Here is a 72,089-nt window from a genome sequence, read left to right on the forward strand (position 1 = left end):
ATAGTTATTTAATTTCAAATTAAATTCTCTTTAATTTTTGCATTTCAAGGTTTTATGGTTATTATCTGGTGAAAATTAAAGCAAGCAATAATAAAACTATTATCTGCCATATTGAAGGCACTTTATTGTGAAGAAAGGAATAGAATATGTAAAAAATCATCTTTGACTTTAAGGTAGTCACACAACAAATATGCAATAATTTTATGTATATTATTATAAAAATTATAGGAATGGGAGACACCATATCTGTCTGATGGAGTTAATGAAAATCTGTAAAGAAAGTAACATTGAGGGTGAAACAATAAAAATGCAGGTATAGTGACAGGCAGAAAAGAACCTAGGAAACATCAGAATATGCAGAAACAAGCAAGAAGGAGCTTATCACATTCAAAGATCACAAGGGTTCCCACACAGGAATTATAAATGAGAGTAGGATAAGTTTAGCATTTTAATGACGATGTTTATATTTTATTCTGTAAGCCAGGCATCTTTGCTTTTACTCCATGAATTTTGCTGTATTTTAAATTAAGAAGGGGTATGACTTTCAGCAAGAGGCTCCATCAGGTTTTCACTCTATGAGAGAACTCAGATGCCCAAAATATGGGCATCCCTCTACAAGAGGCAACCATAATTTTTTTTAAATAGAGAAATTATATGATCAGATTTTAATGTGTCAGTTTTTCAGACACAGATTTAGTGTGTCTGAAGACAAGGGGAGATATTACTAAAGAGGGAGAAGTACTGGAGTCAAAAAAGAAATTGTGATACCTGCACTATTACTGTTGAGAAAGGAGGACTTAAACTGGTGGGACAGTAACTAGATAGGAATCAAGAGAGTGGACTCAAGAGATCTGAAGGCAGTTGAATCTGAATGATTTATTTTTTCAACATTACAAGGGAAAAATATCAGGTAGGTCTCAAGTTTAGGGTTTGAGTAACCAGATGGATGAAAATGTCATTTACTTTGGTGGGTGACAAAGGCAAAGCAAGTTTTGGCATGGAGATGATGTATGCAGTTTATGAATTGCTTAATGTAAGGTGCCCATTGACAACCACATTGAAATTGTCAATCAAGCAGGAATATACAGAAAACTGGAACTAAGGAAAGTGGAATTGGACAGAGAGCTATAGATTTGTTAAGCCATCAATATTTAGGTCAGAGTCAAGGACAGTAAATACATCCATGCTTGTGGCAACCTTCATTTATTGACTTGGAACTTTTTCTTCCTTATTCTTAATGCTGCCTTACATATATTAAGCCATTTTTAATCATTAGGATTAAGCATTTAAGTTATGCCTGATGTAGTTGAAGACAAGGCTATAGAATATAAGAGTATAGTCAAAAGGTTGTGTGTAGAGACCTAGTTTTTTTAAAAAAAGTGGGTGATAGGTGAAAAGAATATAGGCAGTATAGCCAGAGAAGTAGAAAAATAATTATAAGAGTATTGTAATTTTAATCGAGAAATCGTGTTTTTCAGGAAAAAGTAAAGGGTCAACTATATCAGATCAACTTCTCAGAACCACATTCTTGGCACTCTTTTTTTTTTCTCTAATTGTCTTCAAAGTAAGATCTAGTGAATAACCTTATTCAAATGCCAGAAGCTGTAGGAAGGAAGGCAAGATTGCTGTAAGCTAACAAGTAAAAGGGAAATGAAGGTAGTAAAGGAGTCTCATACAATTTTCTAAAGATAACTAGGAAAGAATGGGAAAAGGTAGGTGTTAACTGGAGGGCAAGACAAGAATGCTTTAAATAAGAGTTTTTCTTTTTTAAGATGAAAAAATTCATTTGTTTAAATATTTGGCAAAGTAGAAAAATAAGTAGAAACCTGCTTATAAGTGGAATAATTGAAACAGAGCTTTAAGACTACTGATACAATAATGAAGAATATGTTAAGATAAATTATTAATGTAATGAAGCCATTTAGAAGGAATTCAGACCAAGGGCAGGGAAGAACCACACTAGATAGTATGGTTGAGAATGCAGATAAGACATATTAATGGAATGTTTAGAACATTCTTTGGAAGGACTTGGTCAATTCCTGGATTTAGAGAATTTGAAAAGCAGATATGGTACTGATTGATTCAGAGTTTGGTGGTAAACCATAGTAGCCTCAAATAAATACATGTTTGCCTTCCTTGGAAGGGAACTTTACCAGGGAAAGAAATAAATTCTGTCTTTCAAATAAGACATACATGTAGAGCTGTTCAAGAATTTAGGATTATAAAATCAATGATCAGAGTACTTGGAGACAAAATGTCAGGTACAATTGAGGTTACACTTTAAGCCATAGTAGTTGCAAAGGGAATGTGTTGACAGCCCCCTTGCTATCCCATGTTCTTAGCTTTCCTAATCCTTAGACATTATCTCACTGTTAGGCACCTATTTTTTGTCTCTTTGCTTTAAATTTTAAAAATACACATTTTAACTTCCTCCTGCCCCTGCTATTGTGACCCCATGTTTTGCAACAATGAAGTTCTATTATATCTCCTTTGTGGCTCCCTCCCTCCTTTCTTAATTCTTTAATTACTTCTTTACATCCTTTTAATTGTCTTTGGACAACTTTAATTTAGTATTTAATTTAATTATTACAATTAATTTCTCCCAATTGCCCTTGCTCTTCAGGTTACCAGTAGAGATTTCTGCCACCATTCTTAATCATGCCCTGCCCCACCAACTCCAGGTTTATGTATTTGATATTCACTATCAGAATCTAGCAGGACTTGTTAAGAACTGAACAACATTATTATGTTTGGGGGTTTGGATTCTTTTTAGTCTTTTAATATGGTAAGTAGTTCCTTAAAACTCATGTGCAACAGGGCTGGGGATGTGGCTCAAGTGGTAGCGCGCTCGCCTGGCATGTGTGTGGCCCTAGTTCCATCCTCAGCACCACATACAAACAAAGATGTTGTGTCCGCTAAAAAATAAATATTCTCATTCTCTCTCTCTCTCTCTCTCTCTCTCTCTCTCTTAAAAAAAAAAACTCATGTGTAACAAATTATGAGGGGAAGACCTTGGAAAAATATTTGCTTTGGAGGGGCTTCCAACTTTGACTTTATCCAGGCCCAAGGAAAACCACATAAATAGATAAAATTTTAATGGCCTTGATAACTTTAGATAGATGGGTGAAGAATGTTGTGGACACATCTTATGTTAAGATGTATTTTTGAAGATGTACATGAGAAAAGTATTATGAAAATTAACATAAGAATACCCTACCATATAAAAACAACGCATGAGTCTTACCTCCTTGTGCATAAACTAGATGTTTCAGGAATTTTAATGTGTGCAAGTGTTATTTCAATCCAAGCAATTGCTGAGTAGAGAAAAAACAAATATTCCATGAGTCAATACTTTTACTGATCAATATAGCAAACTGCCTTTGAAATTTATATGCTTAAAGTTTAAATATACAAATGAAATAGACACTAGAGCACTCTAATGCCCAACTATGACACATATATTTATTTTGCCCTCTTTTCAAGTAGCATGATGAAAAACTATTTTAAGTATAGAACCAAACATTCTGTGCAACTTGTCCTGCTGGGTTTTATTTCCCCTCTGGAATTGGCTTATTTTATTTTACTTAGCATAGTATTCTTCAGTTCCATCCATCCTCAGGCAAATGCCATAATTTCATTAGTCTTTAAAATGGAGTAATATTCCATTGTGTATATATGTACACAATTTCTTTATCCATTCGTCTATTTTTTTTCTTTTTTTTATTGTTGGTTGTTCAAAACATTACCTAGTTCTTGATATATCATATTTCACACTTTGATTCAAGTGGGTTATGAACTCCCATTTTTACCCCGTATACAGATTGCAGAATCACATCAATTACACTTCCATTGTCCTGCTGTTTGAGTTTGTGGATTAGGAGACAAGTCAATCTTAACAGCCACTATTCAGAAGACTACAGAGCAATTCTGCTTGCAAGGAAGAAAACATACCTTTCTACATTAGAAACAATGTTAAAGCACAATACAATCAGCAATTATTTTTAACCTTCCACTGAGGAAATACATTTAAATTGAAAGTTAAATCTATAACAACCCCCATTTATTTAATGCCTAACCAGGGCCATGAGTTTTACACAGACCATGCTGATGCTTATGATATTCCAAGTGAGTTCTATTATTGTGATGAGGAAACAGATGCTCCCTTTAGAAGTCTTGCTGTACTTCTAAAAACGAATGCATAAGATAATTATCTACTTCAACATGAGCATTTCTCAGGGTCTAATATGAAGGGCCTCTCTGTATGAAAATTGTTTTGCTGACATAAAAATTTAGTATATATCATAGTTAACACAAATGAGATTAGTTCTCTCTTAGTACATTTTATATGGGATAGGAGAAAAGGCAAATGAGTTCATTTGGCACATGCTTATTTTAAGACAGCCAACAGATATTTTAACAATTCTCTAAAAAAAGTAAGCTGTTAAATTTTCTGGCTAAATAAAGATAGTGAAAATGTAATGTCCTAAACAGCATGGTTATGTCAGGATATGCAAAGTAATTAATATGTTCATGGTTAAACTATAGTTTATCAGTTTTACTATTCCACCAGGCACTATCTCAGAAAACCTCTGGGGAAGAGCAGTAGGTAGTTGAATGGGATTGGATGCTGCTTAGGGTTGTTTAACAATTTGAAGGTTTGATGAGCTCAGTTTGAAATATTTATATTTACGGGAGCAGAAACCATTAATCCATCCTGTACAAATAGCTTAGAATCAATAGCCAACTGTATCCTGTGGTTGTCACTGATGGAAGTGGAAAGCTTTTAATATACATAAAGGCTAACAATTACAATTGAATTTCTTGTTCTTTATTACCATAATCCATAGGAAAATATCCTCTTAAAGCAATGTAAATTACTATATCTTGGAATTACTTATTAAAATATTCTAGTTTTGTTGTACTTTTGAAAATGTATGAATCTATTCCAAAATGAGCATTTCTTAGAAATGTTGTGCTAGTCTTTAATAAATTTTACAAATTGTGTTGGAACTAAATATCAATATAAATATATTCTTTCTCCATATAATAATTGCTGGAGTTAATCATTTCATAGAAAATGTTATGTATTATAGAAAATTTATGTATAACTCAAAATTAAAACTGAAAGCACATCATTCACCATAACATTCAGTAAATACTGTTGTGTAATGTGGGATTCACCAAATTCCATAGCCATGGGTTACCTTTTCCATGCTTAAAGAACAATATTATTATTTTTAGCCAAGGTATAGTTTACATGAAACCTAAATGCAATTAAATTTAATATTTAGTGAAGAGATGTAAAAAAATTCAAACCGGAATGTTTCCTGAAGAGTATTGCCCTTATGAGTCACCCCTCACATACATATACAACAGTAAAGTCTAGAATAAAAGATGAAGAATTATTTTGCTGTACAAAGAGGTACAGATCCAATTGTTTAATCTTAATACTTTCTTGCCTACTTCAACAAAATATATCTACTTACTCAAGTGTATTCATACTCCATTTTCTTTTCTTTTCTTTTTTCTTTTATTTCTTTCTTTTTTTTTTTGATAGTGATCTGTCTGGCATCTATTTCATTGGCACACCCTCAAAGACATTTTTAGTTGGAATGGGTGAAAAAAAATGAATGAAGAACTCAAATCTTCTAACAGGGAAATGATTACATTTGAATTTTTCATTAAAATTACAAAGGACTTAAAGATGGAATTGTTGGGCTAGAAAAGAGGGTGATCTCTTTTCTGCACATCAGAAGGGGTCATGGCTGACACCTCTGTAACAAAAGACAGCTTAACAAGAGAAAAGCTATCAAGTATATTTGATAAAGTTAAATGTGATATGAGAGCCTTCAGATGGAAGACCTATTGACCCAGGGTGAACTGTCTATATTTAGTTTCAATGAAGCATGGACATCTGTGCAGAAATATGATTGAACAAGCAGTATAGTCTGATAATAATAGATGAATGGGGAAACCTGGTAAGGCCTGTCACTTCAGGTTTTTTTTTTTTTTTTTCTCCTCCGATGTTTAATTTCTTCCTTTTGGATATGAGGCAAGACCCTTCTAGAATGAGGGTCTTAATTATTTATAGCCAGCTCTACCACAGAATGGTAAGAAAAATAGATTAGGTTTTTTAAAATTTTTTCTTTTAATTTATATATGACAGCAAAATGCATTACAATTCTTATTACATATATAGAGCACAATTTTTCATATCTCTGGTTGTATACATAGTATACTCACAACAATTCATGTCTTCATACCTGTAATGGATAGTAACGATCATCACATTCCACCATCATAATTACCCCATGCCACTTCCCTTCCCCTCCAACCCCTATCTATTTGTCTGTTTGGGGAAAAGAGGTCCTGGTTTCTCTGACCCATTTGGAAAAGAGGAATTCTCATTTCTATAGCTTACTGCAGAGTGGGTGAAAGACTGTGGAGTGAGAAACAGGTAGGCCAGAGGTCAACAAGGTACTTTGCTTCTGATGCTGCTTTTAAGGCTTTCACTGTGGGTTAACGTTTTCGGAACCCCAACAGCACAGTTGAACTCATTATCCCAACACTTGTTGATTCGGGATTCACAACAGAAGGACATACAGAATCACATACTTGTTGATCTGTTAAACACATTGGATGATAGAAACAGACAGAAGGCATCCTTTGTGTTATGTTTTAGCATTGGAATTTAACTTTTGTTCAGGAAAGGAGAAATGTATTAGATCTGAAAGAACCTGAAGTTTACTCACATACTAGTTTAATTTATAGGGAATAATAGACAGGGATTGTATGAGTCCTCAGACCCAAACCACTAATTTTAGATGAGTTACTGAAAGCTGTAAAGGGTAAATAATTTCCTCAAAACTATAAAATTGGAGTAAGATATCCAAGCTTGGAATCAATTCTCTGGTGGTTTTTCAGTCACAACATGCTATTTCAAATAACTCACACCAAGAGAATTTTATAAAGTAAAAATATACTTTGGTTAGTTTATTGATTTGAATTCATAAGATGTCTCCATCTGAGACCAAGTTAGCATTCTGAGTAGTGCAATATGACTTTATGTTGTAGAGATTTTCTTTATTGTATGATGGTGTTAAATAGCTAAAATATAATTATTTTTTATTTAAGAATTATACTGACAGGTTAATTCATCATACTCACCTAAATAATTTATACTTATTTGCATTGATTCTCTATTTTTACTTGATTTCCAGTCAAGACCCCATAACATATGACCTCAAACAACAGACCTTCTCAGGGCCTTTGTTGTCTAAATTATGCATTGATTGGGTTATTCAGTGTAATCCTCTTGACTCATTCCACACATAAAATTTCATCATTTGGGACATTTTCATTGGTCCCTTTGAATGATATGCAAGATCATCAGTCATCCTTAATGCATTCATTTTATTCCAGAATGTTGATTAAATGACGTGCCTTCTTTCTGCCATTCTCTCTTTTTGGTTTTTCTCTCCCTTCCTTTTTTCTCTACTTTTGTCTTTGGCCTCTCTTCTTACCTTCCTTCTCACTCTTGAGATTTTTAATCCCAACCATAGGTCAAATGACTTGGTTAAACTTATTTGCATACTTCCTTTAGACTTAAAATTCCTATGCTCCATAGAAACCTGAAGGTTTTTTAGGTAGATCTGGGTAGAATTAGGTCTTCTCAATGTGTTCATTACAAAACCATGCACTGAGTCAACACTAAAATTCAACCAAACCACTAAACCAAAGTTAGAAAAGCACTTTGAGAAGCACATGTCTGTTTCAGTAGCGTTAACAGGGGAGTGGAAGGTGACTTACACAGTTAACTTTCATTTATGAAAGTTTTGTTGTGATTTTAATTTCATTATTTTTGCAGATGCATTGGGATTTTTCTTGATTTGCTATCCCTTTCCTTAATGGTATTGCTGACACATCATAGTTAATAGGACTTCTAAATTGCATATGGTAAATATTTTAAACTCTTTCCTAAATTGTGGCTAGGAAATTAATATTTGATAGGCATGTTTGAACAAACAGAATGTGGGTTATAGATTTTCCATTATTTATCTACAGTACAAAAAATTCCAAACTATGTCTCCCCAAGTTATGATTTGTTAAGATTGATTACAAAATATTATTGTGTCTTAGTATAGTGGCAACCTCCTCCTCCACAGAAAATCTTAATTATGCTTCTCCAGAGACCCTCACCATGTGCTTAGACTCTCAGCAAAACTTCTGCAAAAGAATTTTCAGGCAGGGAGTATGCTTGCAGAAGCAGAGTCCATAAGAAAGACTACCCCAAGGCTTTCACCAGGGCTTTTGCATTGACTATGAAGCCAGGTGGCACGAAATAGGGAAGAGAACTATCCCTTTCTCAGGAACTGATTTTCACAGAAAGTGTTCTTGGCCTGAATTGGTTGCCCAGAACAGTAGGAAACAAAACCTACTGTTATGTGGACTTCTGCAGATTGTGAGCCTCTGAGCTCCTCCTCTTACACACTAGGTATAAAGTTCTAAAATTTTCTGAACTCATGGTTCATAGAGACTGATGGCCTATGGCGAAAGTTCTTCTTCTGAACCTGGCTGCAGTTAATAAACCTGCTTCCTGCTAATTCTTTGGTGTCCAGCCTCATCTGTCCCACAGCATTAGGAGACATTATGAACCAACGATGAAACTAGATCATGGCTGTATAATTCTCATAGAATGAGTAGATTCATTAGAAAATTGAGAGCTGAAAGCAGTTATTCTACAAAATATGACAAAAATCTTCACTGAAGTCAGAGGTAATATCCATAATGACTATGGTTGACTCCTAGATTTCAAGGGCAAAACCCTCTCAGTTAATTTAACCAGAGAGATTCAGAATCCCAGGAGCTGGAAGCTAGAAATGATACCAATAATGCAGTGTGCAGCAGATGGGAGACAGATGGTAGGGCAGAAGCACACTGACTTGAGAGTCTTAACTTTGCTTTGAGGGTTGTTCTCATAATGTTAGGACTGAAATCTTTGAACAGGTCACTCATTGGCAATCAAACGAAACTAATTTAATTTTCTTGTTCTTAAATTTTTTTAGTAATAAGACTTTCAGAACTTTTTCAATAGTTAAAATTCTGAGTCCAAAACTATGCTTTTGAAAAACTTTGAACAATTGAGTCCCAATTTCATTGACTTGTTAAAAAAAAAAAAGGAAGCTACTCATTATGGAGAGCACAGGGAGGTGGGGCAAGGCCCACTGTCTTATTGTGACCTCCACCACACATTAGCCAGTAGCAATTGTTTGGGAACACATCTGCAGAGTCTAAGAATACCAAGAAGCCCTAATTTTGAACATCTCATTGTAACATTAAGAGGCAGATGAAACTGTATCCTATTTGAGAGAATACACTGGGAAGAAAATTCTACAAACTTCTCCTTAGAAATCCATGTTAATAGGATTACTGGTCAGTGAAAAGATTCCCCATTTATACAAGCACCCCGCTGTTACTGAGTTTATTTTCTTCCAATATGGACATACTCTAGGCTGCCAGGACATGGTTATATATCCACTGACACCATGGAAAACCTCATATTTGCTTTTCATGTTTTAATGATAGGAAATCTCAGATTAGCATTAGCAAATATCACATCTGCTATACTAACTTCTATGAAAACAAAGGTAAGCAGAAAACAAGAGGTGAATTGGAAGGGACTTGACCATGATCTATTTAATAAAATATTAGGGATGTTCTCTTATTGTTTTTGCATTCATATGCTTAGCAGAGCCCATTCTTAATTGGTGTCTCTAGTGATTATAAGGTCAAGACATGTCTACTAATGTCAGGAGAGAATTGGATGCAGAAAAGAGATTATTGCTTGCCTGATGAATTTATCCCTTTAGCTTTATTTTCCTCTTTTTAAAAATATACATGTAAACGTTAAATACATATATTATAAAAATGTGAACAGATAAAAGTTAGTGTCTTTACTCCTAAGTAATCTTATTAGCGACTGTTAACCTCTAGTTTTAAGCAATGAAGTGAAAGAGATATACAAACATGGAAAACCTACCAAAGCCATAAGCATACACTTCTTATTTTCTTAAATGGAATTATTTCTTTGTGCCTTTCTTTTTTTTTACTCAGTACCATATTGTAGCTCTGCTTCTTCCTGTGCCCACATATATGATTTTTTTTCTAAGAAAATAAAGCTGTATAGGTGACAAAATTCTTTAGTAAACAGAAAACTGTTCCTCTAGTTAGTTTGTCTTATTGAACAGGACAGTAAGTGTTTGTAATTTAATCATTCCTCTCCAATAAAATTGGCTAACATTGATCAAACATTTACAAAAGGGAAATGTAACCAATTCTTGAACACTTAATCTAGTCGGTGGGAACATGATTATTCTCCAGTCTTTTGACTTTGAGCTATATCTGACCCATTCTCTCTCCTTTAAAAATATCTCATCCAAGTCTCCCAGATACCTAAGCACTTTGAGATCTTAATATCCAGATAGTCCAGTTTAAGACCTCAGTCACTTACCCGGCTTGTCATATATCATTCTCATCTATTTCCCCTCCTCATTCAGGTTTCTGTATTCGAGCCATGGCTTGCTTTCTTTTGTTTTCATTATGTTGCCTCTTTCTCCCTTCTTCTTGTGGTGATCTTTCTGATCTAGTCTATTAGTGATCAGAAGAGAGATGGGATAAAGAGTTAAACACCCTGTAATTTTTCCCATTTTTATTGGTGCTTTACAGTTGTACATAATGGTGGGATTTGTTGATACATATTCATACATACACACAATATAATATAATTTGAACAATATCATTCTCTAGTGTTTCCTCTTTCCTGCATCTTCTCTCTCTCCCTCGTCCTTTTTATTCTACTCTATAGATCCTCCTTTGATTTTCATGATATTCCCTCACTAATTTTCTTTTCCTTTTTCCTTTCTCTAGCCTAGGTTCTCTGAGTTTGAATTATTTCACTTAACATAATGTTCTTAAGTTCCAGCCTTTGTCTTGCAAATAACAGAATTTCAGTATTCTTTATGGCTGAATAAAACTTCATTGAATATATATATGCCACATTTTCTTTCTTTCTTTATTTATCATTGATGGACATGTAGGTTGATTCCATAGTTTTTCTGTTGTGAATTGTGCTGCTGTAAACATAGGTATGCATGTATCACTATAAAATTATGCTTTAATGCTTTAGGATAAATACCAGGGAGTGGTACAGCTGGTTCATACATTGGTTCCATGCCTAGTCTTTTGAGGAACTTCCATACTGATTTCCGTAGTATACTAAATTACAATCCCATCAACAGTGTAAGAATGTTCCTTTTCCTCCACATCCACTCCAGTATTGATTATTAATTTTATTCTTGATGACTGCCAGTTTGACTACAGTGACATGAAATCTGTATAGTTTTGATTTTAATTCCACCAATTGCTAAAGATGTTGAACATTTTTTTTCATATATTTGTTGGGCATTTTTATTTCTTCTTTTGAGAAGTGACTGTTTAGTTTAATTGGTGGTATTGTGGTTCTCTTGCTATTGATTGTTGAAATTTCTCCAGCTGTATCCTGTGGTGGCTCTTTGGTAGAGAGTATGTGTTGTTTTCTTAATGGATCCTTCATCATGGCAAAATATGACTTCAGTGCAGGAAATCTAGTGGCTTAATCTCTTTAACTTCTCCCCTCCTCCACCAACTTCAAAGTACTGAGGACCCACCAGCAAGTCTGCTGCAAAAATTTCATATTGAATGAGATGCCAGTCTCTCTTCCTGGTGATTATATCTGGTCTCTAGAAGGGATTCTTTTGGAGCTCCTAGGGCTGGAGGAAATTGAAGGAGCATAGATAGACTGGTTCCCAGGGACATATAAGACTATTGCTTTTACTCTTGGAAGTGTGAAATGTTTTCTGTCTTTGTTTCCTAGAAGTTTCATTCAACTCCTAGACAACTAAAAAAGCCTTCCTCACCATCCATTACATATGTAGAAATTTTCAAAAACTCTCAGAGACTTGCTTTACCTTTTAAATTACAACAAATCATTAATAGAAAATGACCAATATATCCAAGTCTTCATCTTTAGCACTTGGTGTTTTATGCTCTTTTTAAAACAATTTCCTTTAACAATTGCTCTGATGAAGTTTGCATTAAAAAGTTTTCTTGGGCTGTGTTGCTTAGAAACATCTGAGATGCAGACGAATTATGGGAAAGTGCTATGGGAAACACACTTGCAAGGAAGAGAGACAGAGGATCCAGGTCCAAGTATAGGGCTACTTGCAATACTATTGCACATGAAGCCTCAACTCATCCTGTGAGGTGCTCTGGAGCAAGCATAGTCCATCAGAGTTATGCTATTGAGGCCTTTTTATCTACACTGCATCAGCCATCCAGTAGCTTTCTCCTGGCTCTGGAAGTGGGTGCAGTCTTGACCAAGCTAAGTGTGAGGCCTCAACAACCAACAATCCTAGCAATTTGGGTGTGTGCCTCTAGCCAAAGAGAGAATGTTCAAAAGTACCAGTTTAGTACCATTATAGGATTCATATGTGAATTCAATCTAATGTTCTATTAGAGTCAGTTGCTTCTGTTTCAAGATATATTTACCAAGGGTCCTATCTCATAAGTACCTGGTACATAGTATGAATATTTCCAATTAAACACGGAGGCCTTTTATCAGTTTCCCTAAGATTAAAATAAAAAGTATAATATTTGACATAATAATTAAATGAGTTATTTACATAATACATAATTACTATTGGCCAGAAATAATAGTGTACATTGCATATTGTTTTCACAATATAATTATTAATAATAATGTATATTTCTTTGCAAATAATGGTCTATTATTTGCAAAGGCTGACGTACCTATATTCATAAGATCTTTAAGGTATCCAAAACAAGCATGTCTAGTGGTCATGTGCTTCTGAACTAATCAATAAAGCCATCCAAGCTTCCCAGACACAGGGCTACAAAGAAATCACTTGATAAAGATAAATCTATGAATCTTTTTCAACAGGATATTACAAAAAGCAAATGAACAAGTATTATTTATAGAAAGAAATTGTTATAATGTCAGAGAAGTGGGGAGCACGAGAAAATTATTTCACTCAGGATAGGAGCACAAAAGAAAAAAACCTCATCAAACTGAAGAAACTTAACAATTTTGGAAGTAATTGACATGTGTAAAATTATTCATGGATCAAAAGTTGCTAAGAGCCTAAAATCTTTTCTGGTTTCTAGAGAATCAACATATTGAAGACATGACTTCAATTGTGAGGACTTAGCATATGAATAGAATTGGCAGAGGATTAATGTTCCAAAGTGTTGAATCTCCAAGTATAAATTATACCGCACTGGCTCTTTGTTCACTGAATTCAGTGGAGAAAAGACACTATCCTGCTGTATGTCCTGGCTTTGCTTCCAAAAATACACCTTCAGAGCAATGTCCAGTCCTTTTTATATTATAGTAAGAAATAAAAGAATGTGCATGAAATATTACCCTTAACTCTCCTTTTCTGTATCTCTTATTCAAACCTAATCTCATTTTCTTTTAAATTAAGAACAGCTATTAAAAACTCAGAGAACTGGTGGACCAACTTGAAACATTTCTATCAGAAGATGGGTGAATTTTTTTTCCTAGCACATTGTAACTAGGAGGCTAACTATCAACAGAGTGCACTGTAATCAAATAATCATTAAATTTTTTATTCCCTCTCATAACTATACATATTGTCATTGTGAGAAAGGAATGAATATCAGCACAGAAAGAAATGATTGATGGGTGGATGGATAGATGGAGTCAGTGTAATCAGTGTAAATTAAGCAGACCTTATGACATAGCCACTTCTGTATCATTAATATACAAAATAATTTACATAGTCACATTTTATGTACTGAAGTTATGAAAGTCATAGGTTAGAGAAGTAATTTATAATATTAATGAATTCCATAGAAGTAAATGATAGTTGAAAAGAAGAATATTAAGAAAGTTCTAAAACAGAAATAGAATTTTCAGGGAAAACTTCTTGTGTAAAGATGAATATTTTAGAAGAGTTTCAAAAGTTGGTAGCAGATGTCCTTTTAGAGGGGACCAGGAAAAAAACAATAAGATGACTTACTCAACCCTAGTTAGCTTCCAGAGTTTAAAGACCCGGGTGGGCTGGAGAGGCAGCAAAATATGTTAAATATATTTAATATATGTTAAATCTATTTATCTTTTTCTTTGAAAATAAAAATGTCTTCCATAGCAGAGGGAATATAAAAGAAGGGAGTTTCATACATCTTGATTGTGTATTTCAGAAATTTTCCCTGCACCCTGAGAAGGCTGAACCCCAGTCAAGATTTTTCAAAAGTTTGTTAGAACACTGCCCTGTTGGAGCCAACCCTTCTTCCCCTCTGTTGCCTATGAATCTAACCTTCCGAGGCTTCCCAGGCTTAGTCCCTGAGAATCAAATACCTCCAGAGGTTCCACCACATGCACGTTTTGCATGATAAAATGATGGAAGGAAAATGAGAAATGTCCTCTACTGTGAGAGGTTGGCTGTTCTTGTTTTGCACACATGAAATAGCCTGTGTCATAACCATTGTCCTCCTGTCTTTTTACTGAGGTGACTAAGTGAAGTTAAAATAAAAATCATTCATTATCATCTCATGGGAAACTCTTTTAATGTAAACTGAAAAAGAGGGGAGAGAAATAACTCACTAACGTTCTTAATTGACAGACCTCTGAAGTGAATGTATTTCTTTATGCTAAGAGCAAAATATTCATGTGGTTTTTTTGGTCCTCAAACTACTAAGTTATTCACAATTCGTGGAAGTTGAAGATTTTCCATCATTCTGCTCTCAGTTGGATCCAATATATTTGTGATAACCTACCAAATATACTTAATATGTAGACCTATTTCTTGTAATACTAGTAAATAGTGTTTTTTACTTTTTCTGTAACTTTCTTGGCTAATGAAGTTTGCTGGTTGGATTTGTTCTGATCATCCTTAAATCCTACCATGCTGACAGTTTTAATTAAAAGAAAAATTTCCAATCATTTCTCTAATGCCAGAGAAATGCTAAGTACAAATCATTTCTATTCAGAATTTCAATACCATGTTCTTTGCTAAAGCCTCATGAAATAGTTTTGGCATTTGTGAAGTTTTTTTATAGATTGAATAATAAATGTGAGCAACACTACATTAGTTCTGTAAGAATATGATATATAGGACCTAAGGAGATTACAAATGTAGTAATAATTAATTTGCTGTGTTGTTCTCATGATGGGTTAAGGCCCCTTAATTTTGAAAACTTGCCACACTTTTTCCACAGCAATTGAAATAATTTCTTTATCTTTTTTTGCTGCATTGTATGTCTGTTTGTGACATTTACTCCAAATCATCTTTGGAAAAAGTGAAACAAATTATGGATTTTCATTTTTTCTCATAAATAAATTATTCCTAGTAATTCTTAAAGTAAGGATAGCCTCGTGGCAAGTTTTTGGTTGTTTACATTCAAAGACAATCAACTTTATATTTTTACTGTTCTTTTGTCATTGAGTTTTCTTTTTAAAATTCCTTCTGCCTACTACAGTTTTGTTTTCTTTTCTTTGACTTCTCTTTTAACTAAAACTCCTTAGCTTAACTGAGAATCTGAACACCCCATCTGGACCTAATGAGATGTTGTGCTGAGACTAAAATAATGGCAGTGATAAAACTAAAGATGAAACCAAAGAGTGCTGACACTCAGAAGAGCAGGGAATCTATCCACCTGTGATCAAAGATCAACCCCCAAATCAGAAGGCCAGCCGTTGCCTCTCATTCTCAGGCCCGAGGAAGAAAGACTCTAAGGGCAACACAGTGAGCAACTCTGGGTACTACACTTACCCAAGAAGCACAAGTGAACATTTCCATCTTCACTATTTCACGATTTATTCTGTTTGGATGTAATTATTTGTGTAATTATAGGTGTTTGCTTCTTTATTTTGAGTGATAGTGATATAGCCAATCCATTTCTGGGCTACATGTCTTTTTTAGCTGTATGTGCCCTACCAAGATCATATGAGAAGACATAGCCACAGTCAGCCTGCACATTCCCCAGAAGTAAGTGACAAGCATTAGTACACCCATTGTACACATAGGAAAATTATTACCAAGAGAATATGTGCCTTGCTGAATTATACTAGTAACATATACAAAGAACATTTCAAGACCACTTCTTTTACTAGTCATAGCACAATATATTGGCATCTTTCACTGTGACATTTAAATTTAGAAGAAGGCAAATTCTGGTCCTTTGCCCCTGAGGATATAGGAAATGTTTTATTATCTAACAAATAAGAGCAGTCTACTTATCTTCATGTCACTGCTCAGCAATAGGAACTCTGAAGACCACAAAAGAAACATGCAGTTTAATCCTATCACATATCATGGGTGATAAGGATTTTTATTAAATAATTTATTTATGTTATCTGAAGTATAGCAACATAATTATTTTCACCATTATCTTTGCTACAATTATATTATAACTTAAGAAATTATTCTACTCTTTTGAATTATTCTACTCTTTTGAATTCCAGATATTTTGTTTTCATGACCTCTAGTAACTGGGTGCTAAAATTTTACACAGTCAGGGCAAATAAATATGTCCATTATTTTAAATATCCTGCCCTTGAATTTCATTGAATTTGCCCCTTGAGTCTACTATTATGCATCTGGATAGAAGGGCAGAGCATATTCATTTTCATTATGCCCTTTGTTCTTTTGAAAAACCAACCTCAAGTCTTCTTATCTTTTACTTTTTGGATTGTCAATTCTCTTTTTCATATTTAATTTTACATGCTTAATTACTAACATGCAGATACTCAGGTAGAGAAATTAGCAGCTATAAATTAATCCACCATTTTAAAATGGACTTCAAAAAATATGTTGAACAGTGACCAGATCTAATATGTTATACTCTCTGTGGCATTTGTAAAGGATCCATTTGGCTCATGATCCTTTTGCCCTTCAGTTAAAATCTGGGTTAATTGAGGCAAAGCTGAACTTGCTCTTTTATGAAATATGTGGTAGGCCATTGCTCTTTTAATTGCTAAAATCGTCAATACTGTCTGGACATTTGGATACATTCCCATTTTATTTAAAATGTCAGCTGTTTGGCCTCATATTTCGTTGTCTCTTATCCTATCAAGATTTTATTTAAATTTTTACTCCAAATGACATTCACTTCTAACATAAGAAAAATATTTATTCTATTAGTAGTACATTCAGTGTGTGTGTGTGTGTGTGTGTGTGTGTGTGTGTGTGTGTGTGTATATATATATATATATATATATATATATATTCCTTTCTCCACTTCATTGCTAGAATATGTGTGATATGTGTGTGTATGTACTGAATGTACTACTAATAGAATATATATATATATATATATATATATATATATATATACACACATGAGGTACAGTATATAAATCTATACATGTGTACAAAATGCAGTGATTAAATAGGAGTAGTTAGCATTTTCATTTCTTTAACATTTTCTTGAATAATTTCTTATTAACATGTAATAAGTGTATATATTTATGGGTACAGTGTGATATTGCATTAGTATATATAATATGAACTAATCAAGTGAGGGTAACTAATGCTTCCACCTTCTTATTATTCCTTTTTATTTGGAGACTTCAAGTTGTTCTCTCCCAGTAATTTTTAAAGAATACAATAGGTTAGTTTGACCTATAGTCACCCCACTATGCTATAGAAATTAGGATTTATTCATTTTCTGTAACCATATTCATATCCATTATCCAACCTCCCTCCCACCCCTCCCAGCCTCAAATATTCACTCTTCTGTATTTAATTCAACATTCTTATCATCTATCATGAGAATAAGCATACAAATTTTGTCTTTTTGTGTCTTATTTCACTTAACATCTTCTAATCCCATCTGTTCTGCAAATGATAGGATTTTGGTCATTTTTAATGTATGAATAATTTTTTGTTGTATATATTGACCACATTTTTTTGTCTATTCATACATTTATATCTTATAAATGACTTTATATCTTAGCTAATGTGAATAGTGCTGCAATAAACATGGGTATGCAGGTATTGGTTTCATATTGTGATTTTAGTACCTTTGAATATATACCCAGCAGTGGGACAGATGGATAGTACAGTAGATCTCCTTGTAGTTTTCTGAGAAACCTCCCATACTGTTCTCCATCATAGCTCTACTAATTCACATTCTTACCAAGAGTCTATGAGAGTTCCTTTCTCCACTTCATTGCCAACATTTATTATTTTTCTCTTTTTGATGATAGCTATTCTAACTTGGGTGAAATAACATCTCATTGTGGTTTGGGTTTACATTTCCTTGAGAGTTAATGATTTTGATCATTTTTTTTCAGAAATTAGTTGGCCACTTGAAATTCTCTTGAGAACTGTCTATTCAGACATTTTCTTTATTTTTAAATTGAACTATTTCATTTTTTTTTCTTTTGAATTTTTTGAATTCTTTATACAGTCTAGGCATGAACCCCTACTCACATGTATAGTTTGAAAATATTTTCTCACATACTGTAGGTTGTTTCTTTATTCTGTCAATTGTTTTCTTTCATGAATAGAATGTTTTTATTTTGTCAGATTCCCATTTATCTACTTTCATTTTGTTGCCTGATCTTTGGGAGTTTTACCCCCCAAAAATCATTGCCTATAATCATTTTTAGAAATGTTTCATCTATATTTTATTTTAATAGTTTCATAGTTGTCTTACATTTAAGTGTTTCATTTTACATTGTGTTTTGAATTGGATAAAGAATAGAAGTAAAGTTTTGTATTTCTATATGGATATATCTAGTTTTCCCAGCACCATGTGTTGAAGAGGCTGTTCTTTCGCCAGTTTACACTTTCAGTGCCTCTTTTGAGAATCAGTTGGGAATAGATACATAAATTTATTTCTGGGTTTCTGTTTTATTTGTGAGTATGTCTATGCATATATTATAATTTCTTGAATTTTCTTTGCCTCTTTCCTTATTTTTATTTTATCCCTTATACTTTTCTATATAAGATTTATTTACTATTTTTCTTTAGCTGGTTTATCATCATTTAAAAATATTTTTCTTCTAAGTAATTTCTGAGTTCGATAATTTTTTCTGTTCTTTAACAATGTTTCCTTCATTTTTCATTTAACTCATTTTGGAATGTTAGATTTTAGTTTTCATCTTTGGTAGTCAGTTTTTGTTGTGATTTTATTCTCATCTTCAACAAAACAAATGAACAACAACCAAAAAAAAAAAAAACTTATAACCATGAATGACCTTTTTGGCCTTTCTGCATAGCTGTGTTTGTGTCTCTCAGAGTTAAGACTCATTCAGAATGGTTACCACCTCAAATGTTGGATTTCAAGATGATTTTCTTCTCTTCAGATGGTCGGATGGTGTGTTTTGCAGTTATAGGATTCTCAGATTTGCTGCTCTGGATGCAGTTATGGGACTCTCAGATCCTTCTTACCTCTGGCACTCTTAATTTACTCACTTTTTATTTGACTTTCAGCAGTGTTCCTTCAGGGTGAAGCTTCTAGATAGTTCTGCAAAACTAGAGCTAGAGCTGCCAGATAAAATAAAGTTATCTGGTATAAATTGTTTTTCTGGTAAATAATTTTTGAATACAAATATTCCCCATATGATATTTCTGTTTGCTGAATAGTGCAATCCTACTGGAAATGCATATGTGAACATAGTCATGCCCACATTCCCATTTCTCCCCGTCCCTCTCTTATTGACCTTAGATTCTTAATTTTTGAGAGTCAGCATTCTGACCAAGAGAAGTCCTTACCTTCTGGGAATAATTCATGTATGATTTGATGGCTCTGTGGCTCTTGTGACTCGTTGGACATTCCTCATTTCTTCTCACTCCCCTGCTGAGCCCTGTTAGTGGTTTGTCCCCCTCTACTCCTCCCTGATATTTACTTACAGTGATTTCCTAGTCTACACCTTCTGATGAAGAAGCTATGTGATTTTTTTTTCTTTCCTTGATTGATATATTTGCTTTCTAAGGGGATTTTTGTAAAGAATGAAAATTATATGGCTACATCTCATGTGTGATCCACAGGTCCCAGAATTCATAGCTTTTAAAATTATATTTTTTCTGTTGTTCCCATATGTATAGGAACACAGTTGTCTTTATATATTGATCATGCTTCATTCTCAACCTCTTATTAGTCATTTGTTTGCCAGTTCTCTTGTAAAAACTTGTATCATCTATGAATAATGAAATCCTAATTTCTTCCTTCCCAACTAGTAATTGTGTATTTTTTTATTTTCTTCTGAAACCTAGGACATCTAGTATAATTTTTAATAGAAGAAGTGATACCAAACATTGTATTCTTGTGTCAATTTACTCAATTTTTTAATAGGAATAACAATAGTACCCACTTAACATCATTGTTTCAGGATTAGACAAGGCAATCATGTAAAATTATTTGAGCAATATTTGGTTCACACTGAATTAATAATAATTGACAGCCATTATTTTTGAGTGTCCATAAAATCACTCCAAGTTATGCTCATAGAGCTACAAAGTAGCAAAAATAAAGAGCTTGTGAAATAATAATTAAATATGTATTTGGTTGCACTCACAAATAACCATGTAACTTTGGGCTGCTTTTAACTGAGAAAAAGAATATGTTTATAAAAAATAGATACACATCAATTTCTTGAAGGCATCCTGGTTTTCTATATCCTTCTTTCTAACAATAAAAAAGCTAGTAACACACATTTAAAATAATGAGTAATCTGTAAAGCCCAGGTTGTCATAACATTCTTATAATATGGGAAAGCATGTGATTTTTGTAGGTGTGTATGGCAGGTAAAAACACAGGAAAGAGACAAAACAATCTTAATGGAAAGTAACTCAGATGAAGACGCCAGAATTAAATGCATGGATATATTGTTTAGGAGTCTATGTTTACTATACTCCAGAGTCAAGGATTAATGTGGTTATATACATGTCTTACTGATGTATAACTGGATGTTTTGGATCTTTGAAATAGTCACAATCTGTGTTTTTTTTTAAATTGCAATGTATTTATAAAATAAGTGAGGTTTTCAGGTATGAATCCTGGTGTATAAATGTTCACATGTAACACAACCCTCTTCTTGCTTATTTCTTATGGTGCCATCAGTATTTCAGTTTATGTTTATGGTGATTACACCAAAGTGAGTTAGGGAATCCTGCTCTCTTTCTTTTGTTGTAGAAATTCAAGGCACTCTCTCTTTCCTACAATTTGGAGTGGCCTCCACATGTAACTCAGCTTTCCTGAGATATAGACTCTAAGAGATTTACATGGAGGAAATTTATTGGAGTTTGCTATTAAGAACAAAACTTATTCGCTATATAGGGAAATTTCCTCCAATGTAACATTTTTGAGATCTCATGTTGTTAGACCAAATATTCTATAAGTCCTCAGTGACTAGATAAAAAATTGATTAGATAAAAAATTGGAAGTATAAAACAGGCACCATCTGATGTGTTGGCGCCCTCTAAACTTTCCAAATCCATGATAGTTTTCAAATATGTCAAAATTAGAGGACTAATGGGCAGGCCTTTGAATTGCCCTGTGGACCTGTCATTGTATGTGTGAGGGGTGGAGGTACATGACTTAAGTAGGGCAGTTCCCTTTGGCTCCAGGAGTATGTGTGATTCCTTGAGAGGGACTGAACTATAAACCACACTACAAAAGGAAACACCTCACCCTATATAGAGAAATTTGGGCATCATACCCTAGGATTACCTTCGATCCATATGTTATACTCTGCAGATTCACTTACCTCAAATAATAATATCAGCCCATCTAGAAACAACCACATTAGTCTTGTTTTTTTTTTTTTTCTTCTAAAATGATTTTACAAGATTACTGAGATGAACTGCAGCCCCATGGCTAAGATGGTCTCAGGGCAACAATTGATGCACATTGTTTCCATTCTTTACTAGTTGTTCTATCAGAACACTCTATTTCAAGTAGACTCTTTACCAATCGAGATGATTTATCATGTAGATAATCCACAGCCTCTGCCCTGGGGATTCTAAGACACTGTTCAACACACCTCTCAAGCTGTGGCTAGAACTGCTTTGAGGAAGTGCCATCAAAACTGGGTGGAGTTGGGGAAATAGCTCATTTGGTAGAGTGCTTGCCTCATATGCACAAGACTCTGGGTTCAATTCCCAACACCACCAACAAAACAAAAAACAACCAAACTGGGTAGAAATTACTGAGATGCTCCTCAGTTTGACCTTTCTTTCCTGGACCCACTGATGATCAGAATCTGTTATACTTTCCAAAACTTCTTTTCTTCATTCTTGTTATCTTGGATTAAAGAGTCTAAAGTGGGCTGGGGATGTGGCTCAAGGGGTAATGTGCTCGCCTGGCATCCACGGGGCACTGGGTTCGATTCTCAGCACCACATAAAAAAATTAAAAGATGTTGTGTTACTGAAAAATAAATATTAAAAAATTCTCTCTCTCTCTCTCTCTCTCTCTCTCTCTCTAGAGAGAGAGAGAGAGAGAGAGAGAGAGAGAGAGAGAGAGAGTCTAAAGTGACTTGGTGATGTCCAAAGAGTACATTTACTAGAATTCTCTCATTACTCCCAAGTGGATACATTCTTGTCCAGAGCATAAGACCGAGGTTCACAGAGTCTAACTTATGGGGACAGGAAGCACAAATTCCCCAATGTCATTGGATGAACCCTCTTGCTTCCACTGCTCTATTCCTGGATCTACATATTGATCAACACAATGTTATGGTCATTTATGTAGGACTAAACATCCAGAGGAAGATGCCTAGACTTGCTCAATATCTGCACATTATCACATCACGTGCATCTTCAAAAACTGGATGGATCTGCTTTTAATATCTCCTTTTAATATCTGCTTTTTTATCAAGCTAGGAGATTCTAGGTGCTGTGGAACCAATTAAGTCCATAGGCACATGTTGACTGCTCCCCTTCCTTAACTATAGATTCCTTCCTCCAATGTAACATTTTTGAGATCTCATGTTGTTAGACCAAATATTCTATAAGTCCTCAGTGAGTAGTTTTTCCAAAGCCTAAAGCAAAAAAGGCCATCCATATTCAGATCATTTCAAATTCTGCCCAGATGAATCATGCCCACATCTGAAGCACACAAGGTCTAACATAATCATCTGTTACTCATTGGCTCTTGGTGCTGTCAAGGAGTTGCTCCATGTTTCAGGTTCAACACTACTCTTTTGCCAGCAGTTTAGTCATTCAACTGTGGCTAAATAAACCATCCTAGTTCTACACCAGTAATATTGTTATATTTCACTGCTACTGCAGGCCAAGAATGATCATTGCACCATGTATTTCAAGCAATGAGGTTCTCATTGACAGCCATCTCATGATCTGGGCCCAAAGTCCCCTTTTCATATCTGCTTTTCATGACTACTCCTGATTTAAAGGTTTCCCCTGGTAATAGACTCTGAGAAGGATATTTGGATGCTGTTGATTTATTGGAGAATGTTCCCAGGAACAACATACTTAATGGACCAAGAGAAGCAGGACCCTTCAGAAGGAGACAATGGACTACAATTCATTAGCAACAGATGCATCACTTAAGTTCCATATAGTTATTCTTGGAAAAAGCTGGGAAGTAGTTGGGTTTTCCTGAATGTCCAGAATTCAGACATGGACCTTGGAACTTTGAATCTCAGTGTCAGTTGGTCATGAGACATATAACTTTGACTAGAGAAAATTCTGAGAAAGGATGTGGTTGTGAGCTGTAGGTATGCGATATTTCTGGCAAACGCAGGAATAGTTATTGCTTCAGACCTAAAGGGTCTCTTGGGCAATGCCCTATAGCATCTACTACAGTCTGAGATATAGACTGTTTTAATTGAAGCTGTGTCTTTGAAATACCTTTTATACCTTTTTTAACCCTGAAGTTTTATATAAAAATAAGTATGTATTGAAATAAATTGTTATTTTTTTTCAGAGTACAAGTTGAATCTGTTCCTTAAAAATACCATTTTCATTGGAAGATGACACACTTAACATACCAACTATAATCAAGGCTCAGAATTTTATAAGTTGTTGGGATGGATATGCTCCATTATTGACATTATGTTATAATATTTAATGGCCTCTATTTGTAAGATGTGTGTCTGTGCTAAGGATTATGTATGGACAAAGTGCAGGAAATCCCTGAGGGAGCCTCCTGTATGAAGATTGAATTGAGGTCATCGTCTGATTGGTGGAATACTATAAACAATCAGGCTAAATAGTCTTTAATCTACACAATAATTTGGGAAAATACAATAATCGTTTTCTAACAAAACTAAACTATAAAACATGATTTTTATGCTAATTTGGACAAAACTCAATATTACCCTTGAACAAGAGAAAACATTTTAATGCTTTAAAGAAATATTTTATCTTTAAATTATAGGTTTGATCTGCAAAGTAGTAATTGTAGATCTATTGTGATTTTAGAAATAATTGACGATTTGAAGAAACCAGTTTACATAGTGAAACATAATTATCTACTACTGGAACTTAGAGATCAATTATGTGAAGCCTTCATCTTTTGGAAAGGTTAACATGCACTATGTCCTCATCCAAAGGGGATTTTAGTACTAAATACATATTAAAATTTGTATATTTGGCATTATGTAAGCACCTTCTCTAAGGCCTGACCTTCTGACACCACCACATTGTATGAAATAGTTTCAGTTGTGAAAACATGTGTTGTTTGACAGCCATTAAAAGGTCCAATGTTTTTTTTTCCTCCCAAAACATTTTTCTTAAGATATTGAAAATATATTTTTCTTAAAATAATTCTTATATAATGATACGAAAAGTGATTCCAGTGCTTCTACTTTTGGTTGATGTCACTCTACAATCATTATTTCCAATAAAAATGATTGACTAAGTGACTGACATAGGAGTAAAACGTTGTGTCATTGTGGTTGGACTAGCCCATGGGCACTGTAGCTGAGGCTTGTTATATGAGAAAAAGGATACTTATCTGAAAAAATAACAATAAGATCCTTTTGTGTTCATCTAGAAATATAATAAGAAATATCAATATTTTACTAAATTATAAAGATAAATTCATTATGGAGTTAATATTTAAGCCCAGGTCTCCTACCTTCTAGATATATATTTCTTTTAAATAACCAACTTGAAATTTTCTTAGGCAAATTAATATAATATAATCTAAAGGTATTCTAATTCAAAAGGAAATTATACACCAAAAGACAGTTTGAAGATTTGAAACTCTGAAACTACTAGGAAAAAAAAAAAAACATGACGAAAATGTTCCACAAAATTGGTGTGGGCAGTGCTTTCTTTGAATGTTACTTCACAATCTTAGACAAAAAAAATAAATAAATAAATAAAAATACGTGGGATGATACCAAACTAAAACCTTCTGCACAGCAAAGGAAACAGAATGAAGAGACAACCTACGGAGAGGGATAAAACATTTGGAAACTCCACATCTGATAAAGCATTAATACAGAAAATATGTAAGGAAGTCAACAATACAATAGCAAGATAACAACCAAATTTATAAAGAGAAAGGGAGCTAAATAGACATTTCTCAAAAGAAGATATTCAAATGTCATATATATGGATGTAAGACAAAATGCTCATGATGCCTAATAATCAGGAAAATGTAAACCAAAACCACAGTGATATATAACTTTACATATGTTAAAAGACAAAAGATAAGTTTTTGCAATGATGCATGTAACCCTTTAACACTATATGTGGAACTATAAATTAATAGATTAGTCCCCTATATCTGCAAGGGCTATGTCCCCAAATCCCCAATGGATGCCTGAAACCACAGATAGTACAGAGCCTCTGTATACTATTTTTCTTATGCATATGTAACTATAAAAAGTTTAATTTATAAATTAAGCACAGTAAAAGATGAACAAAACTAACTTCTTATCAAATGAACAACTATAGCTGTTTATTATAAAAAATTTCTCACATTATTTTCCTTGTGCTTTGGGGGCCATCATTAAATTATTTGAGCACAAGAACTGCAGTACTGTGACAGTCAATCTCATATCCAAGCTAGCAACTATACCACTAATAGAGTGGTAGCATCTACAGCATGGAGACGCTGGACAAGGGGATAATTCATATCTGGGGTGGGTTGAGGAGGACTGGACAAGATTTCATTAATCTGCTGAGAATGGTGAGAAATTTAAAATTTATGAGTTGTTTATTTCTGTCATTTCCCATCTAACATTTTTGACCTCTGATTGACTGTGGGAAACTGAAACCATGAAAATCAAAACCTCAAATCAGGGGACTGTTGTACAGCCCTAATGAAAAAAAGTATGAAGTGTCCTAATTTTTTAAAATAGAGCTACTATATGATCTAGTGATTATACTACTGGATATCTAAAGGATATCCATCTATGAACAAGATATCAACACTCCCATATTTATTGCAGAACTATTCACATAGCTAAGATGTGGAATTAAACTGTGTCCAATAATTAATGAATGGATAGATAAAATTTAGTATATAATCCAGTGGGAAAATATGCAACCATAAAAAGAAATCCTGTTATTTTCAGCAACATGTAAATATTTCTGTTAAATTAAATAAGCAAGGCACAGAAAGACCGATTCCTAATGATCTCACTCAAATATGGGACCTAAAAAAGTTGATTTCAAAAGTAGAAAGCAGAATACTGGTTGCCGGAGAATGGGGTGATGGGAATGGGATGGGGGTTAGGGAAATGATGGCCAAAGGATAGTTAATTAAATTTAGACAGGAAGGCCAAGTACAATGAATCTATTGTATAGCATGACAACTATGGTCAATGGAAATATGTTGTACTCTTTTGTTTGTTTTTGGGTTTGGTATGGGGAATTGAACCCAGAGGTGCTTAACTACTGAGTCACATCCCCAGCACATTTTATTTTTAATTTTGAGACATGGTCTCACTGAGTTGGTCAGGGCCTTGCTAAGTTACTGGGGCTGGCTTTGAATTTGCAATCCTCCTGCCTCAGCCTTCTGTGCTCCTGGAATTATAAGCATGCCCTATTGTATTGTATAATTATTTTTTTTATAATTTCATTTGCTCATTTTAGTATACATGACAATAGATTCTATTTTGGTATATTTATAAAAACATGGAATATATTTTATTCTAATCAGGTCCCAGGTCTTATGGATTTACACAATGTTGAGATTTACTGTGGTGTATTTGCATACAAAGTTATATCAGATTCATTCCACTGTCCTTTCTATTTCTATTCTCCTCTCCTTTTCCTTCATTCCCCTTTGTCTAATCCACTGAACTATTCTTCCACTCCCTCTATCTTGTTGTGTGATAGCATCCACATATCAGAGAGAGAATTCTACCTTTGGTTTTTGATTGGCTTATTTCACTTAGCATGATAGCATTCAGATCCTTCCATTTACTGGCAAATGTCATAAAGTTATTCTTCATGGCCAAGTGATATTCCAGTGTGCATGTATACCACATTATCTTTATCCATTCATCTGTTGAAGGGCATGTTGGAGTGCTGAGCCTATATTTTTTCTAGTATGTTTCTGGTCTAATAACCTAGGTCCTTGACCCACTTTGAGTTGAGTTTTGTGAAGGGTGAGAGATAGGAGTTTAATTTAATTTTGCTACATATGGATTTCCAGTTTTCCCAGCACTATTTGTTAAAGAGACTATCATTTTCCAATGCATGTTTTTGGCACCTTTGTCTAGTATGAGACAGCTAGCTATATCTGTGTGGACTTTTCTCTATGTCTTCTATTTTCCTCCATTGGTCTTCATGTCTTTTTTTTTGGCGCCAATAAAATGCTGTTATATTACTCTAGCTCTGTAGTATAATTGAAGTTCTGGTATTATGATGCCTCCAGCTTCACTTTTATCCCTAAATATCATTTTGCCTATTTTGGCCCACTTTTTTAAAAAAATGAATTTTTTTACTCTTTTTTCTATTTCTATGAAGAAAGAAATTGGAATTTTAATATGAATTGCATTAAATCTATATAGTGCTTTTGGTAGTATGTCCCTTTTGACAGCATTAATTCTGCCTATCCAAGACCATGGGAGATTTTTCCATCTTCTAAGGTCTCAGTAATTTCTTTCTTTAGTGTTCTGTAGTTATCATTGTAGAGGTCTTTCACCTCTTTTATTAGAATCACTCCTAAGGCTTGTGTTTTGTTAGTTTGTTTGTTTTGAGGCTATTGTGAAAAGGTTAGTGTTTTTTTTTTAATTTCTCTTTCAGCTGATTCATCATTGACTTATAGGAACACAATTGATTTGTGGTTGTTAATTTTACATCCTACTACTTTGCTGAATTCATTTATGAGTTCTGGAAATTTTTCTGGTGGAGTTTTTTGGGTCTTCAAAATGTCATGGGCCAACAGAAATAGTTTGAGTTCTTCTTTTCCTATTTATATCCTTCTACTTTCTTTCTTTTGCCTTTTTGCTCTGGCTTCATTTTCAAAGTCTGTGTTGAATAGAAGTAGTAAACGAGGGCATCCCTTGTTCTAGTTTTTGAGAGAATGCTTTAATTTTATTTTTTTTCTGTTTAGAGTACTGTTTGCCTTGGGTTTGATGCATATAGCTTTTAAAATGTTGAAGTATGTTTCTGCTATCACTAGTTTTTATAGTATTTTGAGTATGAATGGATGCTAAATTTTGTCAAATATTTTTATGCATTTATTGAGATAATCATGTGTTTCTTTAAGTCTATTTCTTTATTTCCATATATTGAACCAATCTTGCATCCTTGGGATGAAACCCACTTGATCATAGTGCACTGTCTTTGTAATGTGTTTTTCTATGCAATTTGCCTGCATTTTATTAAGAATTTTTGTATATATTCATGAGGGATATTGGTCTGAAGTTTTCTTTTCTTGATGTACCTTTGTCTGATTTTGATATCAGGGTGACACTAGTTTCATAGAATGAGTTTGGAAGGGTTCCTTCTTTTCTGTTTCATGGAATAATTTGAGGAAGATTGGTGTTAGTTCATCTTTTAAGGTCTGGTAGAATTTGGCGAAGAATCCATTTGTCCCTAGTTTTTTTTTTTTTTGGTATAATTTTGATGGCATCTTCAATCTCATGAGTTGAAATTACTCTGTTTAAATTAGTATGTTCTCCTGATTAAATTTGAGTAGATCATATGTCTCTAGAAATTTCTAGAGGTCTTCAAGATATTCTATTTTATTGGAGTGTAAATTTTCAAAAATAGTCCCTGAGTATCCTCTGTAATTTCAGTAGTGTCCATGATGATATTTCCTTTTTCTTCACAAACTTTAGTATTTTTAGTTTTTTCCCTCTTTCTTTTTAATTAGTTATACATGACAGTAGAATGCATTTAGGAACTTTGATATATTATACAGATATGGGATATAATTTCTCACTTTTCTGAGTGTACATGTTGTAGAATCATATTGGTCTTGCAGTCACATATGCACAAAGTAATAATGTCTGTATCATTCTACCAGCTTTTCTAGCCCAACATCCTCTCCCCTTCCCTCCCATCACTTCACCTAATCTAAAATAACGCTATCCTTCTCTAGTGCCACCCGATTTATTGTGAGTTAGCATCTGCATATTAGAGAAAACATTCTGCCTTTGGTTTTTGGGGGATTGTCTTATTTCGATTTGCATGATATTCTCCAACTCCATGTGGTTCTTTATAATAATCTCTATCTCTTTATTGAAGTGAACTTTCACTGCCAATATTTTCTTACTGTTGTACTCCTTCCATGGTCTTTTACCTTGCAGATCAGTTTAACTATAAGTTTTCTGAATTCCTTCTGTGACATTTCATCCACTGTGGTATCACTGGATTCTATTCTTGAGGCATTTTTGTTTGATTAAGATGGTTTGTTCCTTTGCTTTTTTATCTTTTTTGTGTGTCTACTCATTTATCTGTATGATCCTGAAGTTGCAGAACTTTTACTCTATGAACTTCTAGTGTCCCTGAAGTTTTGTGGTACCTCAAGTTGTAGGGGTTTACAAATAATAACAACCATCAACGCAAAGAGTATACAGCATTCAACTAAATACGTAGTTCCTATTATGATATCTATAATGGTAATTGAAACAGTAATCAGCAGTGGTAAGGTAAGCAATTTCCAATAGTAAAAAAAAATAGTAAGTTTACAAAAGGGTTTGCTATTTCAAAATTTGAAGAGAGAGAATGCAGAAGAGATGTAGAATGTTATAAATGAGGAAAAGAGAAAGTAGAAGAAAAAAATTAAAGGAAGTGAAAGAGATAACAATAGAATTTGGTTATTAGCAAAATAAAATTGAGAAAGAGAACTTAGAGAAATAGTCAAGTGGAAAGATAATATAGAAAAACACAAAAATACACTAAAAATCCTAGACCTCAAAATACAAGAGTCATAAAAATAACTACATTTAAAAATGCTAGAAATGAATGAGAACATAAGACCAATACATGTATATATAAATGTCCATGAATCATTCAGCACACTATCAAGAGAGAAAGAGAAAACAAGAAAGAAGAGAGGAAAAAAAATAAAAAAGTTTCTTGATGAAAAATTAAGGAATTGTTTTTGTTGTAGTGATCAAAAATTGTCAATAATAGTATATGGGGGCTGTCTACTCCCAAGTGTCTTTCTTTGCATTTTTTTTCTTGAGGTATGTATTGGGTACAAGAGAGTAGTTAAGATCTTCCTCTTTTTGTATCGTTTGTCAAGTTGGTGGTTGGAGTTCAAAAATCCTTGGCTTCTCTTCTGGGCAGTATGAGGTGGGGCACTTTGGAGAGTTTTGTCTGCTCCCTTCTTAAGATGGGGTTGATGTAGAGCTTCATGAGAGGAGTTTCTGAAGTTGGAACTCCTGATGCTATTAAATCCACTTTACTCAATATGTAATATCTTTAGGATTAGTCTGTCTCCCATGCTTTTTTGGAGTGTTGATTGGTCTGACGATTTTAAATCAGCACCTCTCCAGAGCCTGGCAGCTTCTGATCCATGCTGGGAGTCTATACCCCAGGAGTCTCCCTTGGGTTCTACTAGTTTGGTAAGGGAGCCAATCCTTCACCTCTTAGCCTTCCATGGTTTCCATTCTTCCCAGTCTCCTGGGCTCAGTCCCCACGGGCATGTTCATTCCCACCCACCTGATCGAATTCTCAGCCACCCCCGCTGGTCCTGGGATCTCTCTGGTCTGAAAGTCTCTTATTTCCCTTGGTAAAACACTGTCTGCACCTGATTTCTCCTGATTTTCTAGTCACACTCTGAGTCACATGACAGGCCTCTGCTTACAGGTCTGGACACTTTGACTTGTTCCTATAGCCACCAGCTACCACAGTGTGGCAGAACAAGAGGTCTCTGCTTCTGCTCTCCACAGATAACTGGGAGACACACAGCAGGAGGATATAGTGTAGCTCACCCACTGGGTCAGTCCCATAATGTCCTTTGGATCTCTGGTTTCTCCATATTCAGACACACTATGGTGCTACCTGAAATGCATGTTTTCTTAGTCACCCTCTCCAATTTTGCCTGCAGTGAATTTGCTCCAGTGGTGGACACCAGCGAAGTTGTTTTCTTTTTTATTTTATTTTCTGAGTCTCTACAGTGTTCTGAGAGTCCAGTATTAAATCTCAGTAAAATCCTTCTTTTCACCCACCTCATTGAGAAGTTATTTATCCACTTTCCTGGTTTCACACCACAGATCAGCTTGAAAAGCAACCTCCTCTATTCCACTGTCTTCGCCACTGGCTATATTGTATTCTGAAAAACTCCAAAGAGTGGCTATTACATGTTCTCACTACAAAAAAGACAATGTTGTGAAGTAATGAATTGTTAATTAATTGCATTTAACCATCCCACAGTGTGCTTCAGAATAACTTGTTTTACATGGTAAAGACATACAATTTTATCTGTCAATTAAAAAATAGAAACAAAACTCACTTTGAAACATTCTAATCAATCCAGTTTTCTCGATATATAATGTCTTTATAACAACAGTTGTACCTTATGGTAAATTTCTTAGCAATTATAAAACACTTTTTAAATAGAAAATTTAGTATCGGTGTATTAGTTTCCTCTTTCTGCACACATACACCAAAATACCACAAACTTAGATGTTTGAAATACTATGCTTTTTCCAAATCACAGTTATCCTTTTGAGTTGCCTAATTTAAAAATAAAGTTAGGCAGGGTACAGTGGTGTACTCCCTTAATCCCAGAACTTCAGGAACCTGAGGCAGGAGAATCACAAGTTCAAAGCCAGACTCAGCAATTTAGCAAAGCCCTGCCTCAAAATAAAAAAATAAATAAAAGGACTAAGGATGAAACTCAGTGCTTGAACTCCTCTGGGTACAATCCCCAGTACAAAAATTTCTTTGGACTTCTTAGGGCACTGGAACCAGTGAGCCAAAATGCCAATGTAGCAAACTGTATACATCAGATTTGGTATGACTTAGTTTTCAGTCTGAACAATATTCAATGAAGAGAGGTATTCGGAAGACAGATATCACGTGAAATATTGAAAAACGTCATTCTGTCACTGAGGTAGGCAAGAAAAAAATGAAACAGTAAAAATTTGTATAGAAATATTTTTATATAAAAGCTGGGACATTGTATATCAAAATTTAAAATCATTGAGAGAGATTTTTTAATCAACCTATATTTAAAATCAGATATCATACCTGATTTCTGATTTTAAAGATATCATACCTATCAAACCCAAGAAGAAAGAGGTTCTTCCATATGTGAACTTACAAAAAAAAATAACCTATATCTGTGTTTCGATAATTTTAAGGCAAGTACAAGCAATTAGACATTTTTAAAGGTCATATTGATAGGTTCATCATATTCCCCAATTATGATAATTTACCTATTTTAGAAGCCTATTTACATAACTAATAGAATTGCTTTAAATTTGAGATTAAGGGTAGAAATAGTACAAGTAGAGTAAAATTAAACTTTTCCAGTTATTTTTCCAATTACAAAAGAAAAAATTGTAGACTGTGCTTATTCAATTGACATGTGTAATCACCACACACACATCTACAAGGTTTTATTAGAGCTTAACTATACATTTTTAAAATGTCATTTACTTTCTACTTTTTACTCTTTTATGGTGCCTGTTTTCCTTATTCTAATGTCCATGTTTTGAATAAGACTTCTAATGCTGTATATTTTCCCTGCTTGTTTGTTCATTAAATTGAATCTTGGTGATGTTTTGGAACATACTATATTAGTTTTTTTTTTTTTACTTACCTGTTTGTTTTTACATTTTTTTTTCTATTTTTTTCATGTTCTTTTTCCATAGAGGTTTAAACCTTATGTTTACTCTGGGTATGATCAGTAAATTATTTTTTCTATTTAGTTGAAGAAGTACAAACTTACTGAAGCAAAAGATTGGGTATTTTTCTAGGAAAATATGAAGTATAAAATATTATTACTGTTAATGGTAGACAACACTGTCCCTGTCCTTTGTTAAGAGCATCTCAATTTTGCCCAGGTTTTTGAACTAATAGCACACTTCTCAAGGAGGACTAATCATCCTTTGGGTCCATCCAGATGATAAATTGTAAATAAATAAAACCACCATTATAATTCAATCCTTTTTCAATAACTAGATTTGGGCTAGTCTTTTGAAAAATTTTTAGGTAATGATATGTATGGAAATTTGCTGAGTGCCTCTAGGAAAAATTTTCTTTTCTGAAAAAATAGTGTTGCAGAAAGAAGGAACATTTTTCTGCCCAGCATCTTTCTGTCTGAAAAGTGTGCTACTATGTGAAGATTTGAAGGAAAATTCTAGAAATGTGTAGATCAAAAGCCATGACAGCACTGAGCCATTGGGACAATTGAAGCCCACTTTCAGACTTTGTATCCAAGGAAAAAAATTCTTAGTGTTTAAATCATCTTTAGTCTAATATCATGTTATATGCATTCAAAAGCATTCTTAATTGAAATAGTGTATTTTAAAATTTTTATTTTCTTTTTATTTATCTTATAAAAGTAATTAAAAATCTAGTAGATCATAATCCTGCTTTTTAGGTAGTAAAAAGGAGAGTTGTTTCATATATTAAAAAGAGATAAAGAACAATGGGGCATCTATGTATATCAAACAAAACATTCTCAAGTACAAGAATCAAATAGTCCACAATACAATAATACAGGGTGACTTTAGTACACCTCTCTCACCACTGGATAGATCTTCCAAACAAAAGCTAAATAAAGAAACTATAGTACTCAATAAAACAATCAATAATTTGGACTTAACAGACATATATAGAATATTCTATCCATCAACAAGCAAATACAATTTCTTCTCAGCAACACATGCACCCTTCTCCAAAATAGACCATATGTTATGTCACAAAGCAAGTCTTAGCAAATACAAATAGAGAGAGACGGGGGGGGGGGGCTACCCTGCATTCTATATGAACATAATGGAATGAAATTAGAAATAAATGATAAAATTTTAAAAAAATAGAAGCTACTCCAACACCTGGAGACTAAATAATGTGGTATTGAATGACCCATTGATAACAAAATACATCAGAGAAGATATAAAAATATTCTTAGAGATAAATGAGAACTCTGATACAACTTATCAAAATCTCTGGGACACTATGAAGGCAGTGCTAAGAGGAAAGTTCATTGCATTAAGGTCATTCATTAAAAAAAGAAAAAGTAACAAATGACTTTAGAAAATGGAAGAACTTGTCATTAAATCTCAAAGTCCTAGAAAAAAATAGAAGACAAAAAAATAAAATCTGGTCTGAATTAAATGAAATTGAAACAAAAGAATCAATTTTTAAAAATTGACAAAACTCAAAGCAGGTTTAATGAAAAATTAAATAAAACTGACAAACACCTAGGCACCCAAATGAAAAGAAGGAGAGAGACAACTCAAATTACTAAATTCATGATGAAAAAGGAAATATCACAAGAGACACTATTAATGTACAGATGATAATTAGAAACTACTTTGAAAATGTATACTCTAGTAAAATAGAAAAATTTGAAGACACTGACAAATTTCTAGAGGCATGTTATCAACCCAAACTGAGTCAGGAGGACATATACAATTTTAACAGTTAAATTTCAAGCAAGGAAATAGAAAATGCCATCAAAAGCCTACAAATCAAGAGAATCCTAGGACCAAAGAGATTCACAGCTGAATTCTACAAGACCTACAAAGAAAAATTAATACAAATACTCCTAAAATTATTCTGTGAAATAGAAAAAGGAGGGAACCCTTCCAAACTAATTCTATGTGGCTAGTATCATCCTGAAACTAAAAGCAGACAGAGACACATTAAAGAAAGAAACTTTCAGACCAATATCCATAATGAATACAGATGCAAAAATTCTCAAAAATAGTGCACCATGATCAAGTGGGGTTTATTCTAGGGATGCAAGTTTAGATCAATATATGGAAATCAATAAACATAATCATCATATCAATATTTTAAAGATAAGAATCATATGATCATATCAACTAATACAGAGAAAGAATTTGACCAAATACAGCACACTTTCATGTTCAAAGAACTAGAAAAACTAGAGATAGTAGAAACATCCTTCAACATTGTAATAGCTATCTATGCTAAACCCAAGGTTAACATCATTCTAAATGAAGAAAAATCGGAAGCATTCCCTCTAAAAACTGGAACAAGACAGGAATGCCCTGTTTCACCAATTCTATTCAACATAGTATTTGAAACTCTAGCCAGAGCAATAAGAGGGAAGAAAGAAATTAAATATGAATAGGGAATGAAGAACTCAAACTATCATTATTTGCCTACAACATGATTCTGTACTTAGAAGATCCAAAAACTCTACCAGAAAACTTCTAGAATTAATAAATGAATTCAGCAAAATGGCAGGATAAAAAATCAATACCCATAAATCAGTGCATTTCTCTACATCAATAATGAATCCTCTGAAAGTTAAATTAAGAAAACAGCCTCATTCACAATAGCTTCAAAAACTACAAAATATTTGATAATTAATTTAACAAAAGAGGTGAAAGACCTCTACAATGAAAACTATAGAATATTAAAAAAAGAAATATAAGAAGGCCTTAGAAGATGTAGAGATCACCCATGCTCTTGGAAGGGCAAAATTAATATTGTCAAAATGGCCATAATACCCAAAACTCTGTACAGATTCTATTCAATTCCAATTAAAATTCCAAAATCATTCCTTATATAAATATAAAAAGAAATCATGAATTTATTTGGAAAAATAACGGGCCCAGAATAGCCAAAACAATCCTTAGCCAGAAGAGTGAAGCAGGAGTCATCCCAATACCAGACCTTAAGCTATACTACAAAGCTATGGTAACCAAAACATCATGGTGTTGGCACCAAAATAGACATGTAGAAAAATGGTACAGAATAGTCGGCACAAAGACTAACCCATAAAAATACAATTATCTTATCTTAGACAAAGGCGCCAAAAACATACATTGGAGAAAAGATAGCCTCTTTAACAAAAGGTGCTGGGAAAACTAGAAATCCATATGCAACAAAATGAAACTAAACCCCTATCACTCACCATGCACAAAACTCAACTCAAAATGTATCAAGGACCTAGGAATTAAACCAGAGACCCTTCATCTAATAGAAGAAAAAGTAGACTTAAATCTCTATCATGTCAAATTAGTCCCCATCTTCCTTAATAAGGCTCTTATAAGCATACTAATTAAAATGAAGAATCAAAAAATGGAATGGATGCAAATTAAAAAGCTTTTTCTCAGCAAAAGAAGCAATCATGAGGTGAAGAGAGAGCCTACATTTTGGGAGCAAATTTTGTCCACACACACATCAGAGAACTAACTTCCAGGACATATAAAGAACTCAAAAATCTTAACACCAAAGAAACAAACAACCCAATCAATAAAGGGGCTAAGAAGCAGAACAGACACTTCTCAGAAGAAGATATACAATTAATCAATAAATATATGAAAAAATGCTCAACATCTCTAGTAATTAGAGAAATGCAAATCAAAACTACTCTGAGGTTTCATCTCACTCGAGTCAGAATGGCAGTTGTCAATAATACAAACAACAATAAGTTTTGCTAAGGATGAGGGGGGAAAGGCAAACTCATATATTGTTGGTGGGACTGAACATTTTTGCAGCCAATCTGGAAAGCAGTATGGAAATTCCCTAGAAAACTTGGAATGGAACTACCAGTTGACCCAGTTATCCCACTCCTTGGTGTATAACCAAAGGACCTAAAAACAGCATTCTACAGTGATGCAGCCACATCACTGTTTATAGCAGTACAATTCACAGTAGCTAAACTGTGGAACCAACCTAGATGCCCTTCAGTAGATGAATGGATAAATAAACTGTGTATATACACAAGATAATATTTTTCAGCATTAAAATAGAATAAAATTATGGCATTTTCAGGTAAATGGAGTTGGAGAATATCAAGCTAAGCAAATTAAGTCAATCCCTCCAAAAAATGAAAGGCCTAGTGTTCTCTCTGTTAAGTGGATGCTGATCCATAATGGGGTTGTTAAAGCGGGGGGTGGAGAATGGAGGAACTTTGATTAGGCCAAGAGGAGGGAGAAAAAGGGAGGGGAAATTGGTAGAAAAGATGGTGGAATGAGATGGACATCTACCCTAGGTACATGTATAACTGCACATATGGTGTGACTCTACTTCGTGTACAACCAGAAAAATGAAAAGATGTACTACATTTGTACACAATAAATAGAAATGTTTTCGGCTGTCATGTACAACTCATTAGAACTAATTAAAAAGAGAGAGCGAGCGAAAGAGAGAGAGAGAGAGAGAGAGAGAGAGAGAGAGAGAACCATTGAACGACAACTTCTGAGATGGAGGTGATAATGTGTAGTGTTAATTCAGTAGTAACCATTTACAAATATAAATTGATGTAAATTTAGGACTGAATTCTCCACACGAACTTGTGCTTTATAAAAATAACCTGAACACATAGTTTAAAATTCTGATCCAGGCGGAGTTGCAGCTACCTGTAAGCCCAGTGGCTTGGGAGGATCACAAGTTCAAAGCCAGCCTCAGCAATTTAGTGAGGTCCTAAGCAATTTACTGAGACCCTGTTTCAAAGTAAAAAATAAAAAGGACTGGGGATATGGCTCAGTGGTTGAGTGCCCCGGGGTTCAATCCCCAATATAAAAATAAATAAATAAAAGAAAGAAAACAAAAGGGCTAGGGATGTTGAGTATCCCTGGGTTCAATTCCTTGTACCAATAATAATAAAAATAAATAAATAAAACAAAATAAATAAAAATAAAAAGGGCTAGGGATGTCACTCAGTGATTAAGTGCCCCTGGGTTCAATTCCCAGTACCAAATTAAATCACATCATCATCATCATCATCATCATCATCATCACCATCTGTGGGAGAGATTTGCTACATGTGGCCACTGAGTCTTCCTTTTTCTCCTTGATTTGTCCACATTAGATCCAATGGCTGAACTATTAATAGATCAGCTATATGATACTTAGAATTTTCCTTACAGCAACTGTACTATAGACACAGACCAGTAGGGAAATAGTTACCTATTGAGAAGATTGAAGAGAGTCTATTTTTGATACATTTTTTTTAAAGAGAGAGTGAGAGAGGAGAGAGAGAGATAGAGAATTTTTAATATTTATTTTTTAGTTCTCGGCGGACACAACATCTTTGTTGGTATGTGGTGCTGAGGATCGAACCCGGGCCGCACGCATGCCAGGCGAGCGCGCTACCACTTGAGCCATATCCCCAGCCCTATTTTTGATACATTCTAAAGACTGTTGTTTTGAAAATGTTTTGAAAACATTTGGGCATGTTTTCAAGTAGTATTGCAGTTAATTGTTTATAGACACACCAGAATGTTGAGCTCCTTGGTAACAACCAGGGATGACTAGAGTCTCTGTGTTAGTCACTTTCGTGTGCTTCAAAACCTCTCCTTTGTTTGTATTTGTGTGCCTTGCAAATAGTATAATTATCTATGTGTATCATGAATTTTTCCATGAAGCCCAGTTGAAAAGCTATAATTCAATACATGAATAGTCATCTGTTTAAAAGTAATTATTTATAATAGGGATAAAGGACTCAATACTTTTAGGTATCCTAGCATACATCAATCAACTAGAAACACAGATACCTCAAATGGGGTCAAAATTATCATAAAAATGTACTCATAGAGTTGAAATGATACCTTCCATTCACTTTCCTGACCTAGATATGGCAATATTCACTCCTAGTATTAAATATTTGTTAAAAAGTGATAATGGGCTGGGTGTAGTGGTACCTGCCTATAATCCCAGCAGCTTGGGAGGCTGAGACAGGAGAATCAGGAATTCAAAGCCAGTCTCAGCAATGGCAAGATGCTTAGCAGCTCAATGAGACCTTGTCTTTAAATAAAATACAAAATAGGGTTGAGGATGTGGCTCAGTGGTCGAGTGTCCCTGAATTCAATTCCTAGTACACCATCCCCTCAAAAAAGGGTGCAGCCAATTTGGAAAGCAGTATGGAGATTTCTTGGAAAGCTGGGAATGGAACCACCATTTGACCCAGCTATTCCCCTTCTCGGTCTATTCCCTAAAGACCTAATAAGAGCATGCTACAGGGACACTGCTACATCTATGTTCATAGCAGCACAATTCACAATAGCAAGATTATGGAATCAGCCTAGATGCCCTTCAATAGATAAATGGATAAAAAATGTGGCATTTATACACAATGGAGTATTACTCTGCATTAAAAAATGACAAAATCATAGAATTTGGAGGGAAATGGATGGCATTAGAGCAGATTATGCTAAGTGAAGCTAGTCAATCTTTTAAAAACAAATACCAAATGACCCCTTTGATATAAGGGGAGTAAACAAGGACAGGGTAGGGACGAAGAGCTTGAGAAGAAGATTTACATTAAACAGGGATGAGAGGTGGGAGGGAAAGGGAGTGAGAAGGGAAATCGCATGGAAATGGAAGGCGATCCTCAGGGTTATACAAAATGATATATAAGAGGAAAGGAGGGGTAAGACAAGATAATACAAATGGAAGAAATGATTTACAGTAGAAGGGGTAGAGAGAGAAAAAGGGAGGGGAGGGGAGGGGGGATAGTAGAGAATAGGACAGACAGCAGAATACATCAGACACTAGAAAGGCAATATGTCAATCAATGGAAGGATAACTGATGTGATACAGCAATCTGTATACGGGGTAAAGTTGGGAGTTCATAACCCGCTTGAATCAAACTGTGATATATGATGTATTAAGAACTATGTAATGTTTTGAACGACCAACAATTAAAAAAAGGGGGTGATAGTGAAGAGTATTTGGTATAAATAGTGAATTGACAGATATTAAAAATTACACATTTAATCGCTCTCCCAATTTTTAAGGTTAAAATGATTGTTGATAAGTTCATGACTGCTTATCTGGTTATTAGAATTTTTAATATTTTTAATGATATCATGTAATTCAATATCCCAGCTAAAAAGCATCATCCCATTGTATTGATGGTTATCACTTCCTTTCTCCCTTCCTTGCTTTCAAATTTAGTTACAATAAATAATATTCAAAATTGTATCTATGTTCTAAACTCATTTTGACAATATTTTTTACAGTAGATATATTCAGAGTTGGAATTTATTGATTTTTTTCATTCTAGAACTTAGTGCAATAACTTCTGAAAACAATAAAACAATCATATTGCAAAAATGTTGGAAATACATTAAGAATTTGTTGAGATGCCTATTAAAAAAAGGGGAGGTACCTTATTTCCTGTAAAAGACCTTCACAGTAATTATATCATCAGGCAAATAACTTAAAACAGGTGTTTTTATTTTTGAGTCATTCAAATATAAGCAGTGGACCAATTGTGAAGCAATGTATAATTTCCAGGAAGGAGTGGATCTCAATTTTGAAGTGAATTACTCTTATTCACAGCTTTTAGGTATTTTACTCTCCACTATCACTCTTCAGTGAGAGAGAGAAAATTTGGGTGGATAAATTAATTCCTTGCTAATTTTGGAACAAATTACTCCAGAGTTGCTGACCAAAACAACAAAAAATGGATTCTTCTGGCTTTGTGAAGTCTGAAATCAGTATCACTAAGACAAATCACACTACCTTCAGGGTCTCTATGGGAAGATCTGATCTTTGCATTTTAACAGATTAGGTATCTGTGGAATTCCCTTGTCTGTGGTCATATCAGTCCAGTATTTAAGCTTATCATCTTCAAATCTCTCACTGCTCTGTTAAGATCATTTATTTTCTTTGTTTTTAAAAGATCCATCTGTCTCCCTCTTACAAGGGCACATGTGATTACTTTGGGCCAACTCAATCCAGCATAATCTTCCTACCTCAAAATCTTTCTTAATCACATCTGCAAAGACTTTTTTTTTAAATTTTTATCTGTGCTATATATATGATAATTTTCACAGGTTCCAGACATTTGGATATGAATATCTTTGGTAGCACCATCTTTTTTTTTTTTTTTTTTTTTTTTTTTTAGCCTAACATTGTGCAGTGTTGGGGGTAGAAAAAAAAAACACTGTAATAAAAGACATTATTAGATGTATTATAAATAAATCATCAAATTCAAGAATCTTTGTTTTTAATGCATGATAATACATGTTGAATATGATCTTCAAATACTTATGTAACCAGAATCAGAAACAATTTTATTTGTATTGCTGGGCTAATTAAAAAAAAATAACTTCCATATAGAAAGAACACTTTTTACTGGAATTTAGAAAAAAAAAAAACTTATGTTACAATTTTTAAACAGGCATTTAAAAACCAAAAATATCAATAAATATGAATTTTAAATTATTTACTGACTGGCAAAAAATAGCATTTCTAATCACAACTAGTGACAATGAAGCAGAGTCGGCCTTCCACAGTTAAAAGGGGAATGTTCTCTCATCACTCATAATCATAATATGCACACTCATGTACAGCCTTGCTATACAGGCAAACATACATCAGTAAAACCACTATATGTTTCTTAAGACACACAAATTCAGCTTTTAATATAATTTAGTATTTTCTCAGTATTCCCTATGTTTCATTAACCTTTCAATTTTCAAAGTTGATTACATCAATTGGAATGGTCAAGACAACTTGATTTGTTATTATAGGTGTTGGAAGTACATTCAGTAGAACATGCCCAGCCTTATGATTGAACAGCAATAAGTGACTTGGTATGAAATGTTCTGTGTGAGTAAAAGGCAGGAAATTATAGTCAGTACCCTGATGCTGAATTCATATTGCTATTTTTTTTTATTCAAGAGGAATCATTTTCCACTTTTTACTTCAAGAAGAATAGAATACCTTTGGGATACTGTTTTTATTTGCAGTTACATAAAACTTAATAGCTATGTTTATGTGTTCATTAAAACATTTCCTGTTGAATATTCTAACATCGAGAGTCTGTCTTACTTTGTTTAAGCAAAATATACTCAGATATGATTTCCAAAAAGGTTTATATGTTCAACTAAATTAAATACTTTAAGGAAAAACAGATTTTTAGGTATTGATTCCAAGAGAAGCACAGAAAATTAATTGATAGAAATTTATTCTGATAATTCATAATGCATGATTGAATTGTCATGTATGTCTTATTTGATTTTGGCATGCATGTTTTAAAAAATATTCACAGAAAATATAATGGCAAAATTACAATAAAGTGATACTTGTATTTTCTCAGTTTGCTCTCTCTGATTTTCAATAGTATCACTATTTTCAGTGATATTGGTAAGTTGATACCATTTTTGCAACCTAGTAAAAAAAAAATTTACCAAAAAACATTCCTATAGATTGCATTGATTGCAAATCAATGATAAATATAAATCATATCTGTAGTAACCCAGTTATATATCATAATGTTGCTCTGTATCAACTATTGTAATCTTTACTTCAAGAAGAAGATATTCTATTGTTTTTGAAGTAAAGCATGAAAAATGATTCTCCATAGCATTCCTATGCAGCAGATGCTATGAGGAAGCAGTATAGTATATTACTGTGCTACTATATTCTGCTGATACTTAATGTGAATCAATCTAGTTCCTAACTCCTTCTCCAATTAAGCATCATGTGGCAAGTAATCAAATGGTGCTTCTTACATTCATCCCCTAATGATGGAGGTACTATCACTAGGTAATAGTTTTCCCTACTTGGTAATTTTAAAGAGAAATTTGCCATGTATTTTAGACATATTTTAAAATGTTTGAATATATCAACATTCAAATCATACATTTTATATCAGGCATTTTGGTGGTAAACAAAACCAAATATTATCTCTGCCTTTATGGAGTTTGTAATCCAACAGCAATCTAAATATATTAAATAAAGGAACTAAGGTAAAAGAAAGAAAACAATGGAAGAGAAGAGTTTAAGATAAATTTTACTCAGGGTTCATGAGGAAATCATTTTCTTATAAAAATTTTCAAAATGTACTTGTTAAAACGAAATAACAATTTTTAAAAATGTAGTTATTATTGAATATTTTGCTTAGTAACCTTCTTATTAGAAGTCTTCTAGTATTTAAAAAAATTACCTGATTAAAAAGTATAGAAATATTTCCTTTGAAAAGATGAAATATTGTCTAATATTATATTTTTCTAATATGTTTCTCTTTCTGTGTACAAAAAGGAAAACTAAAACAATAAATTACTAGTCAAACCATATTCTTAAGTCCTCTTTTCAAGTACTGTTTGTTTTGACACTTTTAAAATACTTATTTATTTTTTAGTTATAGTTGGACACAATACCTTCATCTTTTTATTTATTTATATGTGGTGCTAAGGATCAAACCTGCTGAACCACAACCCCAGCCTCAGGCACTCTATGTTTTCTTTAAGTAGACTTTGCAGTCATTGTGAGAAACACAAGATGTTTGTCTTAAGTAAGGGTCTTTTTTCCCCATAATTTTTCTTGAAGAAATTATTTTGCAAACCCAATGCCATAATATTCAGTTTTCCTTAAAGTAATTTATAAATGTAATAAAATTTCAACAAAAATTGAAAGTTGTAAGTATGCATATGAAGAAGAACTTGACAGACTGAAAATTTGTATGCATTGTGCATGTTATATATATTTTATAATTTAAAAATATATATTTTAAATTTAGGTTAGCTTTACTGTAAGAGAGAGAAATGGCAAGCCATTTGCAGTGTCATCAATTGTAACTTGTTATTTTATAATAAAATTTTTGTCAACCTTTTCTTTCTAGTTTACCTTTCTAAATATTACACTAGTGCATATCTAAGTCTAGCCAGAACTTGAGCCTATCATGACTGAGAGCTTTAATTATTTTTTTCTTTAGCTAATTAGACTTAATCTTTGGAGTTAAAAATACAACAGGGAAAGCATGATGATTCTATTACCTTTTACAAATGATAGTTTAAAATATGTAGCTGGAGATTCAAGTTGAACCAGTTTCTCAAATGGTTTACTTGGTGCCTCAGATATTAACTCTTAAAAAGTGAATTTCATCATACAATGGAATTTGTCTCTCACTACAGATAGCATCTGAAAGTTTCTTTCTGAAACATAGAACATAAGATTCTTTCCACAAGAAAAAAAAATAATGTTCCCAGCAAGTTTAGTTTTTAGAAGAAAACTACAAGTTAGATGATAGATAGCAAGCGTGATACTTTGTTATCCTGTTAGGCTGTCTCTCCTGAGCAGAACATCCTTTCCAATTATACTCAAACTGAACAACTGTCAATTATTTCACATCCACTAGCTGTAGCAACTGGAAAGAGGGTAGTGTAGATCTTTATGCTCAAAATAATTATGACTACGCTTAAGAATAGTATGAATGGAGGGGGTTATGGATAGAATAACTCATAGACCAAATTACAAGGAATTACAAAATCTTCACCAATATTCGGGCAACTAGGAACAACCCATTTGGAAGATATTGGTTCAGATAAATACTAGCTAAGAAAATAGAAAAGCAAACACAGAAAATAATAATTGAAATAAATTTAGAGAAAGAAGAAAGGATGTCAAAGAAACTTAAATAAGGCAGTTGATAAGTTAAATGAGATACAGTTAAAATAGATAAAATGTTGCCTTAGAGTAAAGGTAAATCAGTAATAGCCCTCCACAGCATTAGTGTGACTTTCTGTGTTAACTAAAGGAACTACACTTATATTAAAGGTGATGATTCTGTTTTGCAAGACTATGGTGTTTAGTGATATATGAGGCTAACTGGTTTATAATAAAATATAAAAGGAAAATGGTAAAGTGAAAGTAAATGCAAAGAAAGTGAAGGAACTTTTACTCTGCTCCTTCACTGCATTTGCTGCAGGGTGGGGATAGAAGGCGGATGGGGTGGGGGTGGGGGTAGGAGATAGGGTAAAAGAGGTGTATAAAATTATGAACAATAATTACTGTGGAAAAAAAAACAACTCAGAAAATAGATAGAAAATGCTTTATTACACAATATACTAAATCAGAAATAATAATGTATTTTAATGACACTAAATGAAAAAGAGGTTTGTTTCATAAATGCCATGTAGCTATCAATGATGACATTAATATATATTTAAAAAGCCACAGTTCAAAGTGAGAACTAGGTTGAACTGAAAAATAAACCAAGTTCCCAAATTCAATTACCTGAGACAATGTTTTGTAAAAGTTAATATAGGAAGTATATTTTTAATATACTAGGGAATAAAATTTATAGGATTACTACTATAATAACAAGGGAAGATAATAATATAATATAATCATTTTAATAAAATGGAAAATATACTGAGAACTCAAGTACTGAGCATTTTCAAATATTTCATCTTTATTCTCCTTTAAGCCATGTGAGGTTTCTATTAATAAGCTGTTTTACCTTTGAGGAAACTAAAATATACTATGACCCTTTGACTTGAATAGAGCCACAGAGTTCCTAACTGATAAAACCAGACATTAGATTCCAAATACTTAATCTCTTTATGCTCTTTATTTGTAGGTGACCCATTACCTTACTTATCCTTCCAGAAAGTTACTAACCTTACTGGCTAAAACAGGACATTTTAGCTTGATTTGTAAACATACCAAGTATAATTTACATCAATATTTATACACAAATGTTAGTAACTAATTATAAATGATGCTTAAATTAATCTTAATGAAGATTCTGTATTCTTATTTCATATTTAATAGCTATCATTGATACAGTTGGTATACCATGCATGCTCTATGGAATCAAATACCACTTTTAGCCCTTAATGAACTTACTATGAAATTCCAGTTGTGAAATATAAAGGCTGCAGCATTGACATTCTTTACTGCTGCATCAGGAAGCATGCCTTCCAATAACAAATTTCCAGGAATATTTGATATGTGTATAACAGCTCCTACCAAATATTTTACTGTACTGCTACATCATTTTTTAGTACACAGTGTTTATTTAGCTCTCCATCGCAAATATAGTGGGGTGGGGAACATGTATCCTTATGAACAAAGAACATTATAAAATATTACAATCTGCCTGGATGCTTGATTCCACTCCACTTGCTTCTTTCTCACTGAAATCTAATGACTAAAACCTGTAGGCATAAATTTTTCTCAGCCTTTTACCTTTGAAGCAAGAACCATTATTGTAGTTTTAAGACTGAAATCTAAATTTGAAAACAGAAAAATAGTTATAGATTTTTGTGGTTTTTTATTGTTTTTAATTATAGTGAGATGAATATTCTTCACAATATTGAGCCAACCTAAAAGTCTCATCCATTTTTTGCTCTGAAACTGAAGTTCCTCTCTAACTGCAGTCTGCTCAGTTTCCTGATCCTGTCTCCATTTCCCAGTCCTCACCTCAAATATCCTCTCAGTCCCCTTCTGTTGTCTTGGACCACTTGGTTTGGCTTTCATACTCTACTAAGCAATACACCTATTCAGCATTTTGATAAACCCATCACTTTTGAGAAACAGCTAAGTCACCATTTAGTACTACATAATCATATCATAGAATTCTCATTTCTGACACTAGCTTTCCAGGTTACTAGTCATTGATTTATTGATGATTTTTCTGAATACATATTTTGCCAAAAGTACTAATTGGGGAGCTTAAGCATATCAACACATATATTTAAAGTCGTTTTTCTCAAGGAGATTATCATTGTACATTGGAAAATGTATGCAAATAATTAAATATAAGACATTTGCAATAAAATCAGGATAGGCAGAGTCTATTCACATAGTACATGGAACTCAGCCAATTCTGATTGAGTATAACTCAGGAGATGATATTTGAGTTGACTGCTGAGGAAAAATAAAATAGTGATAGGTGGTAAGAAGACTACATAAAGGGAATAAAAATTGTTGAAGGATAGAGGAGTAACATACAAAACAGCAAAGGGATGGGAAATAGCTCTCCAAGTACATGGACAGGAAGTATTCAATGTGCCTTGAATTCAAGATTACTCAAGGGATTAACTGAAGCATGTGGTTCAAAAGATAATATGGTACAAGGTCACAGTTTTGAACCATAAAATAAAGACTTCAAACTCACCATGGAGAGAATGGAAATCATGGGCATTTATTTAGCAGGAAGTGACATGTTACCATCTTTTTGCATTTTTTAGAAAATCCTACCTGCTATTTTCTCTTTTGACAGGAACCTCTCACCACCAACCTTCCAATCTCCACTCTAATTCATTAAATCTGAAGTTAGCTTGATTCACTTCTAGGATGTGTTTGACCCCTTGTGTTAATGCAAGTGATTTTTATTTTCCAGGCTATGCTATGTGATCTTTCCGTCTTCTTTCCTCTTCTCAGGTTAAATGCCTATTTATATTTCCTGTATGATTACCATATTTTTTCTTATCTATTTCTTGACTTGGATGCAGGGAGCATTTATCTTTGGCATTTGTATATACAGGGTTTTGCTAGTATGTTGTCTTCTAGATTCTTCATACTTGTTAGTTGACTGAATCACCAAAAGTATGGGTTGGCAAGAAAATTTGTCATCCCTACAGAAGTTACACTAACTGGACAGTGAAAGGAAGTTGGGCATGGTAGCTATACAGCTATTGTTGTGGGAGATTATAAGAGGATAAAGTGAGAATGTGAGTAGAGAAATGTAAAGGAGACACCAAGGAGAGAAAAGCTGATTAGATGGAGGACTGATTTGAAGAGGATCCTAACTTTGAGAAAGGTCATACATTGTCCTATATAAGGACAATTTTATTGGATGAAAATATTAGTTTTTTTAATATACTTAATGTTTCTTTTGGAGAAGCCATTATTTTATGTATCTAGAAGCTGAAATAATTCACCCTTAAACCAGAAATGTGGTTGACTAATTACTTTGTCTTAAAATCTAAAAATCTTCCTTCAGTAAGTTTGAGCTATAATAGTGTAAGATTCCATAACAGTGAAAGGAAAGCAACAGAGAGATGAAAGTATATCTAGTCCTGTTCCTTGGAAAGAAGCAATATCTAATATTTCCCCTGAATCTTATGAATTAGGAGTACAGAAATTCAAGTTCTTTTTTAATCTTACACAGCATATTCCCAATTAATTCCTTGTCACTTCTCTCTTGCTTTTCCACAGTATGCTGTCTGGTTAGTCCTCTGGGTTACCTGGAACGTGTTTGTTATCTGCTTCTATCTGGAGGCTGGGGACCTCTCAAAGGTAATGCACCACCCCATTTACGGGAGTCATCAGTAGTGTGATAACAAGTCTCTTCCTAATGAGGGCAGTCTCACCCTGCTCTTGTTACCTAGATGCACCTGTCAAGAAGGTAAACTGAAGGTGTTTTGATTTATATCTCTGCATTTCCATCATTGGAGATATGTTTGATGTATCACAAAACTATGCTTTTGTGTTTTTAAGGAAAACAAGTGTGAAATATTGATGAATATAGTGATCATGCATTGTGCTTTTATAACATTTACTGATGAGTGATTTTTGAAGTTAAGTAGGATTTTTTTTCATAGAGAAAAATGGATGATTTTTAAAATCAGTTTGCTTATCTACTAAACATTTTCCTCATTGAGCCCAAATTGTAGTGCAATAATTCAAACAATTAAGGGGTTTTAGTTGAGTAAAGATTTTACCAGAGGGGTATAATTTGTTACAAAATGATCAAAATAAAGACTTAATTTTTAAATAATCTAGAAAAGACTTAAAGTGCATTTTAAATTCATATTTCTTTGTTCAATATGTTGTAAGCACATGTATCACTTTTGTATATTCAACAAGAATGTCTTTACTACTGAAATAATCTAGTTTTCTGATTTCGGAATCACCATCCTCCTCCTCCTCCTCCTTCTTCTTTTTCTTTTCTTTTTTTTTGCAATAAAATTGGTGGCAAAGAAGTTAACCAAGGTCATCCCTTTTAGGTAGCTGTAGATCTTGATTCTTGAGAGAGTTTCAAGCTTGTACTTCTTATCAACTTTGAACAACAAGTATTTTAGAATGTTCTTTTACTTACTCCTTATTAAAGTGGAATATTCTACAAAGATGCTGAGAGTTTTAAAACTCAGAGCTGATCACATGCTTTATAAAGAAAAAGAAAGAAGAGAGGGAGGGAGGGAGGGAGGGAAAGGAAAGGAAAGGGAAAGGGAAAGGGAAAGGGGAAGGGAAGATCCTGCAGACTACCTTTACAGGGCCATATACTTTGGCAGGATAGAGAAGCGGGAATGATAATAAGGGTATACTCATTTACAACGTAGCATTCCTGAGTTTAAGAAAACACTCAGCATTTTTGGTGTTGTTCATTTATTATTGAACTGTGATATGTGGCTTTATATCAAGTAGAAATAACCTTGATTTATTTTGGTTCACTGACAAAGATAAAAGGTGGATAAAATGGTGATATTATGGTATGAGAAAGAACTAAGGCTTCTGAAACATGTTTGAGGATCAGACTTTAGAAGAGTCCTCACCCTGGCCAACAAAATTTTCCCTAGTGGGTGGTATTTCTGCCATTCTGGGTGGCAGCAATCCTTTCAGGAAGGTAGAGAGTCCAGTGCAAAGCAATTGAGGCCTCTCTAGGAGGGACACAGATAAAAGGGCTGCTTACCCTCATATTTGCCTCTATGCAGAAAAGCAAACAGGCCTCTTCAACAACGTGAATTCCTTATATATGTCTCTGCTGCTCTATAATCCACTTTCTTCAAAGAAATTTCACACTGCAATGACTTTTAATGATATTTTCTATTTAAAAAACTTGTAAGGAAGGTATTCAGGCATACTGGCTGAGTAAAATGATTTCGGCAGATCGTAGAATTTGTTTAATATAAAAAACAGAGATGTGAGTCAAGCTGGTTGCACAAGTTCTCTGTAATTGTGCTCACTATGCCACGTGATGACTGCAGGCACAGAAGGCAGCTTGGGGTCTCCTGACCTCAAACAGGAGCACTGAAATCAGAGTGAGGACACATCCTGCAACATCACAATTCCAGAGAGTTGCAATCCAGAGGATCATGAGTTCTTGCAGTGCTGGCAGGCATATGACACCTATTCCTTGGCAATGAAGCAGTTAATAATACTTCCTTTTGTTTTCATCTTATACACCAAGGCTAGGCTCTGCAGAGCACATGAAAATTTAATAATTTCTTTTTTTAACAAATAATCTAAAGTAAAACCATAAAGGGCAAAGTTATGCAGTTATCGGTGCTTCGTTTTTCTTCCCTTTGCTGCTCAAAGGGTTTGAGAAAAGTGTATTTATACCATTTAATTCTTTAGTTGCAACTTCCTCACAGTTTTCAAGAATTATAATGCCAGAGGGAAGCAATGGTGATTGAAAAATATATCATATACTGATATATGAAAACTCAAAAATGGCACTCCTGAAACTGCTAATACTTAAGAGTATAGAATACAAATGATTGTTTAATTCAACTCACCAGAAAAATAAAATAACATTTCTACCTTTTGAAGGGGTCAGCTAGTTTGAGGCTTATGGAGAAATATGACAAATAGACCCAGAGAGAAAATTTCATGATCCTTATATACGTGGATGAAGTGTATTTATTTCCATAAAGTGTTTTATAAATAGGTGACTGCTTCATCATAAAGATTGGCAAGAAGTGATAAAATGTAATAAAACATTGACACAAATTTTAGCTACCTGTTTAGAGTTTAGAAGTTTGTGTTGTCGTTTTCATATGCTTTATGCGCCAGAGATTACAGCCATAAAAAAGAAGCTCAGTGTGAACATTCAGTAATGGATGATTTAATTACAATAATATGATACAAAGAACTAACCTGTTTGATTTTAAGTTTTCTTTCAATACATATGGCTGTATTATTAATATATCTTCTTCAATGAAAATTCTATGAAAATCTAACATTGTTACTAAAGACTTAATGTTTCATTTATTATCTCTCTCCTATCTAAGGAAAAATAAATTATTTAATTAATTATTTCACCAGAGAAGCTGCTTTGCAAATATTTTATCTTACTTAAATTAACAAAATAGGGCTGGAATTGTGGCTCAGTGGTAGAGCGCTTGCTTAGGACAGGTGGGACCCGGGTTCGATTCTCAGCACCACATAAAAATAAAGGCATTGTGTTGTATCCATCTACAAAAAAGATTTATATTCTCTCTCTCTTTCTCTCTCTCTCTCTCTCTCTCTCTCTCAAAAAAAATTAACAAAATAATGGGAATATAAAATAAAATGGTAAATGATAGCAACAAAAAATACACATGGCATATTAACTATTTACACATTATTGTTATTAGATTAGATATTAGCAATGAAAACATTCTGAAGCATCCCTCAATATGTTATTCCTGGGTTGATATTTTAATGGTTGCCCTGTTAAGGAAACCAAGATCAAATTTATCTTTATCCAAAAGTGCTAATTTGTTAACAACTGCCTTTTGTGGGGAGTGGGTATGAGGAATTGAACCTAGGGGCACTTAACCACTTAGCTACATTCTCAGCCCTTTTTATGTTTTACTTTGAGACAAGATCTTGCTATGTCGCTTAGGTTCTGCATAGTTGCTGAGGCTGGGTTTGAACTTGTTATCTTCAGTCGATGGGATCATTATGTCATAGGCATGCACCAGCTTTCAAATGACTTTTCACATTAAGTGTCGTATGGGCTATTATATTAATAGTTTTCAGAATTTCTCATATAAATAAATAATATTGTTTTGTTCAACTATTCCTGACACTTTGAATTTTTTTGTTCATATATTCAATAGAGAGAAATGGAAATTAATCCCGGCCGTTAACTGCATTCAGTAACTTTGAGAAGAGGAAAGATATACCATTTCCCACGTAGTAATGCTTAATTTCAAAGTACTTTGTAATTAGAGGAAAAACGCATATAACATGGTATATATGTATTAGAATAACTGCTGGGGAAAATGAAATATATTAAATAACTTTTTAAATAGTAATACATAAGCAAAAATCTTAGTGATATTCTCATTAAATGCAAAAAATATTTTATTAGATTTAATAAAGTAAATTATTGAGATTGAAATTATTTTCTACCACTTTTCTTCAAATGATTTTTGTGATCTCAGTCTCTACTTTTATGAAGTGTGTATTATCATTAGTGAATGATGTATCATTTTGCAAAATAAAACAATAAACATATAGACCTCAAGGAATTATTTTACACTTACAAGAGCTGAATTTGTTTTTAGTTAAATTTGTGAGAGTAGGGACCTAGTACAGATCAGGTTTCATTATACCTGAGATGCCTTGTTAAGGAGAGCCAAAAGTAATTAGTTTCATCCAGTGATATGTGTGCTTCAGGATGAACACATTTGAAAGCAACTTCTGGAAAGCTGTTCCATTTTTATAATTTTGATGGTTACTTCAGATATCTAAATGTAAATTATTTTAAAAATTTGCTATTTAAAAGGCAAAAGAATGTGCTCTGTTTAAGCTTTGGGGAATGAAATTGCTTCCTTGTGAATATAAGAGATAGGGGGAGATAAAACCTGTCATACTCAGTTAGCTAGGGAACAAATAGGGAACAAATCCTTAAAACCAGATACAGTAAGATGCATAATAACATTCTATTACAACAATCTCAGTTTTATTTCTCTTATAACAAAATGCATTATTCATTTAGAAGGGTATCCAATAGGCTAATATCAAAAAAAAAAAAAAAAGCTTTTGTAGCCCTATATGAAATATGGTAGTATGGAGAGAAATCTGTTGTAATCATTTTTATTTGAATTGATACTTTTTAAATAATTAAAAAATCTATTCAATTACTATTAAAGAAGACCTATAGTTACTAAGAGTAAATTCAACAACTATCAAGAGGACAATATTTTGGATTTATAGGTTCTTACTTTGTTTTCCTTACTGTAAAATGTATGTAGTATAAGAACCCTTCAGTTAACTATCACTGACCTAATTAGGATAATTTTGAAATTTAAAATTCCCAACTATCCAAGTACTTTTTCATTTAGTGTATAGAGAAAAATGTTCCATGATTAGTGAAAACTGGACATAATACAATTCCTTCCTAAATCTGTAAATGAAACTTCCTATTGCCATTTGGTTAGCCACAACCTCCATTATTTTTCTTGATAATTCATTGAATTATTGTGCTTATTTTTTTAAGTTCTTTAATTCTCTCTTCTTTGTTTTTCTTTTCTCCTTCTCTGTGAGAAATAGGGTCCTTGAAACTTTTTACTTCTCTGGCTACATTGTTTACTTGAAAATGCCACCTATTGTCATAATATAAACTATCATCTTTACACCATGTCTACCAGATTTGTATCTTTGGCCCTGACCTTGTTGCTATGTTCAAGTCCCATACCTCCAGCATCCTGCTGGTGTCATGTCAGGTTCATTGTCACCTTAAATTCAACATGTCTAAAAGGATTTATCATCCTCTCCAAGGAATTAAACTTTGTAAGTTCGCTTCATACTAAAAGACAAAAAAAAAAAAAAGCAAAAGAACAAAATTCACTGAAAAATAAATTAAAACGGGAACTTTTTTTAAAAAAAGTAGACTGCAGACATTTTTAGGCTAATTGTATAATCAAGGAAGAACTATATATTTGTATTATATAGATGGTGTTTGTGTGTGAGTGTGTGTGTGTGTGTGTGTGAGTGTGTGTGTGTGTTGTATTGTAAACTTCAGACACCAACAAGCTGAAAACAGCAGGGATCTGTTGGGGGAATGACTACTCTGGAAAGGTGTTCTCCAAAGAGAAGCCCTGACCTTTTAAGATGCTGTTCCTTGGAGGCATGTGCTGATTTTAGGTGAGGTCAGAGGCTTGGAATTTGGGCTTTGAAGACATAGAGGACTATTTCTGAAGAATTTATAAATCATCACAGCTTTGAGGGAAGCAGACTCAAACATATGGACATTTTTTCTGTTAGGGCATTTGGTGAATTCTGTACAAAACTTAAAATATAAATGAAAAGATTCTTAAGAAATATAGTGAAAAATTTTTGTCAGTCTGGTAAAATGAGATTGAAGTTAGGGGAAGAACTATATAGGATAAATCAGATTTATCATTGCAAATACCTGGAGAGGGAGTCAGGGATAAACTAAAAGCAGACTGAACATTACCAGGCTGAAATCCAGAGTCAACTCAGAATTGTCCTTGATTGAACTAAGTTGATTACCCATCATTTTATCTGTCTAGTTAAGGAAAGGGCAGACATCTTAAAGAGAAAGCATTATCTCAGGCCTTTATGGTTTATTTATGTGCATAGCAGACAATTGAAAATAGCTACACTTGCTAAAAGAAAGAGCCTCATAATTAAAAGTGAGAAAACAATGAACAATTGAAATACACCAACAAATGATTCTGATATTTTAATGACCTAATAAGGACTTTAGAAAATAAAACATGTTGAAGAGAATCAAGGGAAAAACTACAGAGAATATGTTGAAAGATGAAGAATTTATCCACAAAGAGTTGATATCTATATGAAAAGTCAAAAGGAAACTCAGGAACTAAAAATAACTTAAAAATAAATTCATTAGGTGAGTTTAATAGTAGAACCAAAAAATTTAGAAGATTGGTCAATTTGAAAATGAGCTTATAGAAAATATCCAAACTCAAGCACGGGGAAAGATTAAAGGACACCTAAAAAGAATTCAAAAAACGGTAAAGGATGTCAGAAACATATGGGGCTTAGTGAACTGAAGTCCTAAAAGAAGAAAAAAATATATAATTGGACTGAAGCAATACCTAGAGTGAAAATGACAGATAATTTTCCAAAACTGTGTAAATACATCATTGCAAAAATTTAAGATTGTTCCCATATGCCAAGTGGAATAAATATCAAGATGACTGCATATGGGTAGACATGAGTAGGACTTTTGCAAAACAGAGATAAAAATCTTAAAAACACTGAAGACAGGAGACACATTGCCTTCAGAGAAACAGAAACAAGAATTGACTCTTCAAAGAAATGAAGAACCTAGAAGACAAGTGAGTGACACCTAAAAGCACTTCAAAAGGCCAACCTACAATTTTATACTCTGAAGAATAGAATAAGTAAGGTGAAATAAAATAATTTTCAGACAAGAACTCAGATAACTAATTATCAGAAAATCTGCACTAGAAGAAATGCTAAATACCTTCCCATAAATTTATAAATAATTTTATCATATTATTTCTTACTATATTACATAAATAACAATAAATACAAATGCTAAACATCTCCCCAAATCTTTATAATTAATTATATGGTATTATTTTTTCTCTGTTTTATTATATTTATTATATTACTTATTTCCTACTAAACTTCAACTTCCTAAAAGGCTCTGTGTTATCACTGTTTAGAAGAATGTCTGCCCCTGGCCACCACACAGTAGAAAGAAATTATAGAATCAATTAAGAATGTTTTCGTTGTTTATAAATAATCACACTTAATACAACATAAAACAAAGGCAACAAGTTTCACTTATCAATATATTCTAATTATTTGTTTGCTCAACTGTCCCTTCTTCAATATTGGGTTCATGTTTTATTCATTTATGAGACCAAGAGAAATGCCAAGCATATTAACAATGCTCATTAGAATGAAACCGAATGGCAATAGAGTAGATTTCATAATTATCCAGACCCACAAATACAACAGTGGGGGGTCCTTCCCTTCTACTCCATTGTTACATGGAGAGTAGGATGGGATGTGTGTCACTCAGGATTGGTCTAGAATCTTTTGTTGGTAGCAAGCACAGGGAAGTTAATCAAACAGCAGCCTCCCTAGAATCATGCTTTCCAAACAGGATCATATGAGTCACCCCTGTAGACATTTTTAAAATATGGTTTCTGATTGCTTTGGAGTGAGGCCTAGGTCTTTCATCCATAACAAAAAATTCTACCTGTTGACATCATTTGTGCATGGAACACACTATTTGTTCTAAGTATTACATTACTGGGAGCCTTCACATAGGCACAAGGAGAGTTCTTGATTTCCCACCATCTTTTGAAGCAGGGATTGTAACGCAGAACTTGGTATTCATGCATAAATAGATTTATCTGTTGATTTATTACTTAATACTGACTGTAACCAATATATCAAGCAAAGCAACCTAATATATTAGCTAAGGTCTGAGGAGAACTTGTGTTTAAATTCATTCTAGAAAACCCATGTCTTACATATCCTTCCTTTGTGCAGCAAAATCCCGTTCAGAAATATCCTTGGATTGCTAAGTTTACATGGAAAATTTATGTTCATCTTATAAACAGTACCTTACTGTTTTCCAATCTGCATTCCGACCATCATCATCCAAGGGCTCCAGCTGCTCGCCATTGTCACCAACACTTAATACTGTTCATCTTTTTAACTTTCACTATCAAATGGAAATGTAGTACTATTTCACTGTGGCTTGAATATGCATTTTCCTGACATCTAGTAATGGTTAACATCTCTTCATGTGCTTATTGGTCACTTAGGTATGTTCTGTTATGAAGTGTCCCTTCAAATCTTTTGTCCTATTTTAATTAGGCTGTCTTACTAAATGTGTTTTAAGAGTCCTCTATATATTCTGAATGCAAGCTTTATATCAGATTAATTTTATAAATATTTTTCATGTTGTATGTATGGCCTGCCTTTTTTCTTCAGATATATCTTTCAAAGAAGAAAAGTTTTAAATTTTGATGAAGCCCATTTTAGCATTTTTTTAACAGGTCAAGATTTTTGCATATTTTTAAGACATTGCTGCTTAATTAAATATTGTATGTCACAAGAGAAAATGACAAGGCTTTCACTTCAATTCTTACAATTCAGAATTCAGATATTCAATCAACATACTTCACCCTGCTTCCCGGTGTGGAGATTGTACCCATAGGCACTCTACCACTGAACTTATATCTCTAGCCCTTTTTGTATTTTTTATTATGTTATTAAGTTGCTGAACCTGGCCTTAAACTTGAAATCCTCCTGCCTCAGCCTCCCAACTCACTGATTACTGGCCATTCAATCTACTATCATAAAGCAACTATCAAATAAACTATATTTGATAGAGGCCTATTTGGCCAAAACTCACTTCCTAATCAGTGTTTTAAAGTACCATGAGGTTTAATAACTGAGATAGACTTATTCCACATATAACAGTGGAGGCTAATCTAAGAAAAAGAGACCTTAAAAAAATACATGTGCCAGCCCAGTGCTTATCTCATATAATCTTAATTTAAAAAGCCCTAGGAGGTATACTAGTACTGCTACTTTTGCTTAGCCTACTGTTTAAAAAGATGGACTCTGCAACTAGACTATCCCTGTTCAAAGCTCAACTTCACTATTTCCTAGCTATGTGATCTTGAAGTCACTTATCTATCTCTCCATCTCCTAATTGGTAACACAAAGAAAAATATTAATATTTACCTCAAAGGATACTCTAAATATTAATGATATAACATACGTACAGCATTAGGTTACACATGCCATACAGTAAACTCTGTAATTTTCTGCTCTCCCATATTTATTTTATAGGGAGATAAAATAGATGATAGACATAAACCTATTTGTCTAAGGGCAAAGCCACTGGTGGCTGTTCAAACAAGGTTATTAGACCAGCAGCTTCAATATCAACTGGGAACTTGCTAGAAATGAAAATCCTCAAGCTTACTTGAGTCAGAAACCTTGGAAGTGGGTCCAACAACATGGTTCTGACAAACCCCAGCGATTTTGATGTCCATTAAGAACCAGGGAGGGCTGGGGCTGTGGCTCAGTAGTGGAGCGCTTGCCCAGCACATGTGAAGCACTGGGTTTAATCCTTAACATCACATAAAAAATAAATTAAACAAAGGTATTGTATCCATCTACAACTAAAAATAATTTCAAAAAAGAAAAAAGACCCAGGGAAATGGAGAGAAGTCAGACTTCCGAGTCTGGAGGTGGGAGCCTACAGGGTATTGGGGAGGGGCATCTAGCAGGACAGCTCCACCTGGAGAGAGTGGCAACTTGGCTGAAGGGAGGTCCACCTCCATGTTGATCTTGGCTTAAAGGCAGGTGCTGTGGCCACGTGGAGGCTGGTGGTTCAGGCTGAGCCCACACAGCAGAGGGCCTTATCCTGCACATCTCCCAAGACGACAGAGAAGATGGGTGTGGTGTTTCTATCTAATCTTTACATCTCAGCTTACATATCACTTTGCCAAGGGACATTCTCTCACCACCCTGTCAAAAACAGTTTTCCATCACCTCCAACTATTCTCCATCTCATCATCTGGCTTTCTGTAAGACATTCTTCACAACTGACTTCATTTTCATTTATTTGCTTACTTCTGTGTCTCTACTATAATTAAGAGGCTTCATTTGGAGAGGGACCTCATGTGTTCTGCTGATTTACATATCTGTAGCTCCCAGTCCAGGACCAGAATGCAGGGGAAAAAAAAAAACACAATGATAATAAATGTTTGCATAATGGAAGAATTTGAAAATGAACATCCAATAGCATAAGGAGTTTTTTGATACTGAGCTGAAAAATGTGCTGAGAAATGAGAAAATTCTAAGGGCCTCATGGGACATCTTGAAAAACAATCAGGCCTATGAAATCAATGTTTTAGGATCAAAAGGTAAGCTTGATGAAGGAGTAAAAATTTTACACTTGATCTAGTTTGTTAGAAATAATGACTCCAGTTGTTTTGAACACACAGCAATAGCTTCTGATTTTATTATCCTAACTGACGAAGATACAGGTCAGAAAGGACAGGACACTTGCCTGAAAGCACACAGGTAGTAAAAAAATGAGACCAGACTCAATCCAAACTTGTATGTCCAAAAGGAATGCTTTTTCCAGTTTTTTTTAATCCTGTGGACAAAGGCCAATGTGGAATTTGTCTTTTTTTATCAATTTATCCATTCAAAGATGTTACAGTACTTGCTGACTTCCCAACTGAGTTAGAAACAGATACATCCATAGATAATATACAGCACAGGTGCTATAAGGCAGCTATGAGCAGAGGCTTTATGGAAGGTCCCAGAGTCTCAAAGCAACTGTTACGCAAGGTGAGGGACCAGAGAACTGTCTGCCTGGGCCTGACTCTCACAGCCATATCCCAACCAGTTTCCATCAACCAGCTACACTGACTTAAGTAGTAATTGTCATTAATAAATAAGTGGCTGATAAGGTCTTAACTGTTAGGCAAAAAATATAGCATGACATTACATAAATGTTAACTCTCATGTCCAAAAGCTATCAAACCAAAATTCTATAGTTTACTCCATATTCCACCCAACAATTTTGGTTCTCAGCAAACAAGCCTACTACAAAAGAGACCATTTTAGCAACAAATTCTCCATGTATTTAGTTCATATTTTTTTATTCTGGTCTGAAACTTCCAGGTAATTAGCAGGTTAGGACAGGTATTATACTACAAGAAAAACAGGGGAAATATTTACCAATATCAACACATTCATAAGCATAAAGGAACTGAATATCTCCATTCAGAACAAATTAAAAACACTAAGAAAACCATCCAGAAAAAATAATGCAGGCAATTGTTAGAAAAAAGAAAAGGAGACAACTGGCCTTAACTTTGGTTTTGATTTTGGTTTTAAAGACTGTGTTAAGGATAAGGTAACTAGAGACAATTCAGTGGACACAAAAGAAACTATTTGAATTAACTGTCTACTTTAAATTCTTGCCCAGTATAGGTTAAATATTTGCCTTGATGTATGACAAAGATCATTAACTCTATGGCTAGTAAAACTTCAACAACTAGAAAATAATCTTCATGGACTTACCAAAAAATCCTGATGTCTACTTTTCTTTAATATTATCAAAATATCTAAACTGTGGCATGTTTCCAGTAGTGAAAAAGGTCATTTTGCAGTTATGATTAGCATAGAGAAAGGAATAATGAGTCAGGATACGTCAGGCTGTGTGTCCTGAATGCTGTATAATAAGGTTTCCTCACACAATGAATAGTCAGCTGAAAAGGCAATATAATGGTGTTTATAAGGACAGGAGTTTAGGTGTGGGATAAAATGCTGTGGATTTCACATAGATCGATGTTGCTCATGAACACTTCCATGCTGACTACAGTAGCAAGTGCTATGTGGGCATCTAGAAGTATTGTGATAAAAATGAGCTAAGGTTTTTCCCTCTATGGCTGTCTTGCTAGGTACTTCTAAGGAACTATAATTTTTTAAAGACCATCATTAATACGCCATATATGGGCATTTGCACATGTATTTATACACATAGGAACCCCACACCATAGCAAACTGATAACTTCATAAGAACTCACAAAGGAAGTAAGAGGCAAGATAACCAAACCTGTGCCAAAGAAGCAAAGCTTCAGTGTTGCTATGCCTGCCTTGGTAAGTCACGTGCCTACATGTAGTCTAATTAATTGACACCCTGTTACTTAATGTCATTATCTGACTGATAAATGACAGCTAGAGAAAATAGCAACTGCCACTGTGTGGCTTTTGTTCTTCCAAACTTTTCAATAATATCCCTTGACACCAGAGCAACCACGAATTCCTTGGAGAGTCTTTAGTAGTCCACTTGCTTTTCTCCCTTATTCCTAAGCACCCAGGGGCAGCACAGCTAATTTCAAAGAGACATCTCAAGGAGCTAACACACATTTACCAGACTCTTCTACCACATATACTCAGAGTACCCTGTGTCCTTCTCAGCATGCACCTGCCCTCTCAGCCTGTGGATGCTCTGAGAGGCAGGAAATGTGCACTCCCAGCCCCAGAACACAGGTGGCTAAGCCCATTTTTTAAAAATTTGTTCTAATTAGTTATACATGAGAGCAAAGAGTGTTTCAACTCATTGTACAAAAATGGAGCACAACTCTTCATTTCTCTGGTTGTACACAATGCAGAATCACACCATTTGTGCAATCATACACATACATAAGGTAATAATATCCATCCCATTCCACCATCTTTCCCAACCCCATACCCTTCCCTCTTCTCACTCCCCTCTGCCCAATCAAAAGCTCTTCTATTCTTCCCTTGCTCACCCCCATTATGGATCAGCATCCACTTATCAGAGAAAATATTTGGCCTTTGGTTTTGGGGATTGGCTTAGTTCACTTAGCATAATATTCTTCAACTCCATCCATTTACCTGCAAATGCCATAATTTCATTCTTCTCTAAGGCTGAGTAATATTTCATTGTGCATATATACCAAGTTTCTTTGTCCATTCTTTTACAAAGGGCATCTAGTTGGTTCCATAGTTTAACTATTGTGAATTATGCTGTTATAAACATTGATGTGGTTGTGCTCCTATAGTATGCTATTTTTAAGTCTTTGGGGTATAGACTGAGGAGGAAGATAGCTGGGTCAAATCATGGTTCCATACCAAGTTTTCTAAGGAAAACTGCTTTCCAGAGTGATTGCACAAATCTGCAGCCCCACCAGTACTGTATGAGTGTGCCTTTTTATCCATACTGCTTTCAAGAGTGATTGTACCAATTTGCAGCCCCACCAGTAATGTATGAGTGTGCCTTTTCCTCCACATCCTCAATAACATTTATTGCTGCTTGTGTTATTGATAATTGCCAATCTGGAGTGAGATGAAATCTTAGAAAACTTTGATTTGCATTTCTCTAATTGCTAGAGATGTTGAAAATTTTATCATATATTTGTTGATTGATTATATATATCTTCTGTGAAGTGTCTGATCATTTCCTTAGCCCATTTATTGATTGGGTTGTTGTTGTTGTTGTTGTTATTATTATTATTATTATTATTATTATTATTATTATTTTGGCATTTTTTGAGTTCTTTAGATATCATGGAGATTAGTGCTCTATCTGATGTGCATGTGGTAAAGATTTTCTCCCATTCTGTAAGCTCTCTTCATATTATTATTTGTTTCCTTGCTCAGAAGAAGATTTTTAGTTTGAATTCATTCCATTTATTGACTCTTGATTTTACTTCTTGCACTTTAGGAGTCTTGTTGAGGAAGTCAGGGGCCTAAGCCAATATGATGTAGACTGGGGCCTACTTTTTCTTCTATTAGGCTCAGAGTCTCTAATGCTTAAGTCTTTGATCCACTTTGAGTTTTGTGCAGAGTGAGAAATAGGCATTTGACTTCATTTTGCTACATATGGATTTCCAGTTTTCCCAGTATCATTTGTTGAAATGGCTATCTTTTCTTGAATGTATATTTTTGGCACCTTTGTCTAGTATAACTATATTATTCTTCTGTTATGTACCACTGGTCTACTGTCTATTTTGATACCAATACCATCCTTTTTTTTTTTTACACTACAGCCCTGTAGTATAATTTAATAAGGTATTGTGATGCCTCCTGCTTCAATCTTCTTGCTAAGGATTGCTTTGGCTATTCTGGGTCTCTTATTTTTCCAAATGAATTTCATGATTACTTTTTCTATTTCTATGAGAAATGTCATTTGGATTTTACTTGGAATTGCATTAAATCTATATAATACTTTTGGTACTATGGCCATTTTCACAATATTAATTCTGCCTATCCAAGAACAAGGGAGATCTTTCCATCTTCTAAGGTATTCTTTAATTTAATTTTTTATTGTTCTGTAGCTTTCATTGTAGATATCTTTTACCTTTTTTGTTAGGTGGATTCTCAAGTATTTTATTTTATTATTTTTTTGCAGAGGAGGGACTGTTGTGAAGAGGTAGTTTTCTAAATTTCTCTTTCAGAGGATTCATCAACAAATAGAAATGCATTTGATTTATAGGTGTTGATTTTATATCCTGCTACTTTGTTTAATTCTATTATTAGTTCTAGAAGATCTCTGGTGGAATTTTTTGCATCCTTTAAGTATAGAATCATATCATTGGCAAATAATGAGAGTTAGAGTTCTTGTTTTCTTATTCGTATCCCTTTAATTTCTTTCATGTATCTAATTGCTCTGGCTAGACTTTCAAGGACTATGTTAAATAGAAGTGGCAAAAGAAGGCATGCCTGTCTTGTTCCAGTTTTTAGAGGGAATGCTTTCAATTTTTCTCCATTTGGAGTGTTGGCAGTCTTGGGTTTAGCACAGATAGCTTTTACAATGTTGAGGTATACTCCTGTTATCCCTAGTTTTACTAGTGTTTGGAACATGAAGGAGTGCTGTATTTTGTCAATGCTTTTTCTGCATCAATTGGGATGATCATATCATTCTTATCTTTAAGTCTATTGATGTGATGCATTATATTTATTGATTTCCATATGTTGAACCAACCTTGCATCCCTGGGATGAACCCACTTAATTATGGTGTACTATCTTTTAAATGTTTTTGAATTTGATTTGCCAGAATTTTATTGAGTATTTTTGCATCTATGTTCATCAAGGATATTGATCTGAATTTTTCTTTTCTTGATGTATCTTTGTCTGGTTTTTGTATCAGATGATACTAGCCTGATAGAAAAGGAGGGAACTGTTCCAAGCTTATTCTATTTAATGGAATAATTTGAGGAGTATTGGTGTTAATTCTTCTTTGAAGGTCTTGTAGAACTCAGCTGAGAATCCAGCTAGACCCATTTTTTAAGCACATTACTCTGCATAAAATCGAGTTCCTACAGATGGAGCAATTCAAACCCAGACCTCTGGAGACCACCCCTTTCTTTTTCCACTTTATTCCAATTAGATGCATTCATATAAATATGTTCACAGGACACTCTGTCTCCCCCTCAGAAGCTGTCACCATACCATAGCATAAAGATGCTTATCCTTCCCTATCAGGACCCCTGCTGCAAGCTCCATAAGCCAGAAGCATACCTATTTGTTTGATCCTGTAGTTCCCAAAGCCAAAGAAGTATCTAGCATTTAACTGGTGCTCAAACTCTGTGACTTGACAGAGTGTGCAAAGTCATTTTTCCTGCTTCTTTCACTGGAAACAGTCACTTGTTAGTGTCACATTAACCCTTTCACTAAATTTTCCCCCTAAATTTAGAGAGCAAATAATGTCACAAATGGTTAAGAAAGCCTTCAAGCTGTACTGAAAGCTTCCTAGAAACAACCCTGAAAAGAAGCTCAGCCCTAAAAAGAAAATGCTTATGCCAAGAAAATTAAGATTTCAACATGCCCACAAAAGAATTATCAGATTAATTTCAAAACTAACAAAATATTGATATTTTTCAGGTCAATTTCAAAAATATAAACATAAGCATGTAAGCCAGAAACAGCCTCAAGCCATCAATAAGCCAACTCTCCACTTTTCAAAGTGAGTCTCCCACAGCTGTAGACTGTGAAAAAAGCATAGATGACGTTAAGGATAACGAAAAGTAGAGAGAATGAAAAATGTTTTAAGGTCCCTTGGAACTTCATACTACACCCAGGGTTTGTACTCCAAACATTTAACTCTAGTCACTTAACCCATTTAAAGTGCTGACTTGTAACCCTGTTATCCAACCTAGCTGATGTGACTATCCAGTGTGCTGGGATTTGCTTTCTCTAGGACAGAAGCTAGTGACTAAAAATTAAGCCTTCACATTTCCCATCTATAGAACTGCCAGAAGTCTTATTTGGTGAGCTTACATTATAACAAAATCCAGAAAAGGACACCAAGAGAGACAGCAGCAGGGACATTTACAAAGGCCAAGCTTTACCAAATCCATCCTATGCTAACATGACCATGAAAATATGAACAAGAGCGAGTATCAAAACACTAGGCTGCTGTTTTAACTATATGCTGTGAAAGCAAGAAACCCATTCTGAAAACCCACTCCTCTTTCAGCAGCAAGGTATGCAACAATCAAATAAAAGCTTGCTGAACTGGACACACCCACAGAATTATTGAATGTCATCATCTTTCCCAAGGAAAGGGAGAAGATCCTGTTCCCTAGCAATCAGAAACTAGAATGTCCTAATTAAACACATTTTTGGATAAAAAAAGCATATAATCTATTCCTGTAGTCTCCTAACTGAATATAAACTCCAATCAATAAAGAAAACTTCAGTAAGCAGGCCACTGATAGTTTTATTTGTAAGTAATATACATCTTACTAATTAAAAATACAACTTTCTAAGCTTAAAAAATATAGAAATGTTATATTCTAATGTTTTCCCCAAATCGCCATATTTCCTTATGTGTTCAATGTGGATCTATTCTACGCCACAACTGAATGAGAAGTTTTTATTGAATTAGAATAAAACTTCATGTTACACTCAAACTATAGCTAGTATGATTTCTTTCACAATGAAGAAGATACTTCAGTGACTTGAAGCACCCACACTGAGCACTGAAGGATCTGTTTCAATGCTCACCTATTATAACACTCACACTGTCACACTGAGGAGTTTAAAGAAGGGGACAGTGACCTACTCTAGGTCACAGGAGCCATCCAGCACAAAACCAGAAAGAATTGTAGCTGAGGGTCCAGACTCCTGGTCCTCACCATTCCTGTGAATAGGCACTGCTGTCCTTGCAGGCAGTCACAGCACTGAAACCTGAGTGCAATTGAGTGCAGGGAACAACTCTGCACAAAATCCACACAGGCAAATGTCATGGAATTGGTGAAACTACAGATAGCCCAACCTTTAGATACAAATAATGTTTCTAAAATCCAAGTTCCAGCTGATGCCCATCACCATTCTACAGCAAGTCAAACAGCAGAACCTGTTGTCAATAAATATTTAAAAGGGGGGAGGAATAGAGATAGGAAAATAAATTAGAAAAAAAAAGAAATCAGGAACCTATTACAGATATAATGAAAGCCAAGATATTAAAAGTAAAGTTTGACCTTAATTAAAGTGATGAGCCACTTGGAAAATAAAGCCTTTTACCCAATCTATTAGAGCTGGAAAAGGCCACTATGGTCACATTTCTGTATAAAAATCTGATTTCAAGAGTTCAGAAAATAGATCTCCAGAAGATTAGAAAAACAATATATATTAGGAATACCAACAATTGTGATTGTGTGAAAAGGTTTATCATGAATTCTAGCAGGGAAAGTGCTAGATACTACCTACTCTCTGAATAATGAATTACTAAAATCCCTTCATTTTTCTCTTTTAAAAACTAATTTTTTAAAATTTATTTTCCTGTCTCTATTCCTTCCCCCTTTTAATATTTATTGAAGACAGATTCGGCTGTTTGACTTGCTATAGAATGGTGCTGGGCATAGGTGGAACTTGAATTTTAGAAACATTATTTGTATCTGAAGGTTGGGCTACCTGTAGTTTCACCAGTTCCATGACAACTGCCAGTGTGGATTTCTGTGCTGTGCCAAAAAATGAATTACTTAAAAATAAATGTGAGAACAGTGAATAATCTGCTATGTGTACATCATTACCTATTAAGTTTGCATGTTTCACATTCTTGGGCTTGTTTTATTACCAGAAGAATAAAGGTGAAGGACAAAGATTAGTTCAATTCTTCCTCTCAGTCCTTCCACAGAAACACCACCTCTATGCCATAAATCAAAACTGGAGTCTCAAACGATAAACATACACAGGCAGGCTCTGGACACTTTCTAATGCAATCAAGGATCATGTATTAAATCAGCTGGTACTTATCTTTCCTTCTCATCATTCTGATTGGATCTATATGATAAGTGCCCAAGTGTTTCTAAAAGTGTCCTAATCCTCTATAGTCTACAGAAGACAAAGCCATGACCAAAAACTCATCACTTGTCCAGCCCCACCATGCCCACAAAGCAGCAGGCATAGATGGGACTTCACACTCCCAATCTGCAAATGGAATTTGGAAGGTCTTGGTATCAAATACAATAAACTGAAGAATATTTCAGCTCCAGAGAATGTTAATCAGCATTAATGTCTTTAATCGGTGCATCTTTGACCTCTACTAGTTTCCAGCCCCACTACAATAATGTAACTATAACAAAGGTCTTAACAAGAAAAGGCAAGGAGTCAAAGCATGTGTCTTTTTCTTTTTACCCACCAGTCTGCCCTTCCCTTCCAGTACACTTGGTGGTCCTTCTGACACTGAAACCCTGTGAGGTGCTCTCCTGAGAGCTTCTCACAAGGACAAATGTGTGTGAACTCAAGGTCTTACAACCTGTGCTACTTTCTGAAGTATCCAATACATACTCATCAATAGTCTAACACAGGGCTGGGAGATTGCTTGCCAAGTATGCACAAGGTCCTGGGATGAAGCCCCAGAACACAAAATAAAGAACAGCAGCAGCAGCAAGAACAATAATAATGATAGTCTTACAGGGACATACTGTTTTGGAAAAGTATTATGAAATGAAAGGTAATATTAGAAATTTGTGAATGAAAGACTTCCACCATCTTGTTATCAGCATTATTCATTCACTAAATATTTCAGAGGCTTCATTTTTAAAAAGGCTGGTAAATATATTTTACAGCTTTCCAATTAATTACCACAAATCTACCCAGTAATGCACTAATTCATTTACCCAAAAAAAAACACTTAACTTCAATTATGTGTTAGATCCAGCAAACATGATCAAAGGCATAGTCCCAGTTCCCAAAGACAAGCATGCTGAGGCTAGTTTAAATTTGAAAGTCATTTGGGAAGGCTGTCAAAAATGAGGATTTTTATGTCTGCCCCCAAGAGACTTGGCTCCAGTAGAACAGGACATGAACTTGAAATCCACTCTTCTCTTCAGCACATCCAGGTGACTCCACAGCAGGTTGCCTGGGACCACATCTTAAACAGCAGACTAACAAAGGGACAATCTATACAAAAAGAAATATTCAAGGAAGCACCTAAAAGTCTAAATCAGTAGTCAGAACAAAATTATAGGACTTCAGGGGACTAAGACACCTGGACACAAGCAAATACAGAAGGTAGATCTTTCAGAAGACCATCAGTGAAAATGAAACAGACAGAAGGGAAAGAAATAGACTTAAGGTGAGCCAAAAAGGCTCTTTGGATATAAAATAATAGGACCTACTAAACAGGGCAGGATGTAGTGTTAGACTGCCCAAAATCAGTATTTTGGATCTGTAAGTATCACTGTACCCAAACTATCCTTCAGAACCACCAAGTGGCATGGCTCTAACAGAGATGACAGCACAACTTCAGGAAAAAGATTTCAAACATGTATTTCATTTTTATAACAAAGCTATAACAACACTTCACTGCAATTATAACAATGGGATTATAGATATCATAGGACCCCTTGGCTTACTAACCACACAACCTGAGGCCCAGAAAAGCCTTATGACTAGGCCTAGATCACACCTGTCATAAAAGGCAGAACTGGAGCTACAACCCAGGTCTCCATGCAATCATCACATCTAAAGATCAATGTCCCAATTCATCTCTGAGTCCTCAACAAAGGCCACATTCGGAACTTTGAAGCAGCTTCATACAGTTTGATGGACAGAAAGCATCAGGGGAAAAAGGGCAATTTAATTTTCTAGAAATAATTAAAACATGGATTTTTTACAAACAGCTGGTATTACACACCACCATATGTTGTGCTAGGGTGAATGTTTCTTCTAAAAATATTAAAGCTTCTCTGATGGAATTGGATCTGAGATCGATTCTTAGCTGGCAACCTATACAAAGCCTGCTTCACTCTGAAGATCTATAAAAATGCAGCTGGCAGGATTTCACCCTTTAATAGTTAGAGCCCATTATACAATTCTCTGTTGAGCTGGACAATTCTAACCAGAACTTTTAGCTTAAAATTAAAGCTGAGCAGGAAAGGAAAGCTGGGTATAGTGGTACATGCCTATAATCTCAGCAACTCAGGAGGCTAAGGCAAGAGTACTGTGAGTTTGAGTCCAATCTTGGCAATTTAGCAAGGTCCTAAGAACTTTAGCAAAAAAAGAAGGTGGGGAAGGAAACTGGTAGGGAAGGGAGAGAGGAGAGCTACCCCTTATAGTAAAAAAAAAAAAAAAAAAAAAAAAAAAAAAAAAAAAAAACTTCCAAGCTACTAAAGCTTCTAAAGCTTCCAGCTACAGATATATGTTGTTACTGTGTCATGTCTCACCTTAAGACCTTCACATCAGTCAAGATGTCTTAAGGGGCTGGGTGGTGGCTCAGTGGTAGAACACTTGCCTAGCATGTGTGAGGCACTGGGTTCAACTCTCAGCATGGCATATAAATAAATAAAGGTCCACTGACAACTAAAAAATATTTTTTTAAAAATGTCTTAAGTCACCAAAGCATGCTGCATTGCATTAGGTGGGACCCAGAGTTACACATATTTACATCAATAGATAAATGTGGATATACACACTGGGTTGTCTCCAGAACTAGAGCTGCATTTAAGTTTGGAACCTCATTTGAAAAACAATGAGGCTACTCTGTTTCTATCAAAAAATTCTATTCAATTTGGGGGAGCATTTCGGGAGGTAAAGGGGTTAGAAGAGTTACATATTTGTAAAATGTCCATGTGCTAGTAACAATGTTAAATACTTGATCTATTTTGGCTCCACTTTAAATAAATATATTGGTTTGAATGACGGAATCATGCTCAAAAGAAGAAACTGAGTCTGAGGAGAGGGTAAGTTTTGCTGTGTACACAGTCACATCTCTAATGTTCAGTGATTTGTGCTTTATAGTGCAAAATACCAACTCAAAGGAACATCACTCTTTTGACCAAAATCAACTCAGAACTCTTAAGTTTCTTATACATTCCTCTTCAAAACCACCCTGTACAACAGAACAAGAAAGAAATGTTGAGATGTGAAGAGGTCAAAATACAGCAGGGGAGTCTAAAGCCAAATCACCCAGATCACTATGACATTACTGAGTCACCAGAGCTGTAAAAATCAACAATCCTTGCAGTTTGTGTATAAAGAGCCACACAGCCACCCTGGACCCCAGGTTTCTTTCCTGCTAATGCCTCTGGAACATCTATCTCAGAAGGTTTACCTAGGTTTTACCCTTTGTTTGCACATTATCACAGAGGGATGAAGGGACATGGTAGAATAATAAATATCTTCTCATCAGAGCACAGGCACTCCAGCTTTTTAATTGTTGATACTCATAGCATTACATGCAAATTATACTCTCAAATAAAAATAAAAATTTTCATGCCAGTGTGAAATCTAAAACCCCTTGTAATTACGATGATGGTACTATTTCTAACTTTTAAAGTCAGATAACAGAATCTGCTTGCTAAAACTTCCCTTGTTACTTTTCTCTCCCCAACTGAGATCACTTTAGGTGAGAGTTTCAGAATATCAGCCCAGAAGAGCTCTGATCAGGGACAGGAATGACCCGCAACATTGTTGTGGATCAAGGACCTTCTGAACTACACCATTTTTTCCCCAAAGTGCAAACTGATTGTCTGCCTCTCACAGGAAGGTGAGCTGAGAGCAGCCAGGGTCACTACCTATGCTATGGGTGATGTGAAGCTCTGTAGCATGAGCAAGACAGAAGGATGTCTCTGTGGTGAGTGCTAAGAAACATGACAGATGATCCTTTTCTTCCTTGAGTGCACTGCAAGAATACAGGCTGGTTTTGGAATCTGGCTGATTATATTGGTAGTTCCTATTCTTCTATTTAATAGCTTGAACATGTTATTTAACTTTTAATACCTACACTGCAGGGAAGTCCTGAGAATTAGCTGACGAGAAGGTACATACAGCATATAATCCAGGATCTGACATACAGTGGAAGTTAAAGCAGATCATCCTGGCCCAGGGAAGTAGGCTGAAGAGGGAAGGCAGCCCCAGAATTCTGAAGTAATAAAAGGTCATTTTTTCAAGTCCTCCTTTCCCTTGACTCTTCCACAAATTAAAGGGCTCAGAAACCCATGAGGGAGAAATGTGGAAGGCAAAGCCAGTCGTTCAAAGAAAGGTGAAGAAGACGTACTGGCGGCCATGCTGCAGTTGAAAGGTTGTCAAATGCCTGTCAACAAGAATTTGCAGAAGGCTGTGGAGGCCTTTCCTCATAAAAACACATTCATGCAGAAAATAATATTTTGTGTTTAATTCCAGGATATCCAGGGACCACAAAGAATTCTTAGGTAATTGCTTTTGTGTTATTAGTAGAGGTTAGTTGTACATGCCTTGTAGTAACTGCACTAACTGGACATTATTTTACTTTTAAGAAACAAATGGAAAAAAAAAACAATACTACAATTTGAAAAATGCATGAGCATGAAGCCCTTAATAAAACAGCAAACACAAACATGAAGGAGGAAATATGAGAGAGGAGAACATGACTCACTAAGGCCTGTGTGAAGCTCAGAGGGGCTTCTGCAAGGGGCACCCTCGAGTTTCTATAACCTCAAGCTATCTCCCCAACTGCCCCTCACAAAGCTCACCCTCTACAGCACTGTCCATTCCCAAACATGGGCTCAGGCCAGAGCAATCTGAAAATCCTAACATGGACTAAGATTCCCTTGACATATGGAGGCAAAAAAGAACAGGTGCCAAGTAGAGGTCAGAAACCATCCCAGACCTGCACCTGCCGAGCACACAAACACAGGCTCCCGCAGGCTCCATCTGCTGTGTGCTGTGGCAGAGCCCCCTCTGTGAACCATAACCAGAAAGCCAAGATGACACCTTTCCACCCCCACAAGATGGTCCATTAGCTCAGGTGAAGGAAATCCAATGAGGAAGTCTAAAACAAAAAGAAGAGAACAGCTTTCTGCCCTGCTCCACTGATTTTAGGCAGTGAAGCTGATGCCGCTATGCACATTTTCCTTTACTCCCTTGGGGTGACCCTACAGCTTAGGACAGACTTCCTGGGGCAGGTTCCTCATGAGGATACAGAGTGACCTCATCTCTCACTTTAAAAAAGTGTACCCTTAATAAGTGAAGTTCCACATAGGAACCTGATTTAGAATAAAGACGTCTATCCCACCTCCTACTCCCAATTTCTGAACCTAAGCTGCTTCTAGA

This window comes from Ictidomys tridecemlineatus, chromosome 12 (genome assembly GCF_052094955.1).
Source record: "Ictidomys tridecemlineatus isolate mIctTri1 chromosome 12, mIctTri1.hap1, whole genome shotgun sequence".
Taxonomy (NCBI): domain Eukaryota; kingdom Metazoa; phylum Chordata; class Mammalia; order Rodentia; family Sciuridae; genus Ictidomys; species Ictidomys tridecemlineatus.